General features: G+C 36.4%; 3 long non-coding RNA genes across 6 annotated transcripts; 1 reads left to right on the forward strand and 2 right to left on the reverse strand.

The window, feature by feature from the left end:
• Positions 1 to 15,513: 15,513 nt before the first annotated feature.
• LOC113330551 lies at positions 15,514 to 16,409 on the reverse strand. Its single transcript, XR_003350311.1, has 3 exons — positions 16,369 to 16,409; positions 15,799 to 15,928; positions 15,514 to 15,655 (listed from the first exon to the last, which is right to left on the reverse strand). It is a non-coding gene; the product is annotated as an uncharacterized LOC113330551 (long non-coding RNA).
• A 15,244-nt stretch (positions 16,410 to 31,653) lies between these two features.
• On the reverse strand, positions 31,654 to 37,279 carry LOC113330393. Of its 2 annotated transcripts, XR_003350235.1 has the most exons (4): positions 37,230 to 37,279; positions 37,010 to 37,133; positions 36,780 to 36,875; positions 31,654 to 32,112 (listed from the first exon to the last, which is right to left on the reverse strand). It is a non-coding gene; the product is annotated as an uncharacterized LOC113330393 (long non-coding RNA). The 2 variants fall into 2 exon arrangements; XR_003350234.1 differs by lacking the exons at positions 37,010 to 37,133; positions 37,230 to 37,279 and having other exon boundaries at positions 36,780 to 36,981.
• A 1,945-nt stretch (positions 37,280 to 39,224) lies between these two features.
• On the forward strand, positions 39,225 to 42,159 carry LOC113330409. Of its 3 annotated transcripts, none has more exons than XR_003350256.1 (6): positions 39,225 to 39,348; positions 39,431 to 39,481; positions 39,583 to 39,683; positions 39,833 to 41,285; positions 41,380 to 41,622; positions 41,870 to 42,159. It is a non-coding gene; the product is annotated as an uncharacterized LOC113330409 (long non-coding RNA). The 3 variants fall into 3 exon arrangements; XR_003350257.1 differs by having other exon boundaries at positions 39,833 to 39,922; positions 40,047 to 41,285; positions 41,380 to 42,159; XR_003350255.1 differs by having other exon boundaries at positions 41,380 to 42,159.
• The last annotated feature ends 29,930 nt before the right edge of the window (positions 42,160 to 72,089 follow it).

The following is a 72,089-nucleotide window of genomic DNA, read 5'->3' on the forward strand; positions in this document are numbered from 1 at the left end:
CTAATTGTCTTTAGGAATTCTCCTCATAAATCTTCTAGCAGAACCCAAGGCTCTCTTTAGAAGATACACCAACACGATTGATACGATTCGATTTTTGTTTTCACAAAACACTTATTTGATTTCCCTTTAGATGTAAATCAAGGTTTTGGAAATCTTGTGTTTATTTTGATAAAAACAATTACTAGGTAAAAGTAATATCAAAACAAAATTGTAGATTAGAGTTTTAACTTACAATCAGTATACGTACACACAAGGAGTCCGTGAACCTGATTTCCGTAAGTGAACTTGGGTGATTCCAAAGATCAATTTCCAAGTTAAGAAAACCATAATAATTCTACAACAAGAAGAACTAGATAAATCTAGAGATATCTTGTTTAAAACCTCTTAAGGATTTTTACGAGATACCTTAATCGAAGTTTTCTTTATAGCTTCCGATTTCGACTAACAAGTGTTGGTATACGATCGGAAACTGAAATCTATCAAACCTAGGGTTTATGATCAACAACTCTTGAATGGTTTTATATCAGAAGAGAAAACCTTAGAATAGACAAGAGGTGAAAAACATAGATTACAAGTTGTATGATCAATCACGAAGATTAAATCCAACTCGGCTTTGTGATCCCAAATACAAAGACTTTTATCTCACTCTTGTTCACGATGAACAAAAGACATGGAAAACAACCTTATGAAGCTTACACCAATTTTCCAAAGGGGATGAAAACGTGTAGCACTCATGAACCCTTTATTTATAGTGAATAAGGTAGCTTGAAATCTAAGCTAGGGTTTAGGCTATTTTCCTTTTTCAAGATTCTCCTAATTATGGGAGTCTTTTCTAAGTTACAACTCTTGTCAAAATAAGTAAATAAATAATTAATTAGCAAATATTGTATTTATGTGAATAAATCACATTTTAACTTAGGAAGGAATCACAAACACTCTAATATGGTAATCAAATATGTTTGGATTAATAGCCAACTTGCCTAGATAAGGAAACATCACCAATTTGACTAAAAAAGATTTCTAGTCACGTAATTGGGCCCAAGTTCGTGAACCGTTACAAGCAGTCCATGGTTTGTTTCCTACTAACGAACTGTAACAGTTACAACAACACTTATAACTGTTACTTTAATAAATCACTCATAACTTCATCATTATGACTCGGAATTGAGTGATTGTTGGCTCGTTGAATTCATAAGCTCATTAAATATAACATGAGAACCTTTCCAGGGATAAAGGTTATTGTCACAAAAGTCGTGGTTCAAATAACCTCAAGTATATATACGTAAGTGTACATTTACCGTCATAGGAATTGTTCCATAGAGTGAGCATTTGTTTCGATAGATTAGAAAGGTAGAATTGCACAAGAATCCAAATGAAATAAATTACCACATACCTTTGTTGATGAAGTCCTTGTTGGTGTCTTCTTGTAATCTTCAGTCTTCATCCTTTAAGAATAGCTCTTCTTAGACCTAATCTAGTCTGAAACTATCTTTAGTAAACTAAATAAAGAATGCATTTTGGAAACTAAAATTGACAACTAACTTGACATACCAACGCTAGTGAGTTCAACCTAGCAATGCTCTAACATAGTCTACTATTAGCTAAGTCTCGGACTATGATAGAAAGTGTAGTTGATCTCAAGACTCCATGGCGATCATCATACAAAGACGAAGAACTACTCAAGGGACTGGTGGAACTTCATCGACTAAAAGGTATGTGGATACTTGAACTTATCTATCACTCAAAAGTCTATCTACTATATCTCCTATCTTAAGACAAAAGTCGTTTTCCTATATAGACTTTGATTATACACATTTTCTATTTAGAGCCGAGTTTATCTCGCTTATCCATTTCCCGAAATATGTGTTGGTAAGCTTTCGCTTTGGCCAAGTTCATCTTTACTAGTGACGAAAGTCATGTTAAGTTTCAATCACTTGAAAATGGCTTTGACGAAAAATGGTTTGTGAACAACAACTATATAACGTCCTCTAAGAATGTTTCAATGATTGAAATGAGAGTTTAGATTATATAACCATTGTTGGATATAAGCATTGTGTGGTAACTCATACATGTATAAGTCCTTATTCCTTGAACCAAAGTATGCGTACTTTGCTGCTCAGGAAAACCGCAACAGAGTCCGCGAACCCAGTCCCCGTACTGTCGGAGGTTCTGTTCCCGAGAAAATCTGCTGGAGTTTGTGAACTATTTACAAACTTATTCCGGGTACTTAAGTTGGTTATTTTCTACAAATGATTATTTGTGAACTTAAACTTATATAAACTAAGGAATACAAGTTTACAAACCGTGGCTATAAAGTTCATGAATCTATTCGAGTGAATCAAATCGTTTTTGTTTCAATTGTGTATATTATAAAGATCTAAGCAATTGAACAACTCTCTAACTAGTTCATTTCAGTCATTTGAACTAGTTATGGTGAAGAAGAATATGGTTGATATGAAAGTGCTCATATGGCTAACCATTTTGTTAACTACTGTTGAACCAACTAAATGTACAAGTTTGGGTACGGTTACACAAACCTAAAACGTGCATTTCATTTGTGTGTAACAAGCTATGTTTCGATCTTACGGTTGAAAGATATTATCTTGAATCTAATCAGGTTTTCATCTAACGGTGAATATTGAATGCTTTGTTACTAAGCTAACATTGATTGGAAACTGATAGACACATTTTTGTGTCCGATTAGTCTCGATTCTATATATTGTTAGGGCTCATTTTTGTACTTATTATGGTGTTTTATTTATTTGTAGGTATTTTTGGCCAATAAACATTTTTGGAAAAAATTGGCTCGAAAAGTTGTCGGAAAGCACCCGGAGGACATTTGCTATTCGGACTCTCACTTTGGATAAGGGGTAACCTAATTACTAAGGAGCATCCCATTTTCAGGTAGTTTCTAATCGCACCCCTACTCTGGATAAGGGGCAACCATCTTCAACATTTCAAAAACCAGGTTTTTGGCGGGAAAATAGTGCAGTGAAGAACAGTTTTGGCAATCGTGAATTGGAGGAGTTTGAGGTCGATTAAACCTCTGATTTTCATAGGATAGACTCCTTATGGGTCTAGGAATCTGATATGGGTGTTTAAATCGATTAGACTGGGCTCAATCGACGGATTTTTCTCACAACAAAAAATATGGAAAGTCACGTGTGTGACCTGTTTTAGGAAATTTTAGAGAGATTAAAGCGCTGTAAACCTTCCCAAAGATTTGTATCTATCTAAGGAAGAGTTTAGAATAAAAAGGAAAGCTCAGAAATGCGTAGAAATTCTAAAACAAGAAATTGCCGCAACTTGGTCGTGAAGAGAAGGAAAGATATTTTGGAAGATTTAGGAGAGATTAAATCGGTATTTTTGATATAAATAGATGTCTTGGGTCATATAGAAGAGGTGTCGAGAGTTTGGGAACCTAAGGAGAGACAGAGAAGAAGAAATCATAGCTTTACCAAACTCTGTTTCTGCTGCTGCTGCTGCTGAAGAAGAACGCGAAGAACATTGACGTACGGTAAACAGTCGCAGAACAGTGTCGTTGTTTAACAGCTGAAGAACATTAAGCTGTGCAGGGGCAGGGCAGTCGTATTCTAGGGTCTTAAAATCAGCGACCAAGCAACAGTTTTTCTGTAACAGTTTCATTGTAACAGCTGTTTTGCAACACCAATGCACTGTTGCAAACAGTCTGTGTTATTACTTTTCACTCTTTTGATCATCTTTTGAGCAACAAACACATATTTTGAGATCATGATTAATTTGAGGAGCTAAACCCCATTGCTGAGGCGATAGAGGAAGCTATTTTTCCAACAGAAAGTGGTATATTCTATTTTATCTTTTTATTTGCAATAATTATATGATTATTTGCCTTGAACTATTATTGAATATGATTTTTATTGGAGTGATTGTGATCTATTTTGATGGAGTATGCTTAGTTTTAAGACTTTTGATGCTTCATACTTGGGATTTACAATCATTACTTTTGAAAATCTACTTGTTGCAATATTTTAGAATCAAATTAAACAAGAAAATTGCATAAATATTAGTATTGGTTTAATCACTTTGAACTTGGAAAATAGTGGAATCTTAGCCTCAGTGTTTCTTTCAGTATTGATATCATCTTTGATTGAGTTTGCTATAATTTTTAGTGAGTTTTTTATTTTAAGATTAGAATTTAAGGCTAATTAATATCCTTCACAAGTCTGAAAATCGAACCACTTTTACCACTATCTACAAATCACATCACAAACCCTGCTTTGAAAGACTATATAAGGGAGAACTCTAGAAACTGGGAAACCTAATCCTCACACCTCCTGTATGATACTAGTTGTATTAGCTAGAGTCGATTCTCCTTTAAACTTAGGTTTCTACAAAAACCCTGTAGGTTAACGACTTGAAGACTTGAGGGAATAGTAAGGATTGACTTGAGATTGATTTCTCCGATAGGCAAGATATAAAAGTAGTCACAAACATCTTCGTCTCATCGTTTGTGATTCCAAAATATCTAGTTTTACCATCATACGATTTAGATTATTGTGAGGTGATTGATAATACTGAGTTGTCCTTCGGGAATATAAGTATGGTTTATTAATTGGTTCCTGTTCACCTTGATTTATCAAAAGACCAAACAAAAACTCGTAGGTATTTCTGTGGGAGACATATTTATCTATTATCGTAGACTTTTCTGTGTGATACATATTTGTTTATTAAAGTCTCCGACTTTGGGTCATAGCAACTCTTAGTTGTGGGTGAGGTCAGCTAAGGGAATCAAGTGCGTAGTATCCTGCTGGGATCAGAGACGTAGGAGCGCAACTGTACCTTGGATCAGTGTGAGATTTATTGGGGTTCAACTATAGTCCAGACCGAAGTTAGTTTGTAGTAGGCTAGTGTCTGTAGCGGCTTAATAAAGTGTGTGTTCAATCTGGACTAGGTCCCGGGGTTTTTCTGCATTTGCGGTTTCCTCGTTAACAAAACTTCTCGTGTCTGTGTTATTTCTTTTCCGCATTATATTTTGTTATATAATTGAAATATCATAGGTTGTGCATTTAAATCAATCAATTGGGAAATCCAACCTCTGGTTGTTGATTGAAATTGATTGATACTTGAACTTTGGTCTTTGGTACCGTTCAAGTGATTTCTCTTGTATTCAATTAGACTCGCAGATTTCTATTTGCTTGGGTGAGTATTGAATCGAGAAAGAGAGATATAACTCTTTGATATACTTTTATTATGATTGAGTCTGACTGTCTAGTTGATTCTCTTAAAAGTATATTGGAGTTAGTCTATACAGATTGCTAAGAAAAGTATTGGGTGTGGATGTTAGACCCCCTCTTTTTCAATTGGTATCAGAGTAGGCAAACACATTAAAGACCTCATAAGTCTGTGTTTGTAGCGATCTGATTATGGACGAGCAGGCAAACACATTAACGTACCAGGTCAGAAATTACCAGATGTTTTTCAAAGCTTGGATTCACCTGAGAGAACTGTCACATGTATGTCAATATCTAAACATTCTCTTAATGTAAAAACTGTTGATAACTGGGAAACACTCCTAGAAGATTAGTTGGATGAACTTTCTGATGAAGGTGATTCAGATATTGATAGAGAAGTTGATGAGGAAGTCTGAGAGTATGTTAAGATTTTGAATTCGTTTAAAAAAAGAAGATTACAACTTCTCATGTCACACCTCTTCTGACTCCTCTCTGTCGAAAAAACAAGCAATTGAGAAGATGTTACGCAGGTGTTAATGTTTCTAATCGTTCTAAAGAATCGATCCTCAAGGATTCTGAGGAAAACCTACGTATGAAATCACTTGAATGTGAAAATCTTTATCAAAAGTACTCTTTTTTGGAGCAGAAACTTGCAGAATCTGAAGCAAGGATTAACTCTCAACAAGTTAGTTTTGATGACAGAGAAAGTGCTTTTCTCGCTCGAGAAAAACGTCTTGAGGCTGATTTAGCTGGTGCTCTTGATAAAATCAAGATTTTGGAAGATGACTTGAAAATTTTCAATACTAGTTCAAGCAAGTTAACCACTATGCAAGGAGCAATTAAAAATCATCGTGATACACGAGGATTTGACTATAAGGGAATAGATGCTCCAAGTATTAGCAAAGAGGTAAAAAATTTCAAGGCTAGTGATTCTTATCAACAAAAGGTTTCCACTGATGGCAAAACTGAAATACCTTCACCGGCAGTTAAAGTTCGAAAGAACAATATATATCAACCTCCAAAGACAGCATATACAGATCGAGGTAAGAACATTCCTTATGTTTTCCATTATTGCGGAAATAAAGGTCACCTGGAAAGGAGATGTCGTTTCCGTATAAGGAATGAGAAACTTCATGATGTTCTTGTTTGGGAATCACAATAAGTTGTGAAACCATGATCATATGTTAAGACTAATCCCCTTAACGTTACAGGTTGTAACTGTCCAATCTTTAGGCAAAGGAATCAGTGCTGGGATAAACCTAGATTTGCCTATAAACGTCATACGAATCCTTTTCAAAATCGTAATAGTTATCAAAAGGATAAAGTAAAGACGAAGACAAGACCCGATCCTCCCAATTGGAGAAAGACTAACTTTCAAAAGAATAGTCAATCCAATTCTCTTTCGAGAAATCTCGAAAAGAGTAACGGGAAAAGGTTCTGGTTGTTTCTAAACGCACTCATAAGTGGGTTCCAAAGAAAGTCAATGACGCTTTGAGTGTGAAAAGGAATGATCTCCTAGAAAATTCCATGACTATGGATAAGGCAGTATCCATGATGTTGGAACTTAAAGAGTTCTTTGGAAAGATGGATTTGGATGTGAAAGGTTCTAAAAGCGATCTCTTTCATGATAATCCAAAAGTCACTTGTGGTGAGCAAGACATTATTCACCTCAACACAACTTGAGTGTGTTGTAAGTTCATTCTCACCAAGGAATGCCCTGTTATGTATACGGTGAAGGAAGCATGAAAATTGGGGTGTATGGTAGGCTTTGGGATATGTATAAAATAAGAGCAAAGACAGCCTACAGTGATACCTGCAAGTGCACAGGGTCAGCTGTAGCAATGTATGTGCAAGAACAGGGTCATTCCACAGGGACAAGGGTGTGTGTTGAAATCTTCCTAAGCTAAAGTTATCTAAACAAGTAACTAAGTGGCAGTGAGATAGTGAACCAAGGAATAACTGTGAAACAATGGCATTGAGCCAAAGGCAGTGAACTAGTGTAGTGAATAAAAGAAGATGAAATTAAACAGTTGTGGGAACACTACTAGGGTTTTTGAATCCACCACCTAATCTTAGCTAAGTAATTCAGTTACGGTGATGTTCTTGTCCCTTGTAATGGATGTTGGACAAGATACAAGTCTGCCATTTATCCAGGGTGATCTGAAGATGGATAAATAATCACAATTGAAGTGTTTATCCTAAGCATTAATTGTCTGATTAAAGCATAACTAATCAAATAATAAATCTATTCATTTAAGCTTGAATTGCAGCACAACAACATAGAAGTATTCCAACTACCTAGGTTGCATATAACAAACAAGGTGAAAGTAATATGTTGTAGTACAAAGATTAAATCTACCCCTAAGCAATTAAGCACAACAAGAACACTTCCATGAACATGAATCAAATTAGCAGAAGATTAAGGGTTTCATCTCCACCCCAGCAAACCAAATTAGAACATGTTGAACATAATTAACATTTGAAATTGAAATTAACTGAATTAAGAACTATAATTGAAATTCACAGAACATGGATAATTGAGGAACTGGCTAGTCCAGTCCTCTTGGTGGTGCTCTGGCTAATCCAGGCATCCCCACAACAGCACCAAACACCTTCTATTTATACCCAATTTACATAATTAGGGTTTACAATTTTCCCCCAAATTCAAAACAGGGCAGTTAGGGTTTCTGATTTCTCACCTAATTAGATGGGACAATTTCTCCATCTCTTCGACCCACTCTTCTTCTGCTCTTCCTGCTCCTCTCCATGCCTTCCAATTACGTCTATAGACTCACCTATTTCATCAATTTCTCACCTATGGTTTCAGGGAGAGGTGAGGTGAGAAATCGATGAAATAGATGGCTAGAGAAATAGGGTGATGATGGGTTTTAGTGGTTGGAGTGGTTGTGATGTTTCGGTGGAATTTGGTGGCTGGCAGAGACGAGGGTGTGGTGGCGATGGAGTTGGTGGATCTGTTGCAGAGGGATGGAGGAGAAGATGGAGAAGAAGGTGGTCGATGGAAAATTGGGTAAGGTCTGTTTGGCTGACGGGTATAGGTGTTAGGTGCTCGGGTGTTGGGAGGTTGTAGCAAATTGGATGAACAGCGAGGATGAGCCGTGGGATGTGGAGATGATGGATCGATCTAACGACGAGATGGAAGGAAGCGAGGAGCGACCGTTGGATGCGGAAGTACAACGAAACTGACGGCTCAAGATGGAGTTAGGTGCTATAGTGTTTTTCAAGATCTTCAGATTTTGATGCACTATGATGAAGCGACCGTACGATGCTGAGATGATCCAATCCGACGGCTGAATATGAAGGCGGGTATGGATATTGGAAATGGACTTGGGTGAGGGTTTTGGGCATTGGGTATGCCAAGCCCATATCTTCTTTAAGAACAATTCTTCCTCTTCAAGCCCACTTCTAGCCTTTTGGTCTTGTGCACAACATTCTTCGCGGCTTCCTTGTGTAATTCCTCCCGGCTTTTCACCGCTTTTCTGCTCTTTTCCGCTCCGCTATTCATCCAAACTTTATTTATTACCTAAAAATGCAAAATTAATTAATAAAAATATTTATTCTTGAAAACAAAGAAAATACAGAATATGGGATAAAATGTAGAATTAATGCACAAAAGATGAGTTAAATGCCAAGAAAAATATATTGAAATATGCACTTTTTAGGACTCATCAGTGTACATATTATGTTCGGTAAGGATGTATAATTCAACTGGATTCTTCTAAATAGTTATGTCTATAAACTTGAGCAAGATTTGTGTTTTTATTTGCTTAGAAAACTTGTTATGGGATATGTGTGTTTGCGTCCGTGAACTATGATTGTCCCATACTTTGTCAAAAGTTAAGTATTTCGTATGACAATATGCATGTATTGATAAAAGAATGAATGAGCTTTTGATACTACAAAAGTTTTAAGCCTATTATGTCATTATGCAAATATTGATGGAAGATAGGATGAACTTTTGTTTACGAGGATTATGTCTATTGTATGTCATTGTGTAAATAGTGATGGGAAATAGAATGAATCCTTGTCTATTCTGCAGTGTTGATCTTCCCTGATCCATATTTTATGTATATATACTGTGTGGCTCCGTAAGTTCTCTTATGTCGAGCATGACCAATTGAATTGATCACACTTTTGTGGTAATTTAGTTGTGTATTCCGATTGAATTAATCATGAGTTTTCTTGTGGTTAATTTAATTGTGTATTTTTGGATTCAAATTCATATTCGTATGTGATTTGTTATGTTCAAAGAAATCCTTCTTTTCTTGTGAAAGTAAGGTCGCTCTTGTTGTTCTTTCGGGAATGACATTTTATGAGGGAGAGTTCTTAATTGAACTTTTGCTTAATTGCCAAATCTTTGTGGGGAGTGCGGTTGTGGAATATTATAGGGGTTATCTTGTATCTTAATAAACTCCTTGATGAATGCATTTAGCTTCGGCTATATGGTGGCATCTAAAAAGTTGATATGTGCTTACTTTTGGTCATGAAATGTCTCTATGGGAATTTCATTAGGATCCCACTAGTTTTCGTACCTTTGCCAATTTTATTGACAAAAAGGGGGAGAATTAATGTGTAGTTCACACTACAAATACATATGGTTTTCGGATCATTATGTAAGGTGGAGTGGTTTCCATGTGAGATGGAGTATTGACTAAGGGGGAGTTATACATATCATCATAGTGTTGTTGTCGAAGTTGTGATACAATTGAACTTTGATGCTGTATAATAATACTATGACACTGTATAACAATGATTGAGAATTCTTGTTTTCTCATTGTTATGATTACGGATTTTCCACAACGGTGATACTAAACTTACAACCATCGGGATCATTGGAGTACTTGGAAGTGACGAAGATTTTGAGTAATGTTGAAGAACCAAGAAGATCAGGCATGTGAAAGAGAATCTACAAAAGTTTGTTTATCTATTTTTGTATTCCATATGTATTGTTAGTTTTGTCACTAAAATTTACAAAGGGGGAGATTGTTAGAGCACTGCTCGGTCGAACTCGCATGCGTTGCTATCTCAAGCATGTTTGTCAATGTTAGTGATCAAAATTATAAGTCTTTGAAAAGGCGAGGGTACCCAAATATACCTCAAGCTAAAACTTTTCCTACCTATAAGTCCTTTCTCCGAAAGTGATTGTCTATGGACTGAGTCGAGACAATATAACTAATCGGTTCACACTTCGTGTGATCGTCTATGGATATGAGATCGAGACAATACAACAATGAAGTATGTTTATGATCTATTTTTATATATAGTGGTAAGAAGGTTGTCATTCACTCAAGCTTTGTTGAGATTGATTTTAGGCTTAAATACTAAAAATAAGAAAATATATACAAAATATGTCACAGGATGAAGAATTTACTGGAACTCAGGATTTCACTGTTTTTCATGTTCATGGGGTTCATAAATTAATCCTAGACATTTATAGCTCAAAAAAAATAAACAATAACTCTATTCTTTGCCGAAGTAGATTTCGTAAAACATCAATTGTAAATTACAAGCATAGTGTATTAAAAGCACATAATACTAAGCATACACTATCAAACAAGATAACAATTGATTAATAGAAATCATAAGTCATTTAAAATCGGTGCAAAAAATAAATAAAGAATTAAATAAATTACCACAAGGGTGAAATCCAGCTTCCTCCATTGTCCCAGCGATGGGGTTTAGCTCCTCATATTGTAGACACTCTCAAATTATTTTTTTATTGCTCAAAAAGTGCTTACAATGGTGAAAAATGGAGAGAAAAAAATAAAAGCAGCGAATTTGCAATGATGTTAAGGCGTTACAAACTCGTTGTTAACAAAGGAGGTGTTGCGAAATGAAGATATGTGTTACTAATGGACCGTTACAGAACTTGAAATATACGACCCTAAAAAACGACTGTTCTTGGCAGCATAATGTTCTTCATGTTCATATTTTCTGCAGCAGCAGAAACTTCTCCCTGCAACTCGTGATTACTCACTCTGTTGCTCTATCTTCTAACCCCTATCCCTCCGCCCCCCCCCCCTCCCCTCTATGTGCTCCGAGCACCTTGTTTATACTCCACCGGATCATCAAATCTCTGTCATAAATTAAGAATATTTTCTTTTACTCGGGGATGATATTCTTCCATATTTACGTGATTCGTACCTTGTTTCTTTCCTCCACGCATCGGTTTTATCTCATCACACTCCTTACACGATGAATACAACTCCAAGACAGAGTAAAACTCGTGCAAGCATGGTATATTCACGTAATCTTCTTAATAGAACCCCATGAAACTCTCGTGCTCTGTTTTCTCCAATCCACGTATCTATCCCACTTTTCTCGATTCCAACTCATATACCAGACCTGTTTTAGCCAAACAGGATATCCTAAACTGCTTTCATCGATTTATTCTCCTTTGAAAATTTCCAAATCCGAAACAGCACCTCCCGGGTTTTCAAAACACGTAATTCCCTGATTCACTCAATCGGAATCTTCAGCCAAATCTAATCCAAACTATTGATCATACCACGCCTGTTAAACTTAATCAAGTCGTCCCAAGAAGTTTCAGTCATTGAGTCTCAATGCAGATCCTCCAAATCCAAAGTAGAATATGTTGCAGGTGAAAAAACCAAGTTTCCCGCCAAAACTAAGATTCAAACGAGGAAGAAAGGGTGCCCCTTAACCAGGTACGTGGGTGCCGAATAACAGGTGGGTGCTGAGAATGAATTTGGGCTATACATAATCATGGGTGCCATTTAGCCAAATCTGGGGTCCGCTTAGCAAATGTCCTTTGGGGGTGCCTTTAGCAACTTTTCGAGCCGAATTTTCCATAAATGTTTATTTCCCAAAAATACCTACAAAACATATAAAACACCATAATTAGTACAGAATCGAGCACTAACAATGCAGAACATTGAGAACAAAATAGACACATAAATGCGTCTATTAGTTTACTTGATACAAAGGTTCAGACTTAACCAAACACAATAGGATTTCTTATCAAGTAAATAGGAATTAACGTTTGTGTAATTTAATTTAATTATAATAAAACAATTATAATGCGGAAATATAAAGTAAATGACACAGCAAGACTTTGTTAACGAGGAAACCGCAAATGCAGAAAAACCCCGGGACCTTGTCCAGAATTGAATACTCTCAGGATTAAGCCGCTACACAAAATTACACCTAACTTCGTATAGTTGAGCAAAGCAACTAAAACTATAGTTCACCTAGTTCCGTCTGTATTCCCACGCCTCCAACTTATAAATAAGTCACGTACTAGGAACAATTCCCTTGGTTCGTATTCCAAATAGTAAAGGAACAAAAAATTTGTTTGGTATCAACTCTATTCAACCAAGTGATATGAGTCGGACAAAGGATCTTCTGTTTATCTTAACATAAACTCCATCGTCAGGTCCTTAGATCTATCTTATGTTCAATTACCGAAGTAATCGTTTAAGATTAAGCCAACAACACTCTTAATCCAAAGAATTGTGTTGATACCGATCTACTCAATTAATCAATCCAATATACCACAAGGATAAACCGATTATTAATTGGATCCTCTTTTACCAAAACAAGTATTGTGCACACCAAAGATTATAAACCCAAGTCATATCTTCAATATCTTATTTGTCTTCAAATCTTCTTAAATCTTCAATAAAAACCTGCACACAATCACTTGAATCTCTTGTGATCAATCACGCACAGAACGGAGTATGTTAACAATGGATTATCACAAGATCGTCTTTAGAACTAACAACAGTCTAAAGATCCCCGTCGAAACTCTGAACTAGTTTGAGTGAATCTTATATCAGAAGAGAAGATCCTCAAGCATAAACAAACTAGGTGCAATCAGATTTCAACCACCGTTAGTCAATCAAATCAATCGAAAACAAAAGATAAACTACAATTATCTAGTTTCCCACCAACGGTACACGCTAAATTTCTCAATCCCAAAGAAGACTTTAAACTGAGCGGTCGTAAGAGATTACTCTCCTCTCCGAAGAGGCGGCTACACCAGTAACAACACAACAAAGAGGAAGCTTGTTGTTACCAAGGATTAGTTTGCTAATAAGGGAAAATTAAAGTATTTATAGAAAAGGAAGTTTGGACACCATAGAATTTCCAAAACCGAAAATATTCTCAAGATATTCATTAAAGCACAAGTTCGGTTTCCATAATTCCTGAAAATGCTCTGTCCAAAAATAATGATCGAAATCTCTCGGAAAATCTAATTAGTAAATGCACATTACTAATTCTTATATTTCCCTACAAAATGAAATTAATGACCTTAATTAAAAGATTCTTAACTTATTTATGTTTCGATTCTGGGATTTTCTTCCTTTAGCTATTAAGGCATAACTTTGAATAATTAAAGAAATAAATATTCACAGCACGTGTTCAAAGTATGTCGACATCCTTACTTTGTAAGTTCTCTTTCACACTTACAACCTTGAAACCGATTTTCCACACTTCCAAACAAGCTTAGAATTGGTTCATCTGACTTTCAAGAACTATGTGATTGATCAAACAAACATTCAATCACAATCACGGGTTTAACGGTTCTACCAAAACAAGTTTCGGTTCTACCTCCATGTGAGTAATGCGTATAGTCACACTAGCTTTCCAAAAATTCGGTTGACTAGGTACTAGGATCGGTTCCCCACATATATATGGTATCTAACTTATATGTGTTGCACATGTCCATAGGATCGGTTCCCCTTTGCCTAAAAACGTGTTGCACATGTCCATAGGATCGGTTCCCCTTTCTGCTATAAACCTTGCTGCACCTCATACAAGGATCGGTTCCCCTTGGTGATGTACTGCACCTCTTACTAGGATCGGTTCCCCTTTCCCATATTTGGTCAGACATAACACAAACCCGATCATACCATCTCAAGTGATTACTTAAGATCGGTTTCACTAATAAAAGTCATACAAATACATAAGTTAGGCCTTTGTGAATAGTTCTACCAAGAACACAAATAATTTGTGAGCGGTTATACTCAATCACACATATTGGTTGTTCATAAGATATGCAATGAATAACAAAACCAATAATACCTGGAAATTTCCTTTTCGGTTCACAAACAAGTTTATGAACATACTTCATTAGAACACATGTAAACATTGTTCCCTAGGATGAAATCCTCGCCTCATACCCATACCACTAGTGGAAAATGCAAAAAAAAAAGTCTGCCAGAAAAAGCATTAAAACTTCTAAATAGGACTGTTTCTGGGAGCCCCAATCCTGTAGTCTTATTTCTCAAAATGACTGCTTTTGAGATTCTTTTAATTTTTGAAATTAAGACTTCCTTTACCAGTATTAAAATAAATGCTGGTCGACAAAGTTGTTTCTTTAGTTTTATATAAAAACCTGTAAAAGCTGATTTACAGATTTGGGAAGTCTTTAATATGGGCTGAATAATTTCAGAAAAGCTGATTCATCTGAACCCCAATCTGACTACAACTGAATATTACGAATTCCGTGAACTGAAATTAGAAGTTCATTGCATAAACAGATCAAAACATTCACCATTTCATTCAAAATTGGAAAATTATTGTACAATATAAATTGAACTGACACTAAGTTCAAAACCACAGAAAACTCTACACAACTACTGAATTCACACCATTTTAGTTTCTTAGTTTCTTAATGATGTATTTTCTTACATTTGGTGGAAACCAACCTACAAACGATGAAATAAACTAAAACCAGCAAAAAGATGAACTGAGCTGCCAAATTGACCGGAATAGTATACTTACAACAGACATGATTGCAGATCTCGAGCAATGTACAAATAGTTACAGGACCCACAACTGTGAGTCTACGGATTTGACACTCCTTGCCTTATTTATCAAAACACGACATCTTCCTTATCCAGGTTAATAATCTTCCTAACTTATATGCAATAACCCCAAATAAAAAAATAAATAACTATCAGAGTAAGTGACAGAAGGACATCGTAAATCATAATTACAAGCCTTGAAAACTGAACAAAAAGTTTTGGTGAAGGAGAAGCCGGTGATGATAGTAAAACAATGGTAGTGTAATAAAAAATTCAAGTAGCTATTGCAAGCAATAGTCATAGAAGAACGGAGTTTTAATGTTGGTGTTCATTAACTTGTAAAGAAGATTTATACCTGACAACATTCTTCAATCTTTGGATTTAGCTTGTTTTCTGATAACATGAAGAGGTGACCATGTGTTCATCTCTCCATGTACTTAGAGAAAATAAAAAGAAGCAAAATTCAAGTATTCATTCAATAATTATTACCTGATCTCCATCTCAATGCTCGTTGTCAGAAACAAATTTTAAAATTACCGGAGATGAATTTGCGGATGCAATCACATACAGATCTTCATAAGCATTCACACTTAGGCATGATCTTTTGGGAGATTCTACAAGATGTTTTTCAATGTGAACTAGGAGGGTGTGTACCTAAAATAACAATGCATACGAAAGTTATTCCAAATTGGACTCACCAACATTTTCACTAATAGTACCCACAATCCAGAGACATGGCGTATGTAGTAGAGAGAACCAAGTTTCCAATTAGAAATTAAACAAACAGGATTGCAGACCTTATCAATAATCTACATTTAGCATTCAGATATTGAAAATTAACATGCTCAAGCTGAGATGAAGTACAACCAATTTTATTTGCACTGGACAATCATCATTACCAGCAACATCATCTTTCCTTGTAACTTCCTGCACATAAACGATGATACTTATAGTTAGGGTATGGAGCATTTAAAAAATAATACATACAAGAAGTAAAACATAGTTTAATTCCTGATTCAGTTAATATGACAAATACAAGTTGACAGAGATACTTCAAAACAAACATTATGTGCACGAAAGAACTCCAAGACTAAGGTATTCCACTAATCCGAACTGACATGGTGTATTCAATTGAACGGACTTTAAAATTGCTTCAAATTAGTAACATGCCATTATTTTTCTAATCCATCCATAAGAAATCCAACCGGCCAGAGGTAATGCACCTTAAGTAGTCCTATACTAGATAATTTAAAGGTGATCCAAGTGCATGTGAGACTAACTAAACATCGACTCCAACCATTATTAAAGATGAATCACATCAAAGAAAAAGTTAGAAGCATTTTATAACCCCGCAAAATATTAGTTACCTGACTCTAAATGGCTTCTATTGTCACAAGCATGCCCATTTTCAAGACTAGCACACTGGAGCAATACTGTACCTCTCACACGGCAACAAAATAACAATGCATTAGTTCTGGTTTTCAGCCTATAAAATACAGTAGATAAATGACTAAATCAACTGTAAAAAAAATTAGATGGATAATTTTAATAGCAGGTTTACTTTAATGTGAAATTATCAATTTCCTCCTCCCACTGTAACTCGAATGTCCCTTTACCTCACGACTCAACAAACTTCTACCAACCACCTGCAATTTTGACAATTGAGCATTGTAATGTTGATGGAACATAAACAACAAACAAAAAATATGAGAAATCAGTTTAGTGCCTCAACAGGGGACTTCCTTTAGGCATAGCTCATTCTTTGTTCTCCCCCGTAAGACTCTTCTCTATATATCTGCAATTACAACAGATAAAACCTTCAGTTGATGATAAAAGAATGCGTAATAGCATCGTTTCAACTTCTCAAAATACCTATGCAATACATAAACATTACATATACTTTGTAAACACAAAGACAAAGTAGATTCTGTTTTAAAGATATTAGATGTGGTCCCAATCTTAAGAGAAACCACTGAAAAAATATCTTGTCAACTATAAAGTAATCAATCAAGCAATGGTAAAGCCATCGATAATTGGGATGTTCTATGGCTCCCAACTTCCAAATCTAGAATCCTATAACAGAAAATATACCAAAATAAGTAGTTGACGTCACTTTAAAGTTTACTAAAGTTCTGGTACTAAGCTTACATACCATCCTCTTATTTTTCATCAATTTCGTTGACATAACAAAATTTAGCATCACCTATATATGTAAAGATAGGTACCTATTCATAACAGAAAAACAGAACAAATCTAAAGGAGACTTTTCGCAGGTACCTTCCTTATGACTTCAACTACAGGAGAAAAACTAAGACAAGATTTTAACAATAAAACTGGAGAAATAATTACCAAGCTTTTAGGGTAGGTAACATAATAAGAATCGAGACTTGTAAAATTGCTCATAATCTCAATCTGGATTAAAAAGAATAATCAGTAACCTATACGTACAAAAGGGTGTAAATGTATAAGAAATAGCAATTACCTGTATAAGGTAAGCTTCATTTTCAAGCTTAGTGTATTAGGTAATCCTAACTTCAAAAGAGCCAAGTAAATCAAAACTGCTAGCATACACAAACAAGAGCATAACAAAAGGAAGTCCAACATAATCAGGCCAAAGTCAAATATCATCAACATATATTGAATTAGTGGGGATCCAGAAAACAAATCTCCCATTAAGTCACTCTGAACATAAATCACACAAATATAAAAATTAACACAGATTACAGCCTTCATTGCTATTGAAAAATTGAGAAAAATTGAAACAACATGGATAAGATTTCAAAACAAAACAAAATTTCAGTCAGAGAACTAGAAAAATCAACCCTTCAGTAATCATTAGAGATATTAGTTAACAATTCGAGATATAACAAAAAACCCAACTGAGTAAACGAAGAAAACAAATCCCAAAATTTCAGTCAACAATAAGAAATTACAAATCCTGAATAACCCCTTGAGCTAAAATCAGTTAGATCTGCACCCCTATTAACAAAAAACCTAACTGAAAAATGAAAAAATGAAGAAAAAAACACATCAGTTGAATGTTCATTAAAGATGAAAAAATATCAGAATTCTGTAAGGGGTTTCTTCAGTTCAGTTAGGGGTTTTTACTGGTATTTGTTCAAATCGAAAAATGATAGGAATGAGTTATGGTTTTGATCAAAAACTGAATTAAAAAATAGACTTAGGGTTTGGTAAATGATAATAAGATATTGCATAAAACCCTACAGGTGAAAGCGTGCAAGGGAGTAATTTAGAGAAGGAAACATGGGAATGAATAGTGGTGATTATTGCTAACTAGTATTGGAAGGACCGAGTGAAAAGCAGATGGAAGTGGACGATCAAATTTTTTTTGCATAGTTTTTCCTCTATAAGAGAAAAGTGAAGAGGGAGGCGAATGGAAAGATAAGGTCGATAGAAACGAGGGAAAGAGAGAGAAACCCATAGAAACTAGATCCCCACCCAGTCCTAATTGTATTCCTTCTAGAAGCTTTTTTATTTACAAAACTACCTTAATATATTAAGTCTTCCGCCGTAGCTCGATTCAGTTTTGGGTACATTTTTTAATAAATACGTATACTTCAAAAATATTGGATGATTAAGAGCACCCTTGGTAGTCATTTTTATAAATCCTAATCAGACTTAAAAATCCCATTTTCCACTATGGTACATAATCACAATAACATTCAAATGATTATGGCAATGTCTTATCTACAAAGTTTAATGGTTAAGTAATAAACCTCGTATTGTATTCCTTAATACTATGTCTATCTAGAGTTCAAATATTCTTCGCAGTTATGTTTTAAATATGCACGACTTGAAAGATACGTTAGGGAATGAAACAGTTCAAGTCAAATATCACTAACCTCAAGTGGAAGGATGATTGTTGCCGTTGTAGCTCCTTGCTTCTTCACATCTCCAAGTCTTCGCAATACTTGTAATGTCTCATATCCTAATACTTCAAGCTAACCTATACGAAGTTGATCTAGTACATAATCAAGCGACTCTTAACATGAGTTTTGATTCACTACAATATGACAACCAAACTTGACATACCAACGCTTGGTGGGTTCAACCGAGCAATGCTCTAACAGTCTTGATTTCTAGTCTACTATTAGCGAAGTCTCGGACTAGGATAGAAAGTGTAGTTGAGCTCAAGACTCCATGGCGATCATCATACAAAGACGAAGAACTACTCAAGGAACTGGTGGAACTTCAGCGACTAAAAGGTATGTGGAGACTTGAACTTATCTATCACTCAAAAATCTATCCACTCTATCTACTATCTTGAAACAAAAGTCGTTTTTCTATATAGACTTTGATTATACACATTTGCTATTTCGAGCCGAGTTTATCTCGCTTGTCTATTTCTCGAAATGTGTTGGTAAGCTTTCGCTTTGGCCAAGTTCATATTTACTAGTGACGAAAGTCATGTTAAGTTTCAATCACTTGAAAATGGCTTTGACGAAAAATGGTTTGTGAACAACAACTATATAACGTCCTCTATGAATGTTTCAAATATTGAAATGAGAGTTTAGATTATATAACCATTGTTGGATATAATCATTGTGTGGTAACTCATACATGTATAAGTCCTTATTCTTTGAACCAAAGTATGCGTACTTTGCTGCTCAGGAAAACCGGAACAGAGTCCGCGAACCCAGTCCGCATACTGTCGGAGGTTCTCTTCCCGAGAAAATCTGCTGGAGTTTGTGAACTATTTACAATACTTATTCCGTGTACCAGTCAGCGTACTTAAGTTGGTTTTTTTCTAAAAAAGATTATTTGTGAACTTAAACTTATATAAACTAAGGAATACAAGTTTCCAAACCGTGGCTATAAAGTTCATGAATCTAATTGAGTCAATCAAATCGTTTTTGTTTCAATTGTGTCTATTATAAAGATCTAAACAATTGAACAACTCTCTAGCTAGTTCATTTGAGTCATTTGAACTAGTTATGGTGAAGAAGAATATGGTTGATATGAAAGTGCTCATATGGCTAACCATTTGGTTAATTATTGTTGAACCAACTAAATGTACAAGTTTGGGTACGGTTACACAAACCTAAAACGTGCATTTCATTCGTGTGTAACAGGCTAAGTTTCGATCTAACGGTTGAAAGATATTAGCTTGAATCTAATCAGGTTTTCACCTAACGGTGAATATTGAATGCTTTGTTACTAAGCTAACATTGATTGCAAACCATGATTTGAAAGACTATATAAGGGAGAACTCTAGCAACCGGGAAACCTAATCCCCACACCTCCTGTGTGATACTAGTTGTATTAGCTAGAGTCGATCCTCCTTTAACCTTAGGTTTCTACCGAGACCCTGTAGGTTAACCACTTTAAGAGTTCATTGGGATTGTGAAGTCAGACCGATACTACTTTCTCGTAGTTGTGTGATCTGATCTTGTTGTTTCTATCGTACTAAGTACAATCGTAAGGATTTCCTTGAGATTGATTTCTCCGATAGGCAAGATATAAAACTAGTCACAAACATCTCCGTCTCATCGTTTGTGATTCCACGATATCTAGTTTCGTCATCATACAATTTAGATTATTGTGAGGTGATTGATAATACTGAGCTGTCCTTCGGGAATATAAGTCTGGTTTATCAATTGTTTCTTGTTCACCTTGATTTATCAAAAGACGGAACAAAAACTCGTAGGTATTTCTGTGGGACACATATTTATTTATTATCATAGACTTTTCTGTGTGAGACAGATTTGTTTATTAAAGTCTTTGACTTTAGGTCGTAGCACCTATTAGTTGTGGGTGAGATCAGCTAAGGGAATCAAGTGCATAGTATCCTACTGGGATCAGAGACGTAGGAGCGCAACTGTACCTTGGATCAGTGTGAGATTGATTGGGGTTCAACTACAGTCCAGACCGAAGTTAGTTTGTAGTAGGTTAGTGTCTGTAGCGGCTTAATACAGTGTGTGTTCAATCTGGACTAGGTCCCGGGGTTTTTCTGCATTTGCGGTTTCCTCGTTATCAAAACTTCTGGTGTCTGTGTTATTTCTTTTCTGCATTATATTTTGTTATATAATTGAAATATCACAGGTTGTGCGTTTGAATCAATCAATCGGGAAATCCAACCTTTGGTTATTGATTGAAATTAATTGATACTTGAACATTGGTTTTTGGTACCATTCAAGTGATTTCTCTTGTATTCAATTAGACTCGCAGATTTCTATTTGCTTGACTGAGTATTGAATCGAGAAAGAAAGATATAACTCTTTGATATACTTTTATTAAGATTGAGTTTGACTGTCTAGCTAGTTGATTCTCTTAAAAGTATATTGGAGTTAGTCCGTACAGATTGCTAATGGAAATATTGGGTGTGGTTGTTAGACCCCTGCTTTTTCAGTTTCTTTGTTATGTATAGGTGTTTGGTGTTGTAGATTTTTGTAGAGACTTTGAAATTCGAATTAGCGTTTTGAGAATTGGTTTTCTGTGTGTGTAATAGTTGTTATAGCATCAGGGGTGTTTGAATTCAAAATTCAAGGAGAGAAATTGTAGTAATTGCTTTGATATTGTGCTTTGTGTTTGGTTCAACATATTTAGAGGGTGTAGAAACTCCAATTGCTCTCTTTTCTTTGAGAAAGGTTTATTCAGGATGCTTCTTTGAGTAATTAGAATTTTGGGGGTTACCTGTAGAAAGTTGAAGGTTTTGTTGGTGTAGCAGGGTTTCTTCAGTGGTGCAAGGAAATTCAGTGCTTCTTCCTTGAGCAGTTTTGGAGGTTTTTTGGTGTTTTAGGTATCAATTGTTTGAGTGTTGTATGAATTCGATGCTGATTTAGGAGGTATTTTGGTTGTAAGGCAGAAGTTTATTCGAGTAACCCTTAATCCTCAGTGGCGCAAGTATAATTATCGTTTTGGTATATGGAAATTTGAGTTTTCATTGGTGTTGAAAACCTAAATTCCCATACAATAAATTCTAATTTTTAGTTACAGGTAATCTTTTTCATTCACTTGTTTTCCCAAACCTAGGGTTGTTGTTGTGGTTGTATGTATACTACTCAGATTAATGCCTATAAGACGATCTTCTAGACCATCATCATCTTCTCTGGATGATAATGGATCCCCTTCAAGGTCTGCACCCACACCTCAAATGGCACCTGTAAAAGCACATGATGGTCGGTCTCATTGTCCATTTATCAATTATGATGGTTTTCATGATGGTTTCGGGGGTAGGGGATATGCAAGAACTTCAATTTACATACATATGAAAGATATGCATTTTCCTAATGAGGAAGAAAAGGAGATCTGTAGAGAACGGATACGTACAATCTAGACTTCTACAATGCTTGGGAAAAGGGGTTGGATGATATGCAATTATGGTTGTGTATGAAGTGTTTACACACACATGTATGGAGGAAAGCATGTCGTGAATGGGCCTTTCAACGTTACTGGGGCCGATTAACTTATCCATGGTATTGCGAAACCTCCACCTCAACATGCTCTGAATGCCGCAAATGATAGTACAACGATTGAGGAGGTTGTGGGTACCTTAACTGTCGAGATGCTTGATATTTTTCAACGAAAATAACAAATACAGTAAGTATTCCCTCACCTTGTAGATTGAAGTTCTCTAGAGCCCTGAAATCTTCACTAGTTAATGTGATTGTTAAACCCTTGGATTTATGTGCATGGTTGAATCTGTTGTTGTTGCCTGTATGCACTTTGAATTTGTATATGCCTAAAAATTCCAATGAATAGATATCATGTGTAAGGAAGAAGTTACAGATAACTGCCATAAACGAAGCACTTGCAACTTGGAAGGAGCCGTACGGATGTTATAGTTTGGTGCAGAAAATATTGGAGTTGTCCAAACCCAACCATCACCAGCAAAAACGACCTGCCAGGAAGGTGAAGGATGTCAATCTTGAGGCCTGTATAAGTAAGTTAAGCAAAGTTTATTACACAGCCGCAATCCATGTTTTGTCATCTATTGGGGTTGCTCCATCTACACCGGACAAATTACATGAATTGCAATTGAAACATCCCTCTGCACCACCTCCAATCATTCCTGCGGATAACCCCTCATCAAACACATTATATGTGGATTGTAAAAGTGTTCTACAGGCTTTGAAGAGCTTCCCCAAAGGAACAACATGTGGGAGAGATGGTCTTAGATCCCAACATTTGTTGGATGCTCTGAGTGGTGCAGCTGCAGCTGTAGCAGAAGACCTATTACAATCTATTGCGGGGGTTGTTAACCTAAGGATGGAGGGTATATGTCCTGCCATTCTTGGTGAATTTGTCGCAAGTGCACCATTGACTCCTTTGATCAAGTCGGGTGGTGGATTGAGATCTATCGCAGTGGGCACAATATGGAGGAGATTATGTTCCAATTGGATGCTACTTTGGTGTGCAAAAATTTGACTACATACCTTGGCAATCACCAGTTAGGTGTTGGGGTACCATGCGGTAGGGAAGCCATCTTACGTTCAGCAAACAAGCTTGTGGATTTGAAAGGAAGACAAGATAATATGACCATGATGTTCGTTGACTTATCCAATGCATTCAACATGGTTTACAGGACCGTTTTAGTCAATGAAGTTCGATCCAAATGTCCCAACATTGCAAGGTGGGTCGAATTTTGTTATTGTAAGACGAATATATTGTATTATAATGATACAGTCCTATCATCTGCAAAAGGCGTCCAACAAGGTGACCCATTAGGGCCACTTCCTTTTACTCTTATACTTCATCCACTTGTAATACAGATTGCAGTGGAGTGTACTCTTGACCTTCATTCATAGTACCTCGACGATGGTACCATTGCAGGTGATACACTGGAGGTTGCAAAAGCCCTTAGTATCATCCAAGATGAAGGTTCTGCTAGAGGGTAGCACTTGAATGTCATAAGACAGAGATATTCTGGCCAACTAATGATCCAAGAAGAGAAGCACGTGGTGTTTTCCCGTCCAATATTAGTAGACTTATTCATAGTGTGAAATTACTTGGTGGTGCCGTGAGTCTAGACTTGCAATATTGCAATGATTTGGTGGAAGGTAGAGTTGATAAGTCTATACATTTAATGAACTCCATTAAGAAGATAAAAGACCCACAGAGTGAATTGCTTCTCTTGTGTAACTACACTGGGGTGTACAAGTTGTATTTCACGTTGCGCACAACTTCTCCCTTAGCACTTCAGTCTGGCACAACATTATTTGATACTCATCTGGTTCAATTTATGAGGCACTTGGTGGTTGGTGATGGTGCTGGTTTCGGGAAACTACAACAGAGAATTGCTACACTTCCCATTTCCGATAGTGGAGTGGGAGTGCACACTATGGCAGACACATCTAGGTATTGTTATCTTGCTTCATATGCTCAAACACAGTATTTGCAAAACACTATGTTGCAGGATGCATCCATTTCATAACATGGATAGAGCTTCCATCTCGCATTGCAGGCATACATTTAGGTTTGTGGTCTTCATCTTGCTGATTTCGATATTAATACTGCTGCCCCCCATTTCATGAAGTCACTGGCGGTTCGTTATTTTGTTGTAATCAAGAAGGATTTTCCCATCAACTTTTCGTTATCTGCAAGAGATACTGCACTCTGGCAATATAATAAAGCTGATCACGCTATGGATTTTCTCAAGGCTATACCCATCCAGGGCTTGAACCAATCTATTGGGCCTCGGCAATTTCGTGCAGTTTTGAGTTACAAATTAGGTATTCCCATTTTTGCAGCTGACAGTTTGTGTCCTTTTTGTAAAAGGTATATGGACATATATGGTGATCATGTTATTCATTGTGCCAGCGAAGTCGGTAATAAGTTTCGACATGATATGGTACGTGATACATTTGCAAACATATGTTATAAAGCGGGTGTTGCAGCTCGTAAAGAGGTCTGTATGGGTTTCTTATCCGACTCGATTAAAGCTTTGAGGCCTGTAGATTTACTGGTTTATAACTGGGAAAATGGTAGGGACATTTTCTATGATGTCACAGGTACCTCTCCATTTACTAGTGCCCGAACTACTTTTTTTACCCCAGGCCAAGCAATTTCTGATGCAGTCACTCGCAAGCGCAATAAGTACTTGTACAAGTGCTTAGCACATGGATATGAGTTCGGGGTGTTGTCTTTCACAACATTTGGTGAGTTAGGTGATGATACTTATGTTTTTTTTAGAAGTTTGAGGAACTATCTTGCTAGTCAAGATGCCAATTGTAAAGTAGTGGGGTCTCTTTTTCATAGAATATGTATTATTATTCAAAAGGGAGTCGGTACCCAGATTGTTGCTAGGCTACCAACACTCTTGATGTAAAAAAAAAAGAACTTAATTCAAAATTTGATTTCAAGATATTAAAAATAGACCAAGGCTCCGGATTTCACTATTCCTTCTAGTTGATTGGTTTATAGTGATATTTCAAGAATTATTATTAAGCTCTTTTCTCATTAATTCACTATTAATCTATAATGTGTCCAATTATTAAATTAGAATCCCTAAGCATGAATTATCAAAGAATTGATTCTAAGCATAATACATCAAATTGATTCACAACTAATTAAGAAAACCATTTTTATCTTTATGTTGATCATAGTGAATTAAATTAAATAAATAATTAAAGAAATTGTAAAAAGAAATTACCAATCAAGCATGAGTGAATAGTTTCCTCTGTTGCCTCAATCACCGAGTACCTATCCTCTCATCATGTTGGAAACACGCTCAAAAGTTGATTTCATTGCTCAAATGGTGTTTACAAATAATGAGAATGGGAGAAAAAATGATAAAAACCGGGTTTGTAACACTTATATTTGTTACAAAATCAACTGTTACAGAGAACGATAAAACCAAGATGTCGTCGTCACTGTAGCAAAACGATTGTCTCAAATGTTCTTCGTGTTCTTCACAGCAGCAGAAAATTGTTATCCTCTGCAACTTAATTGTCCGTCTTTGTTAATGCTCTGTACCTCTCCCAAACTCTCTCTATTCCTTCTATGCTCCACCAGTACCCTATATATACTCCGTAGGACCAAGGATTACTCCTCATAACTCCAAAAGATCTCCCATAACTCTACAGTGAAGAGAATTATTCTTGGCAACTATAACTTTCCTTTTCACGCGTTGATTTTCTGCCAGCACACTCTAAACAGGTCCTACACGTTCCATACACGACATAGATAGAGTAAACTACTCTCTAGATACACGCCAACACACACAAAACTCGGGATGAAGTAACCAAAACCCGAGTTGCCCTGTTTTCTTCACTGCCGATTATCCAACCAAATCCAGTTAATTTTGAAGCCCATACCATGCCTGTTAATCTCAGTCAAGCCTTCCCGTGCAATTACAGTTATTGAGTCTCGCTAAAACATCACCAAAGTATGAACCCTAATCTCTGGCCGGTGGCTGCAACAGTTCCCGCCAATATCAAACGAATGAGATGAAGTTGCCCCTTATCCAGCTGCTTGGGTGCGAATATCAGGTGGGTGCCCCTTATCCAAAAGTGAGAGCCCAAATAACACGTGTCCTCCGGGTGCTTTAGACAACTTTTCGAGCCGATTTTTCCAAAAATGTTTATTTCCCAAAAATACCTACAAACAAATAAAACACCATAATAAATACAAAATCGAGTACCAACAATACAAAAAATTGAGGACAACTTAGACACAAAAATGTGTTTATCACTATATCTCTCTGATAACCAATTCGAACCCAAATGAGATTAATGACGAATATCATCGCTCGGGCTATTTTCAAATGATTAATTTGAATCATAACTTAGTTCACAAACAATAAATTGTTTTTAACTAAATTCATCAAGTATATGACTATTACTTGAATCATATTTCGAGATTTCAACAAGACAATGGTTAAGTCTTCATATTTCGAGAACCAATGGTTTAGTCTTCACATACCTTTTATTGATGAAGTTCGCCAAATATCTTCGATCTCCATCTTCAACAGGTGATATGGCGATGTAAGATATAGTTTTGTACAACTAAATTTGACAACAAGCTTAATATAGCAAAACTTACGAGTTCGGATGAGCAGTGTTCTTACAAAGACGATTGAACAATGGTGAACTACGAATGTAGTGATGAAATTGAGTAGATGATGGATCTACATTATTGTAATGAGTCTTTGTTGAGGTTAATCGGTCTGGTAGAGATTCAGCTGAATGTACAAAAGGTTGAATTGTGGATATTGGTGTTATGGTGTAGTGAAGTCTGGTGGTGATGTGGCTAATTGTTTGTGTTGTAACTGATGATATAAGGTAGGTTGGAAGTTACAACTTACGAAATTTATTAAAAAACTGGTAAAAAAGAAGATAATGTTGTACGAAAGAAAGCTTCATTGGATCAATATCATGACGAACTATTAAGTAAGAGCAAGTGGTTGTCTGTTTTGTGTGTTTGTAAACATAACAAGCACTTAAAATGTTGTACTGGTGATTGTAGGGTAACATATAATGGTTCCAGTGCCATCTTGCAGATACTGATTCAGGTAAGCTGAATTTGAAATTATAAATGAATTGTAAAGTTGTTTTGAATGAATGAACTGTGTAGTGATAAAAATTATAATTATGGGCTAGTAAAGTTCAAATAATGATGGATTGAGATAGATTTGGTAATACAGGATTTGATGTTATGTTGCATCATTCAGATGCCATTAGAAACAATGGATGACGAAATGGTTTAAACCTGTTAATCATCCCAGGAAGTCATCTGACTCAGATTATCTGTTTGAGTTAACTCAGCTAAATCAATGCTGACTCACCGATTTCCTGTTTGACCAGACTTGGACCCAGTTGACTTGTTGACCGTGACCTTTTTACTTGACCATGGACGTTGAAAATTAGCTGACCAGTGGACCATTAATGTTGACAGTTAGTTTGACTGCTATCTTTAACCATTAGTTGACCGATGACCTTTCTGGTCACCTGTAGACTTTCCGGCCAATTTTCCGACCATTTTTGCTACCCTTACGATGGTCGATTTGAGCATAAAATTATAAAGAAGGAGATATGGGAGTTCTATAATGAAGATTGAGATAGAGCAAAGGATATCGACTGAGATTCATGTATCATTGTCATGTTGATTCAGATGGTAATTACACATATAATATGATGACAATCATGATGATGACCAGGGATAAAAAATTGTAGATTGAGAATCTGGAAATTGGAGTGTTTGGCACTCAAAACAGGTTGGGACTCTGTAACCTTCTCGTAATCATTAAGTTTTTCTTTTTATTCGGAGCATGATAAGTCTTTATTATTTTGTGAGCATGTTTATATGCATTTATGTTTGAATGCAGTTGAATGGGTATGTTGCCTGATATTAGTGTCAATTTCCTCGCGAGAAGAGTCTGTGGTGCCCCTATAGCTCCTCAATAAGTTAACTAGAGGCGTAAAAGCAGCTAATACTATTTTAGGGGCGTAAAAATCTCCAATATTACCATGGCGAGACGTAAAAGCATCCTATGGATTTTATTTAGACCCTCGAGGTTGTTTGGTGGCAGCTGGGGTCGAATATTTTTGTATACCTATTTTATGAAATTACTAGGGGCGTAAAGACAACCAATATTACATAACCATATTTTTATATTGGGAGATTGGTCGTATGCATATTATGCTTGATTGTTCAGTCTTAGTAGCATGACCGGGTTATTATATTTTGCCTTGGAAAAAATTATAGGTTTATGGGGAGGCTCGATAGTACCGTGAACCTGGTGTACAAATATAATAATCTAGACTTTGATTGTGGTACCAGAACCATGGGATGTTTAAGTGAATGATTTAGAACCTTAATTCCTCATTATGTAGTTGATCTCGTGAATTAATAAGTAGTTTAATTTTGGGGCGTTACAAACTCACAATGTTTTTTTCATCGAAGACATACAAGATGAGTAGAAGTTCATAAATGCTGACATCGTTGAGGTCAACACAACACTAGCGGGTTGAATACTAACTATCATATTATAACACCCCGAGTTCCGGACTAAAGTCATACCCATATGGAGATCCGAACTCGAAGCGTTACGGGTCGGAAAGAGATTTATTCATATAACTCTTCTAATTTATTAATTACAACAAACATAATTTAGAATTTAAACATATGAATTCGCTAATCATTTGTAACAACATTTCCAACAAACTTATTATTTCAAATTACATTTCAAGTAATACAATAAAACAATTCAATCACTAAGCTACTCAATCCTATCTTCTGCTGCGCAACTCTAATAAATCTGCAAGGAATATCAATTTGGTGAGATGAAATCTCGGTAGAATGCATTCCCAATTCTTAAACATGCATAATAATGTCAATAATTCAAGTAACATACAAAATGATTATACGACACAACATCAAGCAATCAATGATATACATACTCAAACCATAATATTACCACACCAATATTATTTTCAACAGATCATCAAATTCATTTGTTCAATCATCAATTCACAGTACAATTATGTTTTCAACAATTCACTCATTTGAAGTTCAGCTCATGAGTTCATAACACCAATAACACTACCAATAATTTATCTAATTAGAGCTTAACACTTGAGTTCAACACCAATAATATTTTCAAAAATTCATACAATTAGATTTCATACATAAATTCACATATTAATAGTCACCAACAAACCATGAGTTCACGGTACAGAAGCCTTGCTTCATACACCCACCTATCGTTTCTCGGCACTGACAACCTCAATCGATGGTCCAGAACAAAAGTTCCTATGGGGATCATACCCATCTACTCTCGAGGATCATTACCCGTTTCATTTTCGTTATCCGTCACGAACAACCGACATCGATGGTCAGGAAACACAAGTTCCTACTTGAGGATCATTACCCATTTAACTCTCGGGGATCATTACCCGCCGTTAGCATGTAACTAAATTCCATATAACAGAAAAACATGAACTTATTTCCTTTTGTAAATCTTTTTTACAAACAACACAACCAACAACAACATGAATTTCTTTCAAGCATTTATGCAAACAAGCTAACTGCAGACATTTTACATCATGCATCTCAGGGTAATTTAATTTATCCGATCTTCCTAATATTTTAGGAGTCCATAAATAACTAAATAAACAGCCATGTATCAAAAATTCACAGTAAATTAACGGCTCAATCAAAAGATAATGATTTTATATTATCATCCTAAAAACTGAGCATACTACATGTTATTACCAAAAACTTCATGGAAAATTCATACTAACATGAAATTGAGCAAATCCAAAGCACAATGAAACATAATACATAAACCTACAACTTTCATGAGACTACACATCATTTTAAAATCATCAACATTACCTAAATCAATCAAAAACATGATAAAGTGAATCTGTCCAGAAATTTCAGAAATCATGATCCATATTGATACAAACATTCAACGGCGAATTTAAGGTGGACTATTCTCAAATATTTACCAATGATACTAAAATATGTTATCTATCAATAACAAAAGCCTGATCATCAATCAAAATTACGTAATTATACAAATAAATTACTGAAACCTAACAATAGAAAATCACATAAATTAAACACTCAAAAAAAAATATCAAAAGAGAAAGGGTTTCATATTCTACCTCAATTCCATTGATTCTCCACTGATTTTCCTAATTATAATTTATCCTCAAGAACCTTAGCTCCAATCCATCTTCTTCCTCTCCATAGTTATCTCCTCTAAAAATCTTTAGCCTTTTGGTTTTCTAATTTCTAAATCCTCTCTCCAAAAATCTAATATAAACTTATACTAATACTCATAATAATGCTAATAATAATAATCAACATTTTATTTTATTTTTTAATTATATTAATTGTCTTCTCATTTTCTATTCATTTTATATATTTATTTAATAAATATATTGGGTGACTCTATTTCCACCCGAACTTGTTGTCTTTTCTAGTTCAAACAAACCAGTTAGGCTAAGACAAAGGAACAACCTAAACCACATGGTTGGCTAAGTCGGGCAAACCCGAACCGAAACATTAGATAAAAATACAGGATATTACACATACGAAGCCAGGACGAAAAGGGAAGGGTGCAATAACCGAAAATGGAGGCTCCTCCAATGCGCCCAGAACTGAAGACACTCCAACCGGGGAAAAGGTTAGAACAATTGGAAATGATAACTTGTACGGGCAATACATTCGATACCTCAATAAGGAACTGGAAGCGCACACGTCACGACAGTACAAGCTCGAAACAATGATTATGCAAATACATGGAAAACACGACTGAGATAATTCGTCCAAGGAGGACCGTGACCCTACCCAGGATTAGCCACGTTCACCATAAAGGAGTCACTTCCAGCACCCATTTCGGAGGCCACCGTCGCTAAATTCCTAGAAGCTCACTACCGCATGACTAAATAAGACAATCAAGAAGCTGTGGAGTCACTGTACCCAATAGAAGTAACCGATTACCCATTCTCATAGGATTACACGTCATTGAAGTTCAAACGTATGATAGGCAAGGTAACACCCAAGAGCATATCAACATCTTTATATCCTCCGGGAATGTCTATGTAGCCTATCACATTCTATACTTAAATGAATTCCCAAACTTCCTCTCAGATACGACTTTCACATGGTATGACAACTTGAGGCCCAGAAGCATTAAGACATGGCCGGAAATGGTCCACTTGTTCCTGAAAAAAGTCTTCTTTTTTTTTGTTGTTAATAAAGATCTAGTAAATAGATTATGGAAAGTTACATTGTTTGGGTCTTGTTGCATTCGCTAATATGCAACCTATCCCGGTTAAGAGTTCTGAAAATAAAAAAAGGGGGGAGGCCCGTAAGGTTCACAGGTTGCTGTTGCTTTGGGCATCTGCCCCAAATCAATAGTTGCCTGATTGGCTTTCTTAGTTACAATACTTAAAAAGAAAATATTATCGCATATGTTCGCTTTTATGACTGTTTGTTTACTAGCATCCCATCTCGCTAAAGCTTGCCAAGAAATGTTGTTTGGAGCTCCATTTATCATCCTATAGAGGTTGTTGCAGCTGGTTTCAATTTGGATGTTTGTAGCTTCGATATGTACTCCCCAACTCCAAGCTTCCACTGCTGCTAACACCTCACCTTCCTCGCTAGTTTGTGTTTGCGCTGTTTTCCGCATCACCTTCCTGCACATACCCAAATGATCATGTAACACAATAGTATAAATAGAAGTGTTAGTATTGATATCCCAATAAGAGGCAATGTTTATTTTAACCGCCCCAGGCATAGGGGGGATCCAGTCCTATACTTCCTTGACCACATTGATGTGGCTAGTGTGATTTGGTTGGTGCTCCACTTTCCTTGCTTGACTATTTTCTTCCCAGAAGCGAACTGCATTACGATGGACTTGTCTTGGATCTTGTTGAATTCCTTCAAACGTCTTATCGCACCTTGCCTTCCATATATGCCACACCATTGAAGCGCAAAAAGCACTCCAAGACCCCTTGTTTGTACACCAACCTGTAGGAGCATTGTGCCAACTATCTATCTATTCATTCACTGAATGTAAGGAGTATCCAGGCGGGAATGGGTTTGAATTAAAAGCAAACCACACACTTCTTGCAAACGTACAGTTAACAAGAATATGCTCAAGCGTTTCCCACTGTTGCGAACACAAAGCACAAACATTTTGGATATCTACATACCTTGCTAGCCTATCCGTCGTAACTACCATGTTTTGCCTACATTTGTAAACAAATAAAACGGTTCTAGGTGAAGAATCTATCCTCCATATTTGATCTCATATAGTGTTATGAATTTCCTGTTGGTTTCTAATCACATTGTACAAGGACTTCGTTGAGAAATTGCCATCTCTTCTTTGTGTCCATCTAATTATGTCCTTCTTAGACCTATTCACAGTAACCATTAGGATTGTGTTTACTGTATGAGGGTCAAAAGTGCTTTGGAGTAAGTTAATGTTCCAAGAACAAGAATTAGGGAGGAGAAGATGGGAGACTAAGGTAGGACAGTTGGAGCCAATTCTCTGTCCACGGGAATCCAGTTATCTTCGATGATGTGGATGGAGCTGCCATCCCCTATTTCCCAAAAACAGTAAGGTTTAATTTGAGTTAGACCCTTTTGGATACAATTCCACTTCCAAGACCCTGTTTTGGTAATTTTTGTATCAAGAGCATGTCTACATTTCCTAAAGTATTTTGCTTTAAGCGCAACTGCCCAGGGAGCATTTTGATTTACCAACAAATTCCAAGCTAATCTACCTAGTTGTGCCAAGTTATTAGCTTCAATTTCTCTAAAACCTAGACTACCTTCATTAATAGACTTGCATAGAGCTATCCAGGCTATGGGGAAAAAGCCTTTTTTACCTTCCTTCTTTCCCCACCAAAAGTCTCTTTGTGGGGAAATGAGTTGGTCGGTAATATTCTTAGGAATCTTAAAACATCCCATTTGATAAATGGGGAGAGTTTCAAGAATGGATTTGACTACTACGGTCCTTGCCGCTTGAGAGAGTGTTCTTCCTCTCCAATTTTGCAATCTACTTCTAAACCTAGCAACCATCGAGTCAAAGCATTGGATTTTTGAACCAGAAATGAAAAGAGGAGTACCCATATAAGAATAAGAAATGTTAATCTTTTGAATTTTCAGGATTTTCATTATCATTTTACCAAATTTATTAGGAAACTTACGGATGAAAAAAATTCCAGATTTCTGGAAATTTATCATCTGCCCAGAGGCAGTACTAAAGGTATTGCTTACTTCTAGAATGTTCTTTGCATATACTAGAGTATCCTTAGAAAACAGAATGCAGTCATCTGCGAATAACAAGTGGAAGATAGGGATGCTATTCCTAGATACACCAATTCCTTTAATCTTACCTTCATATTCTTTTTTCCTTAAAAGCTTAGTGAGCCATTCCATACAAATCAGGAAAAGGTAAGGGGATAGAGGATCTTCTTGCCTAATTCCTTTCGAAGGATGGAAGAAATTTCTGGGAGACCCATTACACAAGATTGCAATGGCAGGGGTGCTGATGCACTGCTGAACTAGAGTGCACCAAGTCTCCGAGAAGCCTAACTTTTTCATTACCTCTAAGAGATAGGTCCAGCTGACCCTATCGAAATCTTTACTCATATCGAGTTTAATTCCCATTAGTCCTACTTTGAATTTACTTTTCTGCATCGAGTGAACTACCTCTTGAGCCATAATGATGTTATCGGTTATTTTCCTACTGGCCTTCAGCCGGCTGGAAAGGGGAAATAATCCTGGATAATATTGGTCTTAGTTTATTAAGAAGTAGTTTAGAGATAATTTTATAAGTTGTGTTGCAAAGACTAATCGGTCTAAAGTCCGAGGGATTAGAAGGATTGTCTTTCTTAGGAATCAAGGCAATGAAAGTAGTGTTTATTTCCTTAAGAATATGTTTGGTTCGAAAGAAATGTTGGACCATGTTCACAATGTCATTACGAATGATTGGCCATTGGTGAGAGAAGAATTTAACATTAAAACCATCTGGTCCCGGGGACTTATCTACAGCCAGAGATTTTACCACCTTTTCGATTTCAGAAGAAGAGGGAATAGCAATTAGATAAACGTTTTCTGCAGCTGAAACCTCTGTAGAAAACAAGTCTGTAACCGGGTTCAGAAGCAAGGCAAAAGGTTCATTGAAGAAATCTTTGAAGGGACGAGTAAGAGTGTTTGAGATTCCAGCATGTGAGTTGTGAGTCACTCCATTTTTATCCAGTAAAGAAGAAATTCTATTTCTTCTTCTCCTATTCAAGGTGCACGAGTGAAAGAACCTAGTGTTTCTATCTCCAAATCGCAGATTACTTTCCTTACACTTATCTTTCCAAATTTTTTCTTCTTGGTCATATAACCGTTCTAGCTCATCTATGTGTGTCGCTAAAAGTCCATCTTTGCTACCATCCTGACTTGAAGCATGGACTAAGTTAATTGTCTCTAGAGAGAGTCTAATTTTCTGTTGAACCACAACAAAAACCTCCTTATTCCATTTGGACAGATTTTTCTTAACTAGTTTCAACTTGGAAATAACTCTAAAAGGGGGGATCCTATGACTGGTGTTTCCCAACATTCCTTGATTATTTGGAGCGCTTCAGGATAATCTAGCCAGAGACTAAAAAATTTATAAGAAATTATTTGAGGTTGAGATAGAGGCTTAGAATTGAGGAGAATGGGAGAGTGGTCCGACCCAACAGCTGGGAAATGAGTAACCGTCGTCTGCTGGTGATTAACCACTCAGCATTGGCTAAGGCTCTGTCAAGCCTTGCCTTAATTAGTTTAGGAATTTTCTGTTTGTTAGACCATGTATGGGTTGGTCCAATAAAACCTAAGTCGATGAGACCTAAATCTTCTATGTTTTCTTTTATATTCTGTATTTGAGCTTCATCAAAAGGTTTCCCACCTTGTTTTTCTGAGCTTGCTAAAGTGATGTTTAAGTCTCCAATTATTACCCATGGACTATCTATTACTACTGACATTTTCTCTAAGCATAACCAATCCTTTATGAGTTCACCCTTCTTTGGGTTCCCATATAGGAAGGTGTAATCATTTGTTATTTTTATACCATTTTCCATGGTTGTAACTACGGTATGAATCATTCGTCTAGTTTTTCTTTTTATTTCTACCTGCATATGATCTCCCCAAGCTAAACGTAGACCTCCTGATAGAAGTTTTTGTAGCCACAACCTAACAACACTTTTTCTACCTTGTCATCCTTACATCTGGTTTCAGAAAGAAATAGAATGTCTGGTTTAAAAGATATACAAAGTTTGCCTATATGGGAAGAAGTGGTGTTTGAACCAATTCCTTGGCAGTTCCAAGACAAGATATTCATGGTGATACTCTTTAGAGTTTCAGCACACTTAAGATGGCGAAGCAGATTAAATTCGGCACCACAGATTAATTTCAGAACTAACTTGAAAACGGACGGGAATCGCAGAACTAGAACTGCCAATCAATAACGACCTACCCGGATACTAAGTTAAGAGTTTAGACCACGAGACTCTAACGGTCAAGAGACAGGTACAACCAACAGTCGGAAGATGGTTAAAAGCTAGAAAGGAATTATAGATACTCAGAGAGATGAAACTATCACTAATCAGGGCCAATCAAAAAGGTGAAATGATGACTATAAAGTATAAACTACTAAGAATGCAAACAAATGTAAGCAAAAGAGAGATTATAAATTACCTTAGCGAGACTATAAGATATAAGGTTACAAGCTATTGAAATGATGAATAAATTAATGAGAATAAAGCAATACTAAGAGTAAAGCAATTTCAATGAGAATAAAGTGTAATTTCGCATAATAATTGGGTGATGAGGTAATCAAAGGAGAGAATGATAATCAAGAAGGAATAATGGAAATTCTGTGACTAAACCAAGCAATGAAAATAAGCAGTGAAAATGAAATTGAAAAATGGTAAAGCAAGAGGTAATAGACAAGCAAATAAATAAAAAAGTGAAAAACAGGTAACTTGAACTTAGTAAGTTTGTTGAATATTGAACCTAGGAGCCTGAAAATTTAGTTAATCAAGAACTAGATTATGCCAAGTAAAGCTCAGGACCCATGTTTCAAATTTCTTCCTAAAAATCAATGGAATTCCTAAGTTCGAACCCTAGATGTGAACTTCTCTATTTTGTTCTAATCTCATGTGCAAATTATTTTCGATTATGTGAATGATATAAGATAAGGCACCAATCATGTAATTCTATTATAGGCTAACGGAAGAACACAAATATCAATTTAAGATGTTGCAAGATTAATAGCGAGAAATAATTTTGACAGAAATGATTGACTAAATTAACAAAGGGTTACCATGGAATCCATCTCCTGCTCGGGTGCTAGTTGGTTCTTTGTTGGCGCAGAGCTCGGTACCATCACTAAGCTTTCAGATTGAACCCTGAAAAAAGTCTACTTATCCAAAAATAAAGTTACATCCATCTAAGTAGGAATATGCATTCAGCGAGCAAGCGAGGAAATCGAAAATACGTCAGGCATTTTTGACATTTGTCCTTGGAATGTCACGAAGACATTGCTGAAAATACCTTACTAGAGATTTGTGTACGAAAAATCGTTGTTGATTTCCGCTGTAACTTGGAAAACTTCTGATTCCACACCTTCATTGAAGAAGCGGCTGCAAGGGTATCAGTTTGTGCGGACTTGCTCAACCTGACGAGAACCGAACAAGCATGGAAACATTCAGTTAACACGGTTTACGAAGGATCGCAGGCGCCGAGACAAAGGCAGAATACGTTTTACCCTTACCATCTTGGAGGTGATAAGACCAGAGACGCTTGAAGAGCTAATCCCAGTTCCCCAACACCATTCTCGTGTACCGAAGTACAATTCATAGGACTGTTAAACCATTGGGTAGTAAACCGCGACGTAATCCTACCTCGAACGCTGGTTGATGTGAATAAAACAAATAAGACGCACCCGAGATACTGTGACTTCCACCAGAAGGTACTACATCCAACAATAAAATACCTTGGGCTCGAAGAGATATTCCATCGAAAGTTCAATGCTGGAAATTTGACCTGGGAGGTCGAATGATTAACGAGAACATGCGCCCACAAAATCATGTAATGATGATCGCGTACGATCCCCAAGTTGATGGTTGGAGCGAACATGAGAATGACGAAGAAAAATAGGTCTATAAAGCCATGGCAGTCTAATTACCCATTGCTGGATTGGAACACGTTGCTTAAAATTTTGCTCGGATCATCGTGGCACAATAATTTTCAATTCTGTATGGTTCACCGATGATCAGATTCATGAAGCATAAAAGGCGTTATCTCTCATTGCAAGCGAATTACCATACACCCTGCCAATGTATCCTCGAACATAATTGACCAACATTATCACCTTTTCTGACGATGACATCTGCACACCAGAAGAACACCTCCGACTATTACACCTCACGACAATCATCAACGCACAATACCTGAAGCGTGCCTTTGTTGACAAAGGAAATTCGCTAAATTTGATCCTCTATTTACCTTAAAAATAATAAGAATAAGAAGGAAGGCAATGCTTATGCACGAGACGATAGTTCGAGGATTCAGAGGGATGAGCCAGAAAGTTAGTCATACATCGCGAAAATTAATTTTAACTGTGAGATCTTTTACGTGATCTTCAGTGTTCACATCCACATACTAAGTTAGTTATGTAAATAAATATCCTTTGACAGGTGTGCTTATCAGTAGAATGGTGGGTCGGTTCCATCCCATTATATTAAAATTGGTTTGGAGATTTGGTAGTTGGTTTTGCGTATGAATAAAACAAATTATAATAAACCAAATATGGATTTGATGTTACAAATCCAACAAGATGATAATTGAAATTCAATACTTAACTCTCCTTTATCCTGATCCCACAAAAATTTGACGTGGACAATTATGGTGAGAGCGTTTGGAAATAGAGTTTTCTCATTAATTCGGACCCCACAAAGCCAGCAAAATACATAATTTACCACCATGCTTACACTTCAAGTGCCTCTAGGGGTGTAAATTCGGGCAGGCCGGGCCGCCCGGCCCAAAAACTAAGACAGGCCGGGCAGGTCAGACTTAATATTTATGAGCCCGTAAACAATTTCAGGCCGGGCAGGCCGGGCAAAAGTAGATAATTTGCTATCCAAAGACCGCCCAAAGCCCGCTTTTTATACGGGCAGGCCAGATCGGGTCGGACATGCCACTATTTTTTTTTCAGTTTAAATTTTCAAATGAACGATATTAAATTTATTTACTTTTAATACGATATCCTTTCCTTTCTAACATTGCATACCGTAAGTGATAGTATTATTTTATATTTAAATTACAATGACAAATTTTAAATTTTAGCCTATAATAATTAATTAATTAGAGTACAGTAAACTTTCTATAATAAGAAAATATATTACCATTAATGTTTTGAAAAGATTAATTATAAGTAAAAACAACTATATACTTTATTTTTCTTGACACAAAATTGACAATTATAAAATTGTAACGTTTAAGTCTTTTTAAGAGAATATTAAATGATTAATGGCACATAGAAGGCTTTCAGGCCGGGTACCAGGCCGGGTATCAGGCCGGACATCATAATTAATTGCAAAGCCCGGGACCGCCCAATAAATTAATCCAGGCCGGGTGGTCCATGACGGGCCATAACAGGTTTTGGGTTACTTAGGATACAGGCGGGCTCGGGCGGGTACAGGCAGGCTGAGTATTTTCGGGTATTACTTACACCCCTAAGTGCCCCTACGACATAACTACCCCAGTACTCCACTTTCGTGAAAACCCAGAGAACCAGGGAAGAGAGAGTGGATATGAAGTACAAAAAGATTGAGATGAGAATGTTGAAAAATCAGTTTTCTTCAGATAAGAAATCATTGTTGACGAAGAAGGTAATTTTTCGTATTCCTTTTCCTTCTCGATAAAACATTACCCCCCATCACTTTCCTAATCGTTGTCTCAATTTAATTTCAGTTTCATACCTTTCTCATGCTGATGAAGATATTGATTCGGATCACGATGAGGGTATCCATCAACTTCAATATGAAAGTAAATCTAAATAATTGAAATTGTGTTTTGCTAATTTTTGAAATAATTTTGATGATAATATTACTAATGCAATGTAGGTAACTACAACAAGGCTGTATTGGATTTGGTTTCCTTAGCATCAAAAATACTAAGGATGAATTACAAATTCACGTATATCTTCCTCCGAATTCAAGCCAATGTAAGTTTTTCAAATTGATTTCAAACCGATGTACACCATTAAGTGTTCGTGGAAATGCCTAAGAAAAAATAATACTTAAGTTTACTACTTTAGGGGTGTCTCTTAATTTGGAGATTCAATCTGATGATTTTCGTTGTCTGGAATTTAAGGAGAAGGTCAAAGAAAATTTGAGAAGGATGATAGGAATAGGTCAAAGAAACTTTGAGGTTTTGCAATGATTTTTAGGTTTGCACAACCAGGTAATGATCCAGACTTTTCCTGTTTTTTTCTTTTGTTTTTCGTTATTTATTTTTTATTATTGTTATTAATTTTGTGTGTGTTTCGTTATGCCTTCTGTTTACTTTCTTTTGATCGAGTCAATAGTTAGGAGAGACTTAATGTGGTAGGGAACATAAAGTGTTAAAAGTGGTTCGAAAGATACTCTGAAGAAAGGGTCTGAAGCTAAATCTAAGGTATATGGTTGGTTCCTTTTTAGTCTCTTTTAAGTGGAATGATTGCATCTTAGTTTCCTATTTTTTCCTTCAAAAGTAGAATAGATAAACCAAAATGCGAAAAAATATATATCTTGATTTTATGTTGGTTATTGAATATGTGTTTTGATTAGTTTCTTCACTGAAGAAAATTAGGATCATCAACTATAGCACAATGTAGTCCATAAGAAACCAGTGAAGGTAGGATAGATGTGTATGTCGTGAGTTGGTTTATTATGAGAGTGACAAGTGATGCATGGATTGGAATTTCAAGATGTGTGAGGTTTCTTTTAGAGTTTAGGGTCTAGGCGTCTAGCTTGAACCATCAAATTAGACATGGTCTATTGCATACATTGATTCTAATGTGAAAGTTTGTATGCATCTGATTGTTTGAGTGCGGGTAAACAATATATCATAATTGTCTGCCAACTTAATTAATGATTATAAGTATGGTCAGCAACTGTCCCAACTTAATGATTATAAATATGATAAGCAAGTGCCGCAAACCGCTTACATAATGTTTGCAGGTTAGTTTGGGTTCCAGAGAAAGCCTCTTATATGCAAGTGTAAGCAACTTTATAAAAGAGGAGGTTACCGGCTGTAGACAGAACTTTCCTAAACATAAACAACTAAAAGACCTTTTTGCATTTGAGGTTACTATCTCAAGGTGTAGTTTATGTTTTTTTTTACCCCTGGGTGGAGATCAAGTCTGATTAACGTTTCTACCAGCTCTTATTCTTCGTCATTGTTTTAAGTTCCGTATGTTTCTTGGTCATTATATGTTGGTTAGGTTCCGTAATGTAATTCTTGATAGGCTTTGGTTCACTAAGTTTTTGTGTTTATATAATATCTTTTTGGCTTGAAAGTGGAAACTGATTACTGACTGCATTTTCTTTAGATAAACATTAAGCAATCATCCACATTTTCATAAATTAATCACTACGTACAGAATTATGGGTTGGAGCAATTTATCTCAACGCGGTGGTATTTTTGACGTTTTTTTTCCTCCTCCTAGCTACAATAGCTTTCGCTTACCATCTCCAAATTTTCCTGTTTATTCCGTTCCTTAATGATTTCATGACTGTTCGGTGTATTGGATTGCTTAAAGTTGTGTAGGGCGAAACTTAGTAAGGTGAATTTTCTATATTCTATCGAATTCCTTTATCAATTTAGTACTTTTGAGCAGACATTTTATGGGATTGGTAATTGATCCCTTCATTTTTTAGGTTACAAATATACTTTGTACAAAATAGAAAAAGGTTGCAAAGACGAATGAAACTTGGTGGGATGCTGCAGAGACTGGGTCAACTTGATCACATACAGCAGAGACAAATTGAAAACTGTTGATTGTGGTAGCAATGGTGATCATGTTGGATGATACAATTGGGAATTCTATTAGTTCAACTTCAATTGAACACAAAATTAGCTGCACCGACACGGCATACACATCCTACTTCGATTAAGCAGGGGTAAGTTTCTATCTTTTATTTTATCATTTAGATTTTTTAAGCTTCAAGTAAATGATTTCACAATCATAGGGTAGATGCGAAAAATTCCTTTATGCGAAGGTTGGATTCTCAATGTATCTTATTTGTTGGTTGTATTTCTACTTTGACCAATCAATTAAATGTAGGTTGGCCAAGTATATGAAATATATAATATTTCTTAATATCATAAATATGTGTGTTTTGGTATGATGGGAGATGGCTCTTACAGAAGAAATTAGGATCAACAGCAAGGCATTCGTATACAAATATCGACTACGGAAACATTAGAGGACGCTAGAGTTATATCTGACGAAAATGTTCAGATCGTAAGAGCTATCATGGAATCTGAAGAAGGATGCAACGACATATGAGCCGAACTCGGAATCAATAGGGAAAATTAGTCATCATAAAAGTAAAAAAACTAACGGAAGAAACATGAATATATACAGAGTTGTTTATTTATTTATTTTTCGCGGCATGTATCAACATTTTTTTCTAAATCAAAATCGACCATTATCATAGTGAAATCTAATGAAAAACACACGCACCCGGTGCGGAACACGGGTTACTATCTAGTGTGTGTTTAAACAATAATAACAAGGAAAATTTCTTGCTTGGTCCTAAGCCCATAAGGTTATTTATGGGAGGGTCCAACCGGATTTTATTCTTATCCTAGGGTCCAAAGTTTTTTGAAAACATGGAAATGACTAATATACCCTACTGGTTAAATATGTGTGAAATAACATACTTCTACCAAATCGAGATTTTATTTGTCGGGAGGTTCAAATTTAATTAAAACATGATTTTTGTTAAAGGGAGAGCAAAAATGGATACGAGGAGAACGAAAATCGTAGTCGACTCGCTCACTCGGACCTACTCGATACATTATTCCAAATTAGACTAATATACCCGTACTAAATGCACCCGCCACACAAAACTCAATTCACCACCAGTCCACCATGTACTCCACCTGCGACAATATGGATTATGGCCAAAAGAAAAGAAATGAACTTCTGTATGTCACCACCAGGTATACCACTATAAGAAAGTTCAATTTCACGCATTTTCAAAGAATGTCCACACATCTTGAAGAACATATGCGGCAGAAAATGCCTTGCTTTAAGAAAGTTCTCCTCTTCCAAGTATTTTCAAAGGTTGAATACTCAATTCTTCTTGGTTTTTGGTAACTAAATCGTCATATACAAACAGCATAGAAAGAATAACGAAAACTTTTATTCCTTAAAAACAATGGAAGAACAAACAAGATGCTTCATAAAAGAGGAAGACCCACTTCTTCGTTCCATAGGCTAGAACAAATATCTTTCATCGCACTAAGAAGCCATTCCGCAAGGTTTTTTTTTTTTTTTTGTATTTTCGGGAGGTGGAGTTACTTTAGAAATGTGGGTGTGAATTTTGTGTAGTTAATAAGAATTTAATATGGGTAGTTTAGTCTAATTTAAGAAAATATATCGACTAGGTCCGAGTTAGCGAGTCGACTACGATTTTCGTTCTCCTCGGATTTATTTTTGCTCTCCCTTTAACAAATAAAAACCACAAATTTGAGTACATATCTGCTAAGTTTGTGTTACAAATTTGAGTACACATCTGCCACCATGCTTAAAATTTGAGTACATATCTGCTGCACTTTTTACAAATCAGCAGTAAGCTCGTATTCGTAACGAGCACCAGATCCTTGCTCAGTTTAGGGCATTTGATATTGAATCTGACTTGATACATGTGAGCTCTCTGGTACAGCCTAAATGGAAACGAAATGGTTTAAGAGATCACAAGCAACATTATATAGAACGACAAGTTGTACAATTGCTTCATCCTTTACCTGCTGGTTCTCCCACTGTGGATGGAATGAAATTGCAGGCCCTGACTGAAGTTGGCCAACATGAGATTGATGAATGTGCGTGTTGGTTGATGTTACAGAGGGTGGAGCACCTTGCTGCTGCATAACAAAGGGATGCAGCGCAGCAACCTGTCCAGGCAGACCGTAGGCACCAATTCCAAACAGGGACGAAGGAACAATATGAACTCCAGGAACTTGATCTTGCTGTTGATGAGAAAGGGGGAAGTTAAAATTTTCTACCCATGCCAACATAAATTGATGATACTGAGTTGGGACGTAACAACATGCAAATTTATCCAACAATTAATTTTGTTCATCACATGTAATGTGTTAATCATGACTGTCAAAGCTTCAGAACTGAAAATGCAAGTGCAGGCAAATATCTGCCATTAACGTTTACAACTGTGATGTTGGAGAGCATTCAAAAAAGGCATCGTTGAACCTACCTTAACTGATCCATTGCCAGTTGAAGCAACAGCCTGAAAATCCTCAACGTTCCCGTTTAGGTAGGCACTAGTATTACCATTTCGAGGGGAACCCCCATTTACACTGATCTGGTTCCCTTTGTTTTGTGTATGTGCTAATGCCTCCTTAGTTTTTGAAGCTGCACGAACCAAAAGAAGTAGCAAAATTGTGAATAAAACAGAATTAGAAGAAGTTTATATCAGTTTGACATATACGTATTGCGGAGTCATGAACTAAAAACTGAACTTCATGTCAAAGAAGTGGTCAAACTCAATTGCATGACAAGAATAGGTGACAGAACTATGAAAAATAAGAGGATCAAAACATATATTATAGTATTTTGTATATGTACTGACGGATAAGACTAAAAAATGAGACAAAGCACATCCAAATAGCATTTCCTATCAGTATGCGACATATGTACTGAAGATTCATGAACAACAAATCAACTGCATGACAAGAATAGGTAATAGATCTATGAAAAATAAGAGGATCGAAACAAATATTACAGTATTTCGTATATGTACTGACGGATAAGACTAATAAAGGTGACAACACTTCAGTATTATACATACATACTCATGGATCGAATAAAAAAAACTGGAAAAACTTCGAATAAAACAAAATCAGAAGAGTAATCACCCCTGCGCAGATAGTTTCTCCTTTTGTGTCCAACCTTCTTGTCGGTGGGGTGCGTGACTTTTAGTAACCTAATCACATGCTCGATGCACACAGATGGTTCTTTCAAAAATTAGCAACCTGTTTAAGAATAAAACTTGACTACATTTCTAGTATAAATGACTTAGTGGCGAAGAATCAGTGAGTTCCCATTCGAGTAACCTTAGAGTTGCTGACAAACAAAAGAATTTTTTTTAGGTCATTCACTTCCTTGTAAATTTGTTTGACAGTTGACAGTTGTAAATGGTAGTTGAATCATGCATGCAATTTCACCCATCATTTTCAGCTAATAATGAAAGGATTTTATAACATTTTATACTCATTTGTTTGTGGAGCGCTGAACAACAAATTACTGACATATGTATTGAAGATTCATGAACAACAAATCAACTGCATGACAAGAATAGGCAATAGATCTATGAAAAATAAGAGGATCGAAACAAATATCACAGTATTTCGTATATGTACTGACGGATAAGACTAAAAAAGGTGACAACACTTCAGTATTATACATACATACTCATGGATCGAACAAAAAAACTGGAAAAAACTTCGAATAAAACAAAATCAGAAGAGTACGCCATATATGTACTGTCAATTCATACCAAAAAAACACTGTAAAAAACTGAAACCAAACCTATAGATGCATAGTAAACACAGATTAACAGTACGTCATATACGTACTGATGGTTAATACACAAAACCAAACTGAAACCAAACCAAAAGCCACCAAAATGAAACTAAAATACCAGATATACAAACGAAACGAACGTAAAACATGATTTTATAACTAGATCTGGACTATTTTCATCAAAAACCACCAGTACATCATATACGTATTGATGATTAATACACAAAGGCAAACTAAAAACAAACCAAAGACCAACAAAATGGAATTAAAACATCAGATCTACTAATGAAATGAACATAAAACATGACTTTCTATCTAGATCTGAAGGATTTTTATCAAAATCGAAGTAAAAAAATTAAAAAATCAAGCATGAATATCGTAAGAACAAAAAATCCACCTACCGATTACACTTGCAGAGCTCGAACTCATGAATCGAACTCACGAATCGAACAAGGACCTCAAATAATCTTCACTTGCAGAGCTCTTCTCTGAAAAATAAAATTGAGAGAATTAAAAAGAAAAAAACGTCTTTATCCGTTTTTATATAGTGCGGGGTGTTTTGGGAATTATGATAATACGTCACATGTGTCCCACACGTGTACAGGACCTATGCTTAAAAAATTAGGTCCAGTTTCATGTTTCCTTTTAATTATGGACCTATGCTTACTGAGCTTTAATGGGTGAACCTGCCACTAACTAGTATCACCAAACTAGTACCTATAGATAATTCCTACTAATAAGAGTTGATTATTTACATTCACACCAACCAATATAAATGATTCATTGTAATACCTTTTACAGATCTCACAAAATCACATAAAATTTAATTATACAATAAAATAATGGATGATATAAATCAATGATATTAACCTTTCAAGACATTTCATGCAACAAAACAATCGATGTTGCTCCGGCGATTTTTCCGGCGATTGAAAACCGGTTTCAATTTCCAGGATCACCATGTTGGTTTTAGGATTTTTATTAGTTTTTGATTCCAAACAGCTTTTTCGATTTAGGTCTTTTGTTTTCGAGGATCTTTTCCACTCTTTTTCTTGCGGGTTTTGTTTGGTTTTTAGGGTTTTAGTTTTCATTTCCTCTAGGGTTTTTTATCCCCTGTCGCTATGACCAGATTCACCAGAGCTTCTTCCCATAATCGATTGACTGAAACTCCTTCTACCCAGATGCCATTAGGTGCTTCCGTATCTACAGACACAGTTTCATCGGACGAGAGTTTCTGCCATTGCCCTTTCAAGACATTTCATAGTTGTCGCGATGACGTTAATGGCAGAGGATATGCCAATGGCTCTTTCATGAAACATCTACATGACAAGCATTTATCCTCCAAAGACGAGACAACTTTTTGCAGGGAATTGATTGCCAATGATTTGAACATATATCTTGCTTAGGAGAAACTTCTTTGCAGTCTTCGTATGTGCCTGTGTTGTAGATGCATGCATCTACATTCTTGTAAGATGCCATGTAGGGACATAGAAGGCGATGTTCATGGAGAAGTCATTGCCGGACCTCTCAATGGTGATGGAGCTGATTTTCTTCTCCATGGTTTAGCTAAACCAGATGGGGCTGCTGTCGAATACCTAAGTTCTACCATTGGCGATGTCTGTGATGCTCATACGCTGGAAGGTGATGCTGCTGCTGAAGCTTTCTCCACTGGTGGTGATATTGGTGCTGCTCTTTCCACGGATTTACTGAATGCCATATTCCAACGACAGTTCACCACTGTTAAGTGCATTCCACACCAATGTCGGCTTGCCTTCTCCATGGAGTTGAAGATTTGTCTCGATAGGGTTATAGTTAGCGCAGGTAATCTCTCCGCGTGGCTACAACTTTTACTTCTTCCTATTTGTACCTTAACCTGTTTAGACCAAGAAGCTCCGTTGAAGCTAAGTCGTGCAGTAGAAAGAGATTGCAAGTCGCGGCAATCAATCAGGCAATTTCAGTGTGGAAAGAGCCTAGCGGCTGCTCTGTCCTGGCGTCGAAACTCTTACAACAACCAGTTCGTATGGGAAATGGGAAGGCAAATTCGAAGAAGCAAGGTGTTCCCAATTTTTTGGCTTGCCAGAAGAAAATTAGTTTTGGACATTACTCGGCTGTAATACAAGTGTTTTCTTCATCTGGGGTATCTCCGTGCAATGAGAGTACTTATCTTGATTTGCAAGATAAGCATCCATCAGCACCTCCTCCCGTTATTACTTCTGATGCTGTGACAGTCGACCCAATCACGGTGGATTCACGGGTTGTTTTGGGTGATATAAAGAGCTTTTCAAAGGTTACTTCTTGTGGACGGGATGGCTTACATGCACACCATTTAGTTTATGTGATGAGCGGTGCTGCAGTGGTGGATAATTTACTCGCTTCGATTACAGGGGTCGTCAATCTTTGGTTGGCTGGTAAATGCCTCAATAGTTTAGGCGAGTTCATTGCCAGTGCGCCTTTGACTCCATTACTTAAACCAGGGGGTGGTATTAGGCCAATTGCGGTTGGTACGGTTTGGGGAAGACTGGTTTCCAAGGTAGTTTCTTTTTCCGTCGGAAAAGACATGACTTCTTATTTAGGAGACTATCAATTTGGAGTTGGTGTGCCTGCCGCGGGGGGGGGGGGGGGGAGTATTTTACATGCTGTAAATTGCTTACTGGAGATGAAAAGCCACTCAGATAAAATGTCAATGATGTTTATTGACTTTTCCAATGCTTTCAACATGGTGAGCAGATCACAGCTCATCAAAGAGGTTCGTCTTCACTGTCCAGGTATTTCTCGCTGAAAAAGCGGGGGTCTAACAACACCACCAAATATTTCGCTTAGCAATCTGTATGGACAAACTCAAATATAATTTTAAGAGAATAAACAAGACTCAATCAATTAAAAGTACATCGACGAGTTTATATCTCTCTCTTGATTTGATTTCCTCAAACAGAAACTGCGAGTACTAATAAAACACAAGGAATAACTTGGATGGTACCAAAGACCAATATCCAAGGATCAATCAATGACAATCAACAACCAAAGGTTGGATTATTCTAATTGATGATCTAACGCACAACCTGTATTATTTCAATTATAAAAATAAAATAATATAATGCGGAAACTGAAATAACACAGACACCAGAAATTTTGTTAACGAGGAAACCGCAAATGCAGAAAAACCCCGGGACCTAGTTCAGATTGAACACACACTGTATTAAGCCGCTACAAACACTAGCCTACTCCAAGATAACTTCGGACTGGACTGTAGTTGAACCCCAATCAGTCTCCCACTGATCCAAGGTACAGTTGTACTCCCTACGCCTCTGATCTCAGCAGGATACTGCGCACTTGATTCCCTTAGCTGATCTCACCCACAACTAAGAGTTGCTACGACCCAAAATCGCAGGCTTTGACAATAAACAAATCTATCTCACACAGACAAGTATATCAAAGGATCAATCTGTCTCCCACACAAAAACCCTAAAGTTTTTGTTCCGTCTTTTGATAATAATCAAAGTGAACAGGAACCAATTGATAATCCGATCTTATATTCCCGAAGAACAACTTAGATAAATCAATCACCTCACAAGAATCTTAATCGTATGGTAGCGAAACAAGATGTTGCGGAATCACAAACAATGAGACGAAGATGTTTGTGACTACTTTTTATATCTTGCCTATCAAAGATATTAATCTCAAGCCAATCAATCTGATTCGTACGATAGAAGATGCAAGATCAGATCACACAACTACGATAAAAGTAGTACCGGTCTGGCTTCACAATCCCAACGAAGTCTTTAAGTCGTTAATCTGGTTTTAGAAGAAGAAAACCAAAGGTTGAAGGAGAAACGACTCTAGCACGCAAACTAGTATCACACGTGAGGTGTGGGGATTAGTTTTGCAGAGTTTCTAGATGTCCCCTTATATAGTCTTTCAAATCAGGGTTTCGCCTTGGTTACAAAGCAAACAATATCCACAGTTAGATGAAAACCTGATTTTGATTCGAGCTAATATTTCACAACTGTTAGATCGAAAACTTAGCCTGTTATACACAAATGAAATGCACACTTCTAGGTTTGTTAACCGTACCAAAACGTGTACATTGTTGGTTCAACAATAGTTAACCAAAAGGTTAGCCATATGAGCATTTCATACCAACCATATTCTTCTTCATCATAACTAGTTAAAGTGAATCAAATGAACTAGTTAGAGATTTGTTCAATTGTAAGGAAATCTTATGTACTACACAAGACACAATTGAAGCAAAGATGATTTGATTCACTTGAATCGGTTCATGAACTTTATAGCCACGTTTTGCAAATTGCATTCCTTATTCTTTATAAGTTTAAGTTCATAAATCATCTTCAAATATATAACTTTCTTAAGTTCGCACACTAGGTTCGCGAACTTAAGCAACCGGGCAGAGTTTACAAACTCCAGCAGAAAATCTCGGCAAAGACTTTCTGCCGGTTCGCGGACTGGTACTCACGCAACAAGTTTGTCAACTCCAGCAGAATTTCTCGGGATGAGAAGTTCGGAAGTTCGCAGACTTGGCAACAAGCCATTCTTCCGGTTTCTCTTGATCAACGAAGTTCGCAAACTTTGGTTCAAGGGATAGGACTTATGCACATATGTGTTTCCACAACAATATTTATGTCCATCATTGGTTATGTAATATAAACTCTCATTCCAACCATTGGAACATTCTTAGAGGACGTTACACAGTTGTTACACCGTTTCTCCTCAAAGCAATTTTCAAAGTGATTGAAACATATCATGACTTTCGTCACTAGGTAAAGATAAACATGGTCGAATCGAAACGCTTACCAACACTATTTCGAGATATAGATAGGCGAGGTATACTCGTCTCGAAATACCAAATATGTATAATCTAAGTCTATATATAGCATACAACTTTTTGTCTCAAGAAGTATGAGATAGAGTAGATAGATTGTTGAGTGACAGATAAGTTCAAGTCTTCACATACCTTTTTGTCGAGAAGTTCCACCGGTTCCTTGAGTAGTTCTTCTTCTTGTATGATGAATCACCATGAAGTCCTTGAGATCAACTACACTTTCTATCCTAGTCCGAGACTTAGCTATAGTAGACTAGAAATCAAGACTTATAGTTTTGATCACTAACATTGACAAACATGCTTGAGATAGCAATGCATGCGAGTTCGACCGAGTAATGCTCTAACAATATCCCCCTTTGTCAATTTTAGTGACAAAAATATCAATACATATGGAATACAAAAAAGATAAAGAAACTTTAGTATCTCCTATTCCAAATGTCTAATCTTCAACATTCCTCGAAATCTTGGTCACTTCCAAGTACTCCAATGATCCCAAAGGTTGTAAGTTTAGCATCACCGTTGTTGAAGATCCGTAGCTATAACAATGAGAAAGCATCGGTTTCGATCATTGTTATACAGTGTCACAGTATTATTACATAGTGTCAAAGTCCAATTGTATCACAACTTCAACAATAATACTACGGTGATATGTATCACTCCCCCTTAGTCAATACTCCATCTCACATGGAAACCACTCCCCCTTACACAATGATCTGAAAACCATATGTATTTGTAGTGTGAACTACATATTAATTCTCCCCCTTTTTGTCAATAAAATTGTCAAAGGTACAAGAACGGGATCATAATGAAATTTCCATAAGAGACATTTCATGACTAAAAGAAAATACATACCATCTAATTTAGATGCAATCATATAGCCGAAGCTAATAGCATTCATCAAGGAGTTTAAATATACAAGATAACCCCTTTAAAATTCCACAGCCGCACACCCCTCAAGATATGACCATTAAACACAAGTTCAAAATAACTCTCCCCCTTTTGATGTCATTCCCGAAGGAACAATAAGAGCGACCTTAATTTCGAAAGAAAATAAGGATTTTTATTGGACAATAAAACCAAGAGAATGATTTTTATATCTAAAAACTCAATCAAATTAATCACAAGTAAACCCATGATTAATTTAATCGGAATACTCAATCAAAGTAAACACAAAAAGTGATCAATTTAATTGATTATGCTCAACATAAGTAAACTTACTGAGCTACGACTAAGTTAACCATACGGAAATTACTAACTTAATCGTTTATATACTCAACACAAGAATTTTTTTTGGAGTAATGCAGTACACACATAAAATATAGATCAGGGATGATCAATACTGCGGAATATACAAGGATTCATTCTATCTTCAATCATTATTTGCATAACAATAATCCATAGACATAATCCTTGTCACAAAAGATTTTAACCTATCTTCCATAAAAGATTTGACAATATAGGCTTAACTTTTGTATTTGTAAAAAGTCCATTCATTCTTTAATCAATACATGAATACCGATCACGAACGACTTTACTTTTGACAAAGTATGGGAAAACCATAGTTCACGGACGTAAACACCAATATCCCATAACAAATTGCAATATATAAAATCATAAAGATTAATACTGCAAAACATCATCCTCCAAACAGTTTTAGAATTTAAACAAATAAATCTAAAAACATGAAGATGAAAACGTTGGACATAGCTATGTGTAATCACAATATTTGTTATTCCAAACTCTAGTAATCCTTCTCAAAAACAAGAATAAATTCTCATAAGAAGTTTCCTAGGCATCAAGACAAACTCGTAATGCACATATAAGATGATTTTTCCTTAGAGAGTAGAATCAATCTTTTTCGCCCGGATTTATACCAAGAATAGATACCAAAGGCGTATAAAAAGATTTTCAAAGAAGAACATACAAAGTAATTAACGACCATGCACCATAGTTCACATAAAATGATTGTAAACATTCAAGAATCCCATAGTAATGCGTACTACTGCCCATTCTTGAACTTCCTTCTTTGTGATTCACCAATAACATTCTTGTAAAAGCTATAAATGAGCTTAGAATAGTACTACTCCAAGAATCCAAGTGCCCAAGTCCAAGAGAAGTGGAACAAGTGCAACGAAACGGAGAAAAACACTCAAAAACAAGAGACAGGACAAATACCAATATTAACTCATCCAAATTCAATAATTATCACCTCCAGTTTGAAGAGAATTAAAATAGGAAGAGAATGCAAAACGAATGAGGTCATTCCGAGTTCGGACGAAGAAGTTACGTCCAAAACAAGTTTACCGAATATCGACGTCAAGTATGCATACGGGTTTGTAAACGAATTTTCGTATCCTGAAGCAGTATGCAGACGGGGTTTGCGAACTTAAACCCTTGAATTTTGGTTTTAAATAATGTTATGCATACTTGGTATGTGTACCATGAAGTCCAAACATCCCGAACTAATGTTTTCAAACCTAAACATTTAAGAACCTTAAACACATATCAAGTTAGGTAGAAATGAACGATAATCAAGGTACATGGATCATTATAAGTACTCAAACAAGTAATAAAAACATAAAATTTGTTCAATTTTTTAGGCATACCTTTTTAAAAAAGTCGAATTGAATTCTACAACCTTACCGAATACAATCTGTGCGCCCCAGTTGTTGTGCTTCCTTCACCATATACATAGAAGGGCATTTCTTGGTGAGGATGCACTTTCAACACAAACAAGTTGTGTTGAGGTGAACAATGTCTTGCTCACCATGGCACCAAGAAAGAGTTTCTTTCCAACAACTCTTAAATCTTGTAGTGTTGAGAAACACCCAAGGAACTGTTTTTACAAGTCTATCAAAGAACTTCAAGAGAACCCAAAAAGATTTGTGCTTCTGATTTCTTGTTTTCCAACTTATAAAAAAAAGTTTCTGCAGATAGTTTTTAGTACTGCGAAGGGAAACTCTTTTGACAAAAAGAGACGTCCTAGATTCTTCATAAAATAAGACAATACTACTATCTAGATAGGAAGTATCAGGAATCGAGCAACGAATCAATTCATGCTTTGAGGTGATACACTCAGATGACTGAGATTTAAACTCCTCTTGTAATTCGTTTAGTTTATCACAACTAATTGGATTACGCAGAGGAGGAGCACTGCTCTCACTGTTTAGTAAATCAATATCAACCTCAACATGAATATTATTCATCATAACTTGATTTAGCCTGTCAAGAGATTCTTGCCATTTCTGGAGGTATAACTCAACATCAAGAGATAAGCTCTCAAGCTTCTTTTCAAGCCCTGAAAATACTTCAAGGGATTTTAAACCTGGTGGAGGTTTAGATTGAATTTCTTCTACAGATTTTATCAAATCAGTCATGAAAAAGAATTCCGAAATCCCTGGATCTGGTGGTGCATTTACTGAGATAGCACTACTGTCCACAGAGTCAGATCGCTACAAACACAGACTTGTAAGGTCTTAAACGTGTTTGCCAGCTCTGATACCAATTGGAAAAGCGGGGGTCTAACAATACCATCCAATATTTCGCTTAACAATATGTATGGACAAACTCAAATATACTTTTAAGAGAATCAACAAGACTCGATCAATTAAAAGTACATCAACGAGTTTATATCTCTCTCTCTTGATTCGATTTCCTCAAACAGAAACTGCGAGTACTAATCAAATACAAGGAATAACTTGGATGGTACCAAAGACTAATATCCAAGGATCAATCAATGACAATCAACCACCAAAGGTTGGATTACTCTAATTGATGATCTAACGCACAACCTGTATTATTTCAATTATAAAGATAAAACAATATAATGCGGAAACTGAAATAACACAGACACTAGAAATTTTGTTAACGAGGAAACCGCAAATGCAGAAAAACCCCGGGACCTAGTCCAGATTGAACACACACTGTATTAAGCCGCTACAGACACTAGCCTACTCCAAGCTAACTTCGGGTTGGACTGTAGTTGAACCCCAATCAGTCTCTCACTGATCCAAGGTATAGTTGTACTCCTTATGCCTCTGATCCCAGCAGGATACTGCGCACTTGATTCCCTTAGCTGATCTCACTTACAACTAAGAGTTGCTACGACCCAAAATCGCAGGCTTTTAAAATAAACAAATATGTCTCACACAGACAATTCTATCAAAGGATCAATCTGTCTCCCACACAAAAACCCTAAAGTTTTTGTTCCGTCTTTTGATAATAATCAAAGTGAACAGGAACCAGTTGATAATCCGATCTTATATTCCCGAAGAACAGCCTAGATAAATCAATCACCTCACAACAATCTTAATCGTATGGTAGCGAAACAAGATATTGCGGAACCACAAACAATGAGACGAAGATGTTTGTGACTACTTTTTATATCTTTCCTATCGGAGATATTAATCTCAATCCAATCAATATGATTGTGCTCGTACGATAGAAGATGCAAGATCAGATCACACAACTACGATAAAAGTAGTATCGGTCTGGCTTCACAATCCCAATGAAGTCTTTAAGTCGTTAACCTGGTTTTAGAAGAAGAAAACTAAAGGTTAAAGGAGAAACGACTCTAGCACGCATACTAGTATCACACATGAGGTGTGGGGATTAGTTTTGCAGAGTTGCTAAATGTCCCCTTATATAGTCTTTCAAATCAGGGTTTCGCCTTGGTCACAAAGCAAACAATATCCACCATTAGATGAAAACCTGATTTAGATTCAACCTAATATTTCTCAACCGTTAGATCGAAAACTTAACTTGTTATACACAAATGAAATGCACGCTTCTAGGTTTGTTAAACGTACCCAAACATGTACATTGTTAGTTCAACAATAGTTAACCAAAAGGTTAGCCATATGAGCATTTCATACCAACCATATTCTTCTTCACCATAACTAGTTCAAGTGACTCAAATGAACTAGTTAGAGTGTTGTTCAATTGCAAGGAAATCTTATGTACTACACAAGACACAATTGAAGCAAAGATGATTTGATTCACTTGAGTCGGTTCATGAACTTTATAGCCACGGTTTGCAAATTGCATTCCTTGGTCTTTATAAGTTTAAGTTCAGAAATCATCTTCAGATATATAACCTTCTTAATTTCGCACACTAGGTTCGCGGACTTAAGCTACCAGGCAGAGTTTACAAACTCCAGCAGAAAATCTCGGCAAAGACTTTCCGCCGTTTCGCGGACTGGTACTCACGCAACAAGTTTGTCAACTCCAGCCGAATTTCTCCGGATGAGAAGTTCGGAAGTTCGCGGACTTGGCAACAAGCCATTCTTCTGTTTTCTCTTGATCAACAAAGTTCGCAAACTTTGGTTCAAGGGATAGGACTTATGCACATATGTGTTTCCACAACAATACTTATGTCCATCATTGGTTATGTAACTAAACTCTCATTCCAACCATTGAAACATTCTTAGAGGACGATATATAGGTTTTACACCATTTATCTTCAAAGCAATTTTCAAAGTGATTGAAACATATCAAGACTTTCGTCACTAGGTAAAGATAAACATGGTCGAAGCGAAACGCTTACCAACACATATTTCGAGATATAGATACGCGAGGTATACTCGGCTTGAAATACCAAATGTGTATAATCTTATTCTATATATAACATACGACTTTTTGTCTCAAGAAGTAGGAGATGGAGTAGATAGAATTTTGAGTGACAAATAAGTTCAAGTCTTCACATACCTTTTTGTCGAGAAGTTCCACTGGTTCCTTGAGTAGTTCTTCTTCTTGTATGATGAATCGCCATGAAGTCCTTGAGCTCAACTACACTTTCTATCCTAGTCCGAGACTTAGCTATAGTAGACTAGAAATCAAGACTTATAGTTTTGATCACTAACATTGACAAACATGCTTGAGATAGCAACGCATGCGAGTTCGACCGAGCAATGCTCTAACACTCGTTGGGTAGAGTTTTTTATTTGTGACTCGCTAAACTCTATTATGACCAATATATCTTGTCTTCTGCACTCGCGGTTCAGAAGGGAGGACCCCCTTGGTCCCTTGATGTTTGCATTGACTCTTCATCCTCTAATGAAGACTATTGCTTCTCACTGCACACTTGATTTACACGCTTGGTACCTGGATGATGGTACCATTATCGGTGATACATTGGAGGTAGCCAAGGCCTTGAGTATAATAGAAGCTGAAGGACCAAGTAGGGGGTTACATCTTAACGTTAGGAAAACGGAAGTCTTTTGGCCTTCTATTGATCCCAGAAGTACAGTTGATGGTGTTTTCCTCCCTGACATTGGTAGGCCTCTAATGGCGTTAAGCTTTTGGGCGGACCTGTGAGTTTAGATTTGAACTTTATTAGTGATATGATGTTGACCAGGGTGAATAAGACTGTTCAACTAATGAGTAATCAAAAAACTCAGAGACCCTCAAAGTGAGATGCTATTACTTCGCAATTGTACTGATGTATCTCGTTTATATTTTGCAATGCGTACTACCAATCCAGCAGCCTTGCAATTAGCCGCTGATCTTTTTGATGACCATCTACTTAAGTATTTGAGACTCTTAATCACTGGTGACGGGGCAGGGTTTGGTCATTTACATCCGAGATTGGATACCTTTCCTATAAAATATGGTGGCCTTGGCATCTACACCACGGCGGACACCCGCTCCTATTGTTTCCTTGCCTCTCAGAATTAGACAGCTTCAGTACAGAAGATAATTCTGGGAAGTTTATTCTCAACAAACAAAGGCTCTGCTTATCAGTTGGATCTTCAGAACTTTATCCAGATATGTGGATTACCTCATTCTTACTGTGTCGATGATACTGCCCCTTCTTCCATGCACTCCCTGGCAGTCACTTATTTTCATGCGGTTAAGAAGCAAATCCCAGACCAATTCTCTATGTCTGCAAGAGATTCTATTTTGTGGCAGTGTAACTGTGTCAAGCACGCTCAGGATTATTTATTAGTTGCACCAATCAGTGGGCTTAATCAGTGTATCGGGCCTAGACAGTTCCGAGCCGTGCTTTGCTATCGCCTTGGTATCCCACTGTTTGTTGAGAATGGCTTATGCACAAGTTGTAACAAATCTATAGACATCTTTGGAGACCATGCGCTTCATTGTGCTAAAGTTGTTGGAAGTAAGTTTCGACATGATCTTGCATGTGATATTGTAGCTGATATTTGTTACAAATCTAGTGTACCTCAGCGCAAGGAAGTCTCTCTTGGTATTCTCTCAGATGAGGATAAAGACTTGAGGCCTGCTGATATTCTTGTTCTCAACTGGGAAAGTGGTCAAGACGTTTGTATGAATGTCACTGGTGTATCTCCCTTTACTGGTGATGGTATACGCTCTTTTGTCCCAGGGAAAGCTATTTCTAATGCGGTTTCAAGAAAGCGTGTTAAATACTTAGACAAGTACACTTCACTTGTGTATAGTCTGGGGGTCCTAGCTTTCTCTACCTTAGGGGAACTTAGTGAAAATACTTTATTTTTTTTAAGCGTCTGAGAACTGTCTTGTTAATAATGACGCTAGTAGTGGTTTTGGTAGTTTTATTTTCCATAGATTAGGCATTGCTATTCAGAGAAGAGTTGGTGCGCAGCTTGTTACTAGGCTACCAACCAATAGCTTTGTATGATTTCATTTGATATATTAATTATACAATAATATATAAGAAAAATATATATTGAATATTTGAATTAATTATACACAAGTAAATTAATCGAACTAATGATATCAGTTTTGGGATATCTGTATCAGATCAAATTTAATCGATCATTTGGATCGGTTTGGAATGGACTGAACTATCGGTTTGGATCAAATATGTTCAGTCTAGTCATTAATTATTGCATTTCGAATAAGATCAAATATGTTCAGTCTAGTCATTAATTATTGCATCTTGAATAAGCGGTAGCATTAATTTTCCTAAAATCAAGTCTTGCGGTGGATGAAAAAATTTTGAAATAGCCGGTCAAATATGACAATTCCAAACTATTTTTAAGGTTATATGGAAAAACAGCTCGGAATCCGACCTAAAATGTTACTTATCTTTATGCTGGATATCGTGAGACTTGACACTCAATCTAACAGCCGCTAGGCATCCACTGCTTAACACTCTTTATCTGATAATTAGTCTCGTTGTTTAAGAGTGGAAATTTAAAGTCAAGAAACTTAATTCCTTGGAACCCTTCACCATTAAAGTTTGCTCTTCCGTACCCAGTTTCAAGGAATGATCTGATAATTTGGAATTTGATTTTTTTCACCATAAAACTTGATGTAGTGCCAAGAACTGTGGTAATGCATTTTGCTTGGCTATAACTACGTTATAGCCAAGGTCAACCATTATGATTCACCGTTTAGCTATAATGTGGCATATATCTTAGCTTAGCCTAAAAGGGGACTGAATCTGTTTCTCTTCTAAACTAAGAAATGTGAGTTTTTGTATAAAAATATACTTTACGCATACTTAGTTTTCATAAAAAAAATTAATAAAATGACCAATTTCTGAACCCCTAACTAATAGACCGGCCATTTTATAAGCCATAGGTACTTCATCCGGTCCCACCAAAATGATCAAAATTTTCTGACCTAGTCAATAATTAAGATGAATTTACCTAGTTACCGATATTTATTTAGATGAGATACCAAAACCTAGACCATTCTCTAGCGGTCGCTACTCTCTTCTTCCTTCTCTCTAATTCATTTTCTTTTTCTCATGGTTTTGATTTTCCATTTTATATTCATTAGGAGCAACAAGAGATGTCAATGGTGTCGTTGGAATGAAAAATATTTAAAAAATGGTGGAGTTTTTAGAGGATTCATTATGGGTGGTATAAACTCAAAGTGTTTATTTTTGTTGATTTCACTAGATTCAAATGGGATTGAAGTAGACATATGTTAATTAATTGTTCACATTGCTTTACAAAAGCCTATTTTTTTGTTATAAATCCTAATTATTTTCTATTCACCCAATTTTGTTGACTGTTAATGAGTTTAAGTTGGTTTTATTAGAGCATAGCTCAGTTGAACTCACCAAGCGTTGGTATGTCAAGTTTGGTTGTCATATTTTAGTGTGTCAAAACTCATCTAAAGTCGCTTGATTGTATACTAGAGTCAACTTCGTTTAGGTTGGACTAGAAAGTCTAGGAATGTTGAGACATATAAGTATCACCCCGAAAACCTGAATAATGTGAAGAAGAAGCGAACTACAACGACGACATCATCCTTCCTCTTGAGGTTAGTAATATTGACTTGAACTGTTTCATTCCTAACGTATCTTTCAAGTCGTGTTATATTGAAAACATAACTACGAAGCCGTATATAATGTACATATTGTATAATACTCTAGTGATGTGACATGATCATATTTGTATGATCATAGTATTAGGGAATTAGACTATGAAGTATAACACTTATCTTTTGAACTTCGTAGATATGACATCGACATAATCTTGTATATACTGTTATGATTATGTGAATAGGTTATGGTAAAGATTTTATCCTAGGAAACAATGTTTTGCATTCGTTTAAACGAAGTACATTCATGAACTTGTTTTATGAATCGAAAGGGAAATCATTAGGCTTATTGGTACAACTATTCATTGCAAATCTTTAGATTACCAATATGTGTGAGATGGTAGAACCGATCGTAACTTTGTTATGTATCTTGGTATAACTAATCAAAATGCCTGACTTATCATTTGGTATGACTAGTTTTTATTAATTGGTGTAACCGATCCTAAGTAATCACCATGATATGGTATGAACGATATTTGTAATTTATGTGACCGATCCTGGTAATTGGTGTAACCGATATAATTGGTGTGACCGACCACAGAGTGTTGTGTAATCGATTCTTGTAATTGGTAACCGATCCTGGTAATTGGAGTAACCGATCCTGGTAACTGGTGTGACCAATCACAAGCAATACCATGGGGATATGGTAAGCGGTCCTGGTAACTGATGTAACCGGTCCTAGTAGCTTGTTTGACCAATCACAAGTATTTCCATATTGAGGTATAACAGATCCTGGTGATTGGTAGAACCGATTGAACCCATGTATGTGATTTGATATTTGATAAATCACATAGTTATCTTGGAATACAGGTCAACCAATTCTAAACTTGTTTGGAAGTATGGTATAACCGATTCCAAGAATGTAGATCCATGTAAATATGAATAAGGATTTACAGTGAAAAGATTTCAACATACTTTGAACACGTACAATAACTCTTATCATTTATTGTTCAAAGATATTCCTTATTACTCAAGGAGATCCTGTGCCGAAATAAATTGAGAATCTTTTAATTAAGGTTTTTGGTTTTATATGCTTTAATTACCAGCAATTAAATTCATATCTTTAGAGAATAAAAATTAGTAATGTGCATTTTCTAATTGGAGATTTTGTGTTGAGAGATTTCGGAAATTTTGGTCAAGCATTTGTTGGAATTAGGAAAACCGAATTTTGCTATTTATTGCATATCTTGAGAATATTTTCAGTTTTGGAAATTCCTTGATGTCCAAACATCCTTGGTGTATAAACACCTAAGTTTGCATTTCTAGCAAACTATCCTAAGAGCCAGGAAAACTACAATTCTTGATGTTTCTCATGGAGTCGTCTATTCGTAGAGGAAAGCATCCTAATTAGGTGAAATATCTTATGACCGCTCGTTTAAAGACTTCTGTGGGATCAAGAAGCTCTACGTGGGAAACTAGATAATTACAGTGTTATTTGTTTTCGATTGATTTGATTGACTAATGATTGTTGAAACTTTGATTGCCCCTAGTTTGTTTATTCTTGAGAATCTTCTCTTCTGATATAAGATTCACTCAAACTAGATCAAAGCATCGACGGTATCTTTAGAACTGTTTGTAGATCTAAAGATGTCTTGTGATAATCCATTGTTAACATACCCCGTTATGTGTGTGATTGATCACAAGAGATTCAAATGGTGTTGTTCAGGTGCTTATTAAAGATTTAAGAAGATTTGAAAACGAAGAAGATTTCTTATTAGTTCTCATATCTTTGTGTGTGCACAAACCTTGATTGGATGGGATCCAACTATAATCGTATTTATTCGATCGATTAGTTGCGTGAGGTCGATATTCTCAATATATCGCTTTGAAATTTATTTTGATTGAGTGTGAATCTAAACTTAACTAATTTTGTAGTTATTGGATAGATTGATCTAACCAGGCAAAGGAGTTTATTGGATTAAACGGAAGAGCCTTTGTGTATGACTTGAGATATCTTTATCTTGAAAGAATCAATATAGTTGCTACCAAACAGATTTGTTGTTCCTTTACTGTTTGGAATATGAACCAAAGGAATTGTACCAGTGTGTGACCTTCGAAGTCGGAAGTGCAGGGATACTAAGGAAACTAAGTGAACTAGGGGTAGTTTCTTGGTCTCAACTATACGAAGTTGGTTTAGATTTTGTATAGCAGATTAATTCTGAGAGTATTCAATTCTGGACTAGGTCCCGGGGTTTTTCTGTACTTGCAGTTTTCCTCGTTAACAAAATCTTGCTGTGTGATTTATTTTGTTTTTCGCAATTATATTTATTTATATAATTTAAAGTAAATTGCACTTTACGTTAACTCCGATATACTTGATAGTGATCCTATAAAGTTTGGTTAAGTCCGAAACTATTATCAAGTATCATATTTTGGTTGTCGTATTGTCTCGATCTCGTATCCACAGACAATCACACAAAGTGTAAGTACCGATTCATTGTATTGTCTCGTCTCTGTCCATAGACGATCACTTTCGGTAAGAGGACTTATAGATTGAAAACTAAAATATTGTGGTGTATTCTGATACCCTCGTCTTTTCAATTGGTATCAGAGAAGGAAAACACGAAAAGATCTAACAATCTGTGTTTGGTGCGATCCAACCTATAAGAAGTGAATCTGATGGATAATTCAGTTAACGTAGAGCAAGAAGATGATATACTTCAGAAAGTCAATTTGTTTTCAGATCCTGATAAACAACTCAATATTGTTGGTTCACTGATTGAACACAACTCAGGAAATATTAACCATGATGTGTTACTAAGAAAACAAATACCCGTGACACACAAGTCAGATTCAGATGACAGTGATGAGATTAAATTTTTCATAAAGCTTGCTGAAAAATATAATCTAAAAGATAATATATATTATCCATCTGTCAAAAGGATTATTAAAGATTTTTTGATAAAAACCAGGTTTCATGAAGAAGTTCTGTCTCAAGAAAATATTGAAATTCATGAACCTCATGACATGATGATAATCACATCTAGTCTATGTCATGATGAAAATACAGTTTCGTTTTCTCTTGAAATTGAATCTGAAAATTCTGACAATAATCCTAAAGTCAGAAACTATTTATTAGTTAAGACAAGGATATGTGATTCTATCTCTCAGAATCTCTTAACTAATAAACAACATCTGGATTCTCATAGTTTATCCACTTGCAAGAATCAAAAGAGGTGTGTTTCAAAGCATAAACCTATGACTAATATCCGATCAAGAAAAGCTGACATTTATTGTGAGAAGGATTATCTCTCTGAAGGTGACTAATATCATCTTAAAAACACACAAACAAATGATTTCATATCATGTTGTTTTGTTTGTCATCTTCTGTCCAAATCAGAATCAAGGAAACAATCTCTTCAAAAGATGTCTTCATATTCCAAGGAATATCTGGGCCGATATAAGAGTTCTGATCAACTCATGACTCAAAAGGTTTCGAGTCACACTGTTGATGGTGGTTTTTAGCTTAGGGTTAAAATCGTAAAACCTTGCATATGACGTCACTCTGCAAGGAAACGGTACCGTGAGTGCTAACCTCTCCACCAACATATTTATTGAGTCATTCAATATATTTACATGGAATTTATCCAGACTGGTGAATGTAGCAACCATCCAAAACACTCTGTAAATTTCGGCACCTCGCCAATGCAAGACTCAGTGAGTACTTTCCTGTGCTATGTTCCCCGGCAGAACCCTTAATATCGTTCTGGCGTGACGTATTTGTGTTCACTCGCAGCGGAGTAACATGAACCTCCAAGTACCAAAGTTAAGGACATTGCACGAAATGCTCAGACGGAAGCACACTGCATTCTATATATAAGGACTTTTATGGCAGCATACAAAATCCAGCCAATTATTGTGATAACTCATAAAAAACTCATAAACCCGACTAATTTGCAAAATTAGGGTTTCGCGCCCCGCGCAGTACACTAGACCCCGTTGGTCGAAAAACTATGCTTAGCCAAACTAGGCGATTAAATCTTCCACAACACACTGTAAGTGTGGCCACGCCCTAGCTTGTCAGCCCTACTTCCCATCGACCAATCAGGTCGCTTTAAATCCGCCACACTCACACAGAAGTGTAGCCATGCCCATGCTTGGCCGACCCTCTTACATTAACCAATGAGTTTGCTTCAAACTCGCCACAGCGTTGAAAAGGAGGAACCACGCCAGATGGTCACAAAGCCAATTGGCTTCCCAAAACCCGCTCCAAACACGCATGCCAGATGCACATGCCAATCGACATGCCAAACATGCCAAGAAGCATGCCAAACTCGCCAAACGCGCATGCCAGGCGCACATGCCAATCGCATGCCAAACCCGCCAAACGCGCGTGCCAGACGCACATGCCAATCGGCATGCCAAACAGCATGCCAAACCCGCCAAACGCGCATGCCATACACATGCCAAGCAGGATGCCAAACTGGCCAAACGCGCATGCCAGGCATACATGCCAATCGGCATGCCTAACTTGCCAAACACACATGACAAGCGCACATGCCAAACGGCATGCCTAACTTGCCAAAAACGCGCATGCCAGGCGCACATGCCAAATAGCATGCCATATACTCTAATTAGGGTTCGGCATGCTAAACCCTAATTTAGACAAAGTTGCAAGGCGCCGACAGAAGGTAGCCATAATCAATGGCTATCCTTCCTCATGAGATGCAATCTCAGCCATCCAAGTTCGCCACCGAGCTGACAGACTTGTGGCAACTTTCAGGCGACCAGCCGCCTAAAATTAATGGCCATAGCTATGCCAAGCGCCAATTGCAACACCGTGCCACTAGCATGCACGAGACATGCCAGTCATGCCGCATTGCTACTGGCGTGCACCAAAAACGCCACTGTGCCATCTTCAGGCGCCAACACAAGGTATCCATAATCAACGGCTACCCTTATTTCATAAGATGCGATCTCAGCCATCGAAGTTCGCCACCAAGCCGACGAGCTTGTGTAAAGTTTTAGGCGACCAGCCAAGACGAGCCTAATAGCATCACATGCTATTTACCTGCGACAATCCTCTCAATTTCAACTTGACACACGTAGAAAAGTGCTACATGTTTTCCACGAAAACACTCAAGACATCAAAACATGTCACAAACTGGGGGATACTCATCAGGGTATTGGTCTGGCGGTTTACAGCGTGCGGCGTGCAATACTCCTGTTACAAGAAAGTGTCATAAAGCGGGGTGGTTAGGGAAAGAAGTAATGGTAAAACGTATCCTTCATTATGGAAACATCAATTCCAGGCGTTATCCTTTACTCCCTTCTTCCACCACTCAATCGTTTTCACTTCCTACGAGACGAGGGTACGTTTTGTTGCGACTTGTATAAATAGGTCTCACCTATTTCCACCAAAAACAAGTTTTTGGTCAGGAGAACAATACAACATTCAGAAATCACCTGATAGATTTTCATTCAGCTACGCTGTCCAATTTTCTGATACAAGTCACAAAACACCCACACTTACATAACGACGATTCTGGTCTCGACACTTTTTTCGCTTCCCTTCCTAAGACCAACCCTTCTCCTTCACTTTGTGACCAAAGAAAGTCTGGAACGTCCATTTCTTGGTTTAGGCCAGATTTGTACAGATTGATCTCTCAAATCAAAAGTACTCCCGTGCAGTACATTGTTTAGGGTTTAGACTCATTTCTCATTCACACACACGAATTTACCAAAATCAGTAGAAACCTTTTTCACCCACAAACACACACTTATAATCATGTTCATACTCGAATAGATCTATATGTTGAATCACGTAATTCAGGTTGTGACTCACAGATGTGTGAAACCTATTCTTGGAATTGTTCCAGAAAAGAAGATGTCTGAAAACATAAAGATAGATTTTTTTTCCTTGAGTCATTAAGATCTCAATTCAACAACTAAGCTTGTTGATCAGAACTTCCTAAAATTTTGTGCTCAATATTAATAAATGGAAATTTCTTAAAAGAGCACTAGGGAACATATGAAAAGTATAAAAAAATTTATACTAGATCTATCTGTTTCATGAACCACTTGAGTATTTTTTAAATTTGCAGTCATTTTTCTATTTATAAGAATACTTTCGATCTTAGGAAAGTTCATGATATAATTGTACAAGATATATTCGTATTCTCTTGACAATAATATTCCGGAAAATCCTTGATTTTATTTCCGAATTTGTATATTTTCACGAATATTTGAATCAAATAAAAATACCTTACTAGGTGTTTTTAAACTTGGAAACCAAGTTTTATTTGATTTATAAAACATCTTAAGAACCGAATCTTTCCTCCACATTTAGTATGCGGTTCAAGATGGGTGAAAATACTATTCATATTAATTCTCAATTACAAAAGCTTGAAACTTGTCTTCCTACTGAGATTAAGTGCTACTTCTCAAAGGAACATACGAGGAATCAAATATCTTTTGAGCTCATGATTTTGCTAACGTGAGATTTTGAAATTGCTCGTGAACAACTGGAAGCTTCTGAAAAGAATGAGAAGTGGCTCGAGTCAAATCTTTTGAAGTTGATTTTGGAGGTGAATCTTTTGAAGATGAGACTCAATCTTCTGAAAGAAAAGAGAAGACTCAAGAGTTTGAACACTGAAGAAACCTCGGTGAACAATCTGAGCACCACTATGGATTAAGTTACATGATGTAATACTTGATCCAGAAAAATAGACATCAATGTTTTGATTTATCTCAATTATTGTATAAGGTCTATTTTGAATAAAACTATCATTATTTTTGAAAAAAGTTATTTCTTTATAATTTTTCTTGTGATAGTTACCGATTACATAGCTTGTGAATGAATGTTTATATTTTTGCTATGTGTATTCGGTTTATGGGATGTTTGATTTCGGTTTTCATTAACCTTAATATTCGATCTCATATGATGTGACCCTTATGCTTTGTGTGGCTTTTTGATTTAGCGGGATTAAATTCTATCCCATGTTGGTAGGCTTTATCAAAGGATAATAAGGTGTTCCGATTGAAACTCATATGTGAAAAGTCACAATATGTTGAATCAATTTATGTTTACATGAGTTGTGTTTAGCATAACACATGTGTTTCGGGTTTTCAACTTTTTCTATTGGTACGCATCAGTTAAAACCATTTCAACCTTTCTCTGGTAAAGGTTTCTCTTGTTGTTGTTATTTTGTTCTTGCGAGAGGATGACAACACACTGGGGAGAGTTCTTATTTGAACTTACGCTTAATGATATATCTTTCTATGGAGAAGAGGCTGCGGAATATGAGGCAACGAATTTGTTAGTTAATCATTTTCCTGCTTAATAAAAGCCTGTTCATATTGCATATATTTTTCTTTTGCTTAACAAAATTTTGGTACAATTGATATGTTCCATTATTGTGTATGAATGTATGTATGTGTATGTATGATTCAATTTTTTCCGGTTAAGAAAAATTGTGTCAATTTATTTGGCTTATTGTTTGGTATCTTATTTATTGTTGGGTATCAAGTGTTTTTGCTTAACGAAATTCGGTGCAATTGTGGTGTTGTAGTGTCTATGTTTGTTTCAATTGCTTCCGGTTAAGTAAATAATTGTGCAAGTCAATTTATTTTGGTTTGTATGTATTGTTTAGGCTTAACAAAATACGGGATCATTTGTTTAGTCAAAATCGACTCCGGATAAGAGAAATTACGTTAATTCTGATCTTAGTTAGACTTATGAAATTGAAGGATTCGGTTATTCAAGTCTAATCGAATGCCTTAACAAGAAAAACTAGTTAACACCTAGTGTTTGTCTTTTGTAAAGGGAAAGGTCTAAGTTATTGTCTGAATAATTAGAGCCTGATGAGAGAAATAAAGTTAATTCTGATCTTTATTTTGGTCTTATCGAAATAAGCGATTGCACATATGAAATCGGTTTAACAAGGGAATTAAGTTTCTTAATCGAATTTTTAAACTATTAAGGAAAATTGCTTCAGGAAATTATTTCCTTGATAACATATTAAAAGTAAATTACTTTTAGTTTCTATTTTAATATTGGTTATCTAAAGTGGTATGTGAAACCTTCGTGCTTAACTCTTATATGTTGTTTACAAGTTTTTTAGATTTGTAAAATTCTTTATTTGCTCGAACCTTTGTAATTCTATGACAAAAAAAGGGGGAGAAATATATGGAGTAAAAAAGTGATTTGCAATCACTAATGAAAGGATACTTGTGCCTTAAATCTTATATCTAACGGAAGAGTAAAACATTAACTAAGTGGGAGAAACATATCATATTGTTGTTGTAGTCTTCAGACCACAAAAAGGGGAATAACAAAGATGTAAGATAAGTAATAGAGAGCTCTTACCTTTAGGGGGAGTAAAATCTTTTTTTATTAAAATGTGAACAACAACATTTATTGATTGAATATATGCAGGTTATTGTGCTGTTGAAACTTGGATCAAGCGTATGTAAAATGAATTCTTATGTATTTTTTTTTATACATATGTAATAAGAGTTTTTCACTAAAATTGATAAAAGGGGTGATTGTTAGAGCATAGCTCAGTTGAATTCACCAAGCGTTGGTATGTCAAGTTTGGATGTCATATTTAGTGTGCAAAACTCATATAAAGTCGCTTGATTTTATACTAGAGTCAACTTCGTTTAGGTTAGAATACAAAGTCTAGGAATGTTAAAAAATACAAGTATTACTCCGAAGACCTGAATAATGTGAAGAAGAAGCGAACTACAACGATGACATCATCCTTTCTCTTGAGGTTAGTAATATTAACTTGAACTGTTTCATTCCTAACGTATCTTTCAAGTCGTGCTATATTGAAAACACAACTCTGAAGCTGTATATACTGTACATATTGTATAATACTCTAGTGATGTGACATGGTCATATTTGTATGATTATAGTATTAGGGAATTATACTACGAAGTATAATGCTTATCTTTTGAACTTCATAGATATGTGTAGATGGGGCTAAACGAGTTGCTGGTTTTTACAGAATTGAGGAGAAGACCGTACGGAGGAAACTCCTTGAATCGATCGAACTGTCAAACCTCACACAGATGCACTGCAAGAAGGGAGTTATTTGAATCGAGAGATCAATCTGTAGTACTCCGGCCTAAACCAAGACAATGGTCGTTCCAGAGTAAATTCAGTCACAAGAGAGGATGGGTCGATCTGTAGGAGGGAAGCTGAGAAATGTGTGAGATTAATGGTGAACGAAGATTGTAGTTGTGTTATGTATTCTGAAAATAAGATAAGTTCTGAATGATTGAATTTGCTCAAACGTTGAGTTGTTAATCTCGTGTTGTCTGTTTGACGCAAGAATGTCTTGTCCTTCAATCATGATTCAGAGACTTATTTATACTGCTAGAAATGTAAACACCATGATCCCATGAAGTATGACAGTTGATGGAATCAAAGAGTGGAGAAATGGAAATGGTGTGTTAAAACCACTTGATCAACGTGCAGAGACTTGGTCGATTTTCCATCCACTACTTTGTTAACTCCTTCAACTGATTGCACTACTTGATCACATTCTCATCGTGTGTATGAACACACGTGCCGTAGACCACCAGACCAAAACCCTAGTTAATATCCCCCAATGTGACACGATTGATGTCTCGTGATTGTGGAGTCTGCAAGGCAGACGTGTATTTAGTTAGTCAGTTGCTGACTTCATGACTTCATGGGATGATGAGTCCATGTATTGCTGAGTTGAACATGATTTGCAAATGTTCTGAATCTCATGAATTGAACATGTCTGTTGAGACAGAGGTATAATTCTCAAGTAAACGTCGATAGTTAAGGTGAGCAAATATTTCTCATTCGATGAATTGTTGAATATTGAGAGTTGAACCAATATTCTTTGGTTTGAGCAAATATTGCTCGTTTGATGAATAATTGGTAGCGTGACCAGATAAAATATTAAATTAAGATACTGGCGACTGGACCGAGTATAATTAATAAAATGTTGATCATGAGATCAACGTAAAATTATTAGCGTTTGAATCTGGGATTATGAACCTTGGACTCAAAACCCTAATTCGATCAACTGATGGTTTATTGAAAATTAACCATAGAATAAAGGAGGGACCATGGGATGATGAATCAACCATGTAGCGCCCAGATGCTCCAGTGAGCAAAGTCCCTTGAAGACATTGAAAAAAAAGATGATTAAATGCTGGTTTAGTCATTTATTAAAATAATGCTCGTCTGATCCTTAGGTGATAAAACCTAATTAATTATGACGGGATGAGGGACCGACCAAGGGGTCATGAAACCGTCCCCTGGGTGGTCACGGGATCGAATGATGATCATTTTATGAAGTCCCAAAATGATTCGGAAGAGTTTGGACCTAATATGAACAAATTAGGTCAAATGATGAAAATATGTGGGAACGGCCTCTTGCAAGCCAAATAGTCAACCTTGGTCGGTCAAGGTAGTATGCTCATGTCGCCAAAGTGTTCGCGTCTCAGTCCTGAGAATTTTGATATTTTCTGATGTGCATTTGAGCAATCATTTGGGAAAATATGAATAAATTAGGGATTTTTGCTGAAACTGAGGAAACTTCATGAGATGAAGGAAAAATAATAATAAAATGAAGAAATCATAACGTGTGGGACCGGCTATGGTAAGGCATGTCCGGCCGGCCAATGAGCCCGGTCCCATAGCATTTTTCCTAATTTTATTATGTTTTTCATGATCTTATGAAAATATCATGAAACCAAAGAGTTTGTTGAAATAAAGGAATTTTCCTTGAAGTGAAAGAGTTTCCATGAGATGAAGGAAACAAATAATATAATAATAATAAAATAAGGGCGTGTGGGACCGGCTTGGGCATGGTCGGCCGGCTAGGGCCTGGTCCCGTGAGTTTTCCCTAATTTTATGTATTATTTCCATGATTTGAAGGAATTTTCATAACTTGAAGGAAATACCATGAAATCAAGGAATTTCACGGGATCAAGGAAACATAAAAATAATAATAATAAAATAAAGGACGTGTGGGACCGGCTAGGGCATGACCGGACGTCTAGGGCCCGATCCCACGAGTTTTCCTAATTTTATATTATTTTTTCATGGTTTGAAGGAAATACCATGAGATTAAGGAGTTGTCATGAGATTAGGGAAATAATAATAAAATAATGAGGAATCATGAGGTGTAGGACCGGCCATGATTAGGGCATAGCCGGCCGGCTAGTAGACACGATCCCACGACACCTTTCCTAATTTTATATTATTTCTTTGATGCGAAGGAAACACCATGGAACTGAGGAGTTTCCTTAAAACGAAGGATATTTGTTCAAATGAAGGGATTTTCATGAGATCAAGGAAAATAGTACAAAATATGATAAAATATACAATTAGGCGTGGGATTGGCCACGACACGACCGGCCAGCCGGTGGGCCCAATCCTCCAGCGCCTTGATTTATATTTTATTATTTATTATTTTATTTCCTATTTTGCATAGGTTCATCGTCCCGTCGTATTTTGAAATGCTCGTTCGTGCGTTCATGTGCTTGTCAGTGCATTATTGTTAAGTACACTTGCATCATTTTGGTCGGGGATTACTCGAAGGTAGCTCAGATTCCCGTGTGTTGGATATTTATTATTAACCCATGGAATTCTGCTGAGAAGAACCATGAACTGAAGTAACGAAATATTATGAAAAGAATTGAATATTTTTCAAGGATTCAGTGAATGAATCTAATAATTTAGGAATAATTAATTGATGGCTCTATACTAGTACAATCATCTAGGAGCATTAATTATTCAGGAAGGATCGAGTGATATGAGCTTGTTGAAGCATCATATTCCTTCTATATTAGTCAGGGAAAACATTGTTACATCTTGAAGACGTTATTGCTCTATACTAGCAGGCAAGCTGTCTAGGAGCCGTCTAATCTTGCGATTCTATATAGAAGTAATTACTGAAATTGCTCAGTATTCATGAGATATGCCGTTGCCTCAGCTGAGAGACTACATATCTGCATATACTCTGAGAGATAGTATTCTCAGTCAGAGATTTTATGAGAGACATGAGCCTGAATACTCGTCTGATTGCTGGATCAGAAGTTCGTATAATTATGGGTTTACGATTTCATCCCTTGTCGAAAATCCACCATCTACATTAAGTCCACTGCTTATAGAGGAACAGTTATGTTCCTCAGTCAGCATCGAATGGTGATTTTCCGGTTACAAACAATATAAGCAATTGAACTTAGTCGTAAGATAAAAGGTTACCGGATTTTTGATAGTACGAGAAAACCACGACTTGAATGAAGATCCCAGTGACATGATAGAGCATCGACTAATGAGCATAAATTGGTGTTCAACCGCTGATTTTGATGACGGGACCTTGGTCGGTTTAGGATTCACGGGCCGAGCCCAATAAGGAAATCCTTGTAAAATTAGGTTTTGGAAATAAAATTTGATATAAAAGGAATTTATCCCTCTTTTGTTTTATTTCACCTACGCACGACCACCACTACCTTCATCTCTTCACCTTCTTCACGTCAGCAGCAGGAGAAAAATTTCGCCAGAGCTTGCCGTCGTTCGACCGTCCGGCGATATTCCGGCCGGCGCCGACCATGTAAGCGGATTTTTTTTTTTACAAGTTTATAGTTGTTCATGTTGATGTCATACACATGTGCATATATCAGTGTTGAGTTTTGTTGAAAACCCTTGCTTTTCGAAAACGTATGTTCGTTCGATCGTTAGTTTAAGAAACTAGTAATAATCCCTGACTTATGAG

This window comes from Papaver somniferum, unplaced genomic scaffold (assembly GCF_003573695.1).
Source record: "Papaver somniferum cultivar HN1 unplaced genomic scaffold, ASM357369v1 unplaced-scaffold_118, whole genome shotgun sequence".
Classification (NCBI taxonomy): domain Eukaryota; kingdom Viridiplantae; phylum Streptophyta; class Magnoliopsida; order Ranunculales; family Papaveraceae; genus Papaver; species Papaver somniferum.